This window comes from Martes martes, assembly GCF_963455335.1.
Source record: "Martes martes genome assembly, chromosome: 3".
Taxonomy (NCBI): Eukaryota; Metazoa; Chordata; class Mammalia; order Carnivora; family Mustelidae; genus Martes; species Martes martes.
In genome coordinates, this window is record NC_137890.1 from 99,066,894 (window position 1) to 99,138,982 (window position 72,089).

Genomic DNA, 72,089 nt, shown 5'->3' on the forward strand with positions numbered 1-72,089 from the left:
AGTTAGCCTTCTTAGAAACATACCCACCAGCCCCATTACAGCCTTCAGGTGATGACAGCCCAGCCACCATCTTCTGGACTGCAGCCTTACGAAGAAACCTTGAGCCAGAACCACTGAGCTAAGCCACTCCCAAACTGCTGACCCAGAGAAACTGTGAAGTAATTTTTAAATCTATTAAGTTTTGTTACGCAATAATATATAATTACTATGTTTATTGAAAGAGCTGGACTTTGCAGGATTCGAACAGAAAATAACATTATTCTTTCTTGCCTTTTCCCCTAATAAACATGCTTTCTTGCTTTGTTTTTTGCTGCCCACGATGAAATAATAGGCATGTTGCTTAGCTTTTCGGGATACTTTTAGATATTAAAAAGACAATTTTTGTCTAATAATCATATAATTTGAGCTAACATTCACTTTAAGCTTCACTCTGCTGCCAACTCAGGGATATATTTCAAGCCTGAAAGCCTGTCATTGGGAGGGAAATGTGGCTGGTTTCTTTATTTCCCATCTTGTTCTACTTCCTCTCCTCCACTCCCTACGCCGGCCCGTAGGATGCCTCTGCGAATAGGGGGTGGGGTAGAGGAAGGAAGCTCAGTAAGGAAGAGAAAAGGTCTTACTTGATTGGTTTGGCTGTAATATGACATCATGACATTTGTGACTTCTGGGAATGGTACAGTAGTACAGTAGAGTCTGCCTGTGCCAACTTGCAAGAGCTAATTGTTCAATGTTAAGCCTAGCCATCATTAAAAATTAAATTATATATTAACTTATAATTAAATAAATGTTTTAAAATAAGATAAATACTCATCTCTTAGTTAATTAACTACATTTTACTATCATCTATGTTCTTGTCTTGAGTTTACTTATGTCTACTGCATCTGTTTGGTAGAAGTACTTTATAATGATGTTCTACAGTGCGTCCTTCCCTAACATCACATAGATGTCACATGGGTAGCCTGTTCAGTGTGCTGGGAGTCTGGAGCCATGGAATCATACCATGGAAGTCAGAAATGCTACAAATCTCGACCCTTTTTCTGAAGATCTAGTTGTTAAACCTTTACCAGAACATCACTGCTGTGGTATATTCCAAATGCAGGTCTTCATTCTCATGGAATGCCTCTGGTGGGAAATGTATTTCCTATAGTTACTTTGGCATGGTCCTGTCTCATCCACCCGACCACTCGTGATCTTTCCTGAGCAGTTCTCTGTTAGGGATACCTTATCCCTATAAGTAACCCTAGTAAATAGTCATCGTTAAAAGTCCCAAATTGCTCCTTCCTATGGGGTTCCCTTCTGGCCCAGGAGAAACTCACCTTCTTTTGCCCCACCTCAAAATACAGGCTGTTCCCATGTTCCCATTATCTTGCAGTCAGAGCAGCAAGCCTTCTGCAGCCTCCAGTGCCTCCTGTCTCTCTGACACCAGGCCGTGTGTTTTGTGTTCCTTACACTTCAGTGAACATGTGCCAGGACCTTTGAATGATCCCTTGAAGTACCTGCCCTCCCCTCTTCCCTTGCTTTGCTAGAAGAGGAGAGAAGCATACCTCCCAATTTCCCGTGGAGATGCTGATGGGGATGTTCAGATCACGTGACAACTCTCTTCAAGCAATTATTTTCCCATCTTTTGAATCCTCTCATGGTTTCTTAGTCTACATATGCAGCCTGGCTACAAGTGGTGTGCTTCTGGTAAACTGGAATAGGACACCCTCTTTATCAGTCCCCCATAGACCGACAGTCTGAGACCTCACCTTCAAACTTGACTCTCTTTTGCTACCTATTGTTTATTCTGTGTTTGGGGGTCTCTACTCAAAGCAAGAGAAAACAAGAATAGTCACATCTGTTACATGTGTCTTAGCCTCAGTCTGTTTTTTCTTTCAAATATTCTCCATGGGGAGTTGAGGCAACCCAGGCTGTACATGAGCCACATGGGCAGAGGAAGGGTTCCAGGGACTATGAGGATCAGGTTGGGTGGTTTACCTAATGTCTAGCAGCAGATGGGAGCTCAGGTGTTGGTGCAAATGATAAGAGAAGAAGCCAAGGCTGTCCTGGATGAGTGGTATCAGATATTAAGTATCAGGAACAGAGTACAAGCCAAAGATGGGAGATAAAAGAACAAGTCAGAAGCTGAGGAGGTCAAGATCATGTTGGGAAGTGAGCTCTCATGAGCTCCTCATTACCATGTTCTAGCCTGTTGGCATGGGTCACTCAGCTGGCCAGGGCCTGGTCAGCTGGTTGAAGGTACAGGATAGGCATGGACAGTGCCATTTTAAGTTCCTCAGGATTAGTCTTGAGTTTCTTGTCTAATACCTTGTCAATTATGGGAAGATATTAAGGGAAGTAATATTCAAGTAAGGCCCTTTTCAATATGAGCATCAGTTTGGTGGCCACCACAGCACACATTCCTAATGGGATAATAAAGAAGTACATTTAGATTCAGTATCTTCTAGCTTAGCAAATACCTGCTCTAATTACATAATCAGTTTTGCCTATAACATGAATTCCTTGAAGGCAGGCTCCTCGCCTTATGCAGTGTCTCCATAGTATGACCAAACTAGTAAATGTCTAATGGACAGTAATTTCTGATTTACTAAAAGTGTTTCTCTCTTATTTGTAATTCTTAGGTTCCATCTTAAACAAAATAAAAGTCCAAAGTGTCTGGCCTGGTTTCCAGAGCATGGTACAACTCCAGAACTCAACTGATCTGTCTCCTTTCCCATTGCTTCTTTACATATATGCTCAATCAGTTTTATAACTTGCCTCTGGACATACCTTTTCCAGTTGCTCATGTAGGGGACCAGAATATGCCACCCCAAAATATCCTACTTTGGCATAGGGACTATTTTGAGCAAATAAGAGTTAAAAGATGCAGAAAGAAGCCTTCCTGAGGTTTCCTTTATCTGACTAAAAGCTGAAACTTGTGAAAAATGAGGACTGCCAGAAATCCCCCTGCCCAGGGAAGTTTCACGGCCATGAAGAATATGTTCAGGTCAGTGTGAAGGTGGACCTGAACAAACATTTATTCCATTAGTTCCCCTCACATGTTTACTTTCCAATGGCTTAGTGCTTTTGAAAGTTTAAAACTTTTTTCTGTTGTTTTGTTATTTCTCCTTAAAATTATTGTTTTGTTAAGATGCTGTATTAGCCTAAGTTCCAGCAACTCCTTTGAGTTACTCTTCATTGAGGTTTCTCCTGAGTGATGTGTGCTATACATGTTAATAAACTGCTTTTGTCGGGGCGCCTGGGTGGCTCAGTGGGTTAAAGCCTCTGCCTTCGGCTCAGGTCATGATCCCAGGGTCCTGGGATCGAGCCCCGCATCGGGCTCTCTGCTCAGCAGGGAGCCTGCTTCCTCCTCTCTCTCTGCCTGCCTCTCTGCCTGCTTGTGGTCTCTGTCTGTCAAATAAATAAATAAATAAAATAAACTGCTTTTGTCAATCTGTCTTTTGTCAGTCTAATTTTACAGGGTCCCAGCAGGAGAATCTAGGAGGGTAAAAGGAAAAATAATTTTTCCTCCCCTACACTCACATTCTTTTACTCTCTTAGAAATCATTCCTCTCCCTACTTCCTCATCAAAAGATGGAAGTTCAGAACAGGTGCATCATGCCGTCATGCCTCCAGAGCTCTAGTCCATGCCCTCAAGGACATGGCAATAAATGATTATCAATCAAGCACTGTCTTGGCATGCCTATTCTATGGATCTTTAATACTTTTACTCAAATTTCTGTTGATATCTTGCTCCTCTAACCTGCCTTGAAATGCTTTAAAATCTAAGACTTTGTTGTGTTCAATAAACCTTCAGACCTGAGCTATCTCAGAATCTCTCAAGTTTATGACTCCCTGTAGCATATGATTTACCCCATAAAATGCAGGAAGGGACACATTCAAAAGCAGTCTTTTGTATACAATTTTTTAAAATTGCAAACCTCAATCCATTAAACTATACCTTGGAAGCAAATAAAATCAAATATTTATTAAACTATGTGCCCAGCATTCCGGTAGGTACTGCAGAGAATAGGATACGTAACAGACTTTTGTGAGAGACTGAAAATGCAAAAGGACAATGACCAGAGCATATATAAAAATAGAACTCTGGCCCACAACCTCTGCAGCAGTCTGTCCAGAAAGGCAACCACAGTCTCTGTGGCAATTGGTCCAAATGGCCAGGACTTAGATCAGTAACTTCGAGCTCCTTACAGTATTTTTGCCCTTTCCAATCTAGGGCTAACTAGAGAAAGGCATTCACTCACTCCTAAACAATCACATAGAATGTCTTGCTTCTCATTAGCTTTTTTTTTTTTTTTGAAGATTTTGTTTATTTATTTGACAGACAGAGATCACAAGTAGGCAGAGAGGCAGGCAGAGGGGGCGGGAAGCAGGCTCCCTGCTGAGCAGAGAGCCCGATGCGGGACCTGATCCCAGGACCCTGAGATCATGACCTGAGCCAAAGCCAGAGGCTTAACCCACTGAGCCACCCAGGCGCCCTCATTAGCCTTTCTTGTGCCAAAAACCTATCAGCATGTACCCAAAGCATTTTCCTACTGTAAAGCTTTACCCTCCATGACTGCTTCTGGGTCTTGGCCCAATTCAAGTGATGGTGGCTGACCACTTGCTATGGCAAGTTCTGAATAAATATCCTTTGCTTGTTCTCATTTGGATATTCTTCATTATTTCCCTTTTTGGAATTTAGAGGTGGTTTCAATTCTTAACTAGAGGCCCCAGACATTCATGACATAATTATTTATAATTTTACTAGAGATTGAATTTTGAGGCTGGTATATAGGAGAGTTAGGTAGTGACGGTTTTGTACACAATTTTGCTTTCATATTCATATTGTGGCATATGTTCTTTACAGGAGAAATTATATTCTCTATATTTCAAAATATTTCTATATTTGTCTATATATTTGTTTTTTTGTTTTGTTTTGTTTTGTTTTTGTGTCAGACTCAATACCTGATGAGTCTTAAGGGTCTACTATTGAGAGATCTCAGTGAGGAGTAATCAGCTTTGAAGACTGAAAAGGAAAAATAAAAGATCAAACTTTTAAGCCTGTGATACCAGAATAAAGGTGGTACCAACTAACAGAAATGGAGACTTGGGAAAGGAATTAGGTATAAAGGTCAAGAGACAGCGGGACGTTCAAGTTCATTCAACAAATATTGACTGCCAGCTCCATGCTAGGTACTATTCTAGATGGTGAGGATATAGTGGAGAATGATATTGACAAAAATCCTTGCTTTTGTGGAACAAACAGCTGGCATCTGGTGCAAGACTTCAAAGTTACAGAGGACTTATCCTTAAGCAAGATATGTACTTGGGGTCCAAAGAAAGGAATGCCTGAGATGAGGATGGTGTCACAGCACAGAAACCACACCAGAGTCTGTTGACACACAGCAGTACAGTAGAATTTCCTTCTGAGGGTAGTGGGGAAAAATGTTAATGGAAAATTAACCTAGGGTTGGAGACTACTTGAAGAAAGCTGGTCTAAAATTACCTTATCTTCATTGTCACAAGAATATCACAGCATTTGTTCTTTAGCAGATGCTCTGGCAGTAGGTGGTAATAATGGTAACTTGCATTTACATACATTTATAAAGTACTATCATTTACATTATTTAATTAAGAAAAAGCTAACTGTATCTCTATAATTAGAGATGGAGAACTGAGGCAAAATTGAGAGGAGAATAATTCTCAAGATTACATTAACAAATTGTGGTCAGATTAAGAATTCGAACATAGTTTTCCTGACCCTTTGATCTTGAGAGGTATTTATACTGCTATTATTTTTTCAGTCTATAGATCATAAATGTAGCATATTATGAGCTTAACACTCTAAAGAATGTTAAAAAAAAAAAAAGAGTAAAAAGGGTGCTGGAAATGTATGCAACCAAATTTCCCCAGAGTAGTAATTTCAAGTACATGGTTAAGACTTTTCTAATTCTGAATGATAGGCTTCTGAATGATTCATTAGCGGTGCTTGATGCTGATCATTTATTAGAAACTGATTGAATCGATACAAAAAATGTGCATTGGTATTGTCTCATTACTTGAATATGTATTTAATTTTAGTCAAACAAGAGAAGATTTAAGAGAATTAAGAAATGCACTATATTGCCACTATGAAAGTAGTAAAATTTCTTTGTGCCATCTGAAGATGTTAAAAATGCTTTGGTGGTGGATAACTCCAGTTAAATTACAGAACCCTTTAGTCTTGTTTTTGTCTTCTGAATACCAGTGAGGACTTTGGCCAAGCATTTCTTCTTATGGGATATTCAAAAGATAGGAAAATATCTACACAGCTTACTATTTTCATTTGCTTTCTATGTGCCATGAATTGATCTAAGCCCTTCACATTTGTAAACTAATGTAATCCTGGCATATATTTATACAGATGTATATACATATGAGTGTATATTATAGACAGATGAGGCAGGTGCTATCAGTTCCGTCTATGAGGAACCCGAGGGCCGGGAGGTGCAGCAGCTTTCCCCAAGGGACACAGCTAACTCCGAGAGCTGGGATCTAGTTTACAAACAAAAGGTTCCCGAAAGTAAAAATCTCCCATGCCACTTCGGTTTTCAGTCCTCTCCTCCAGAAAGGGATATGGAGAGTTTCGTGGCCGAACTTTGTAGGAAATGGAGTTGTCAGCTTTCTTTCTAGGGCGGGGCCCTGGCCACCTCCCTCGTCCTTCATTCTTCCCCAGCCACCCACTCCCGCTTCCCTCTTCTTCCACCACGCCCTGCTTTACTTCTATCTCCGCTCCTCCCAGTGTCACTGCCTTGCCTTGGAGCTCCGCGCCCACTGCCTGACAGCACTCCGCTCCACGCCGCCGAGTCACCCTGGAGACGCGCACGCGCGCAGTCCGCCGTCGCGCCGCCGTGACGTAACCCCAGCGCGGCCGCCGTCGGGATAGGGGGCGGGGCCGCGGGGCTGGCTGGCTGGCCGGCTGGGGGCGGGGCCGGGGTCCAGCTCCGGGCCTCCGCGGCCATCGCTGCCTGCGCGGTCCCTTCCACTCGCCGGCTCCCCGCCCTCCCGGGTCGAGTGGGGCCGGGTGGCGTCCGCAGCCTCCCCCCGAGGGACACCGCGGCTTCAGGGGCTGGACCTCCCTCCAGCGCAATGTCAGGCACCGCGACAGATCTGTGAGTCCGAGGCCGCGGCCGTGGCGCTGGGCGGCGGCGGGTCCGGGCCGAGGCCGCTCATGGTGCCGCCACGACACCATCGCGGGGCAGGAAGGCCAGGTAGGCAGGCAGGGGAGGGCCCCGAAATTCCCCGGAACCCCAACTGGGACTGAGTGCCCATGAATGGCCCCACCCCCAGCTTTGGAGTCGGTGGAAGCTCCCTGGCCGAAGTGATACTGGTTTCCAAGGGGCGGCGTGAGGGGAAGGCTGACAGGGGCGTGTGAGCCTGGTCTGGACTCCCGACACTAGTGGGAGCTGCTCGAGCGCCGCCTCCGCGCTTTTTCTCACTCCCTGGGGGAGCGTCACCGGCTTAATTTATTCTCCCCCCCCCCCCATCAAAAGAAGAGAAGGATTCCTTTTAACAGCTGTTTTCTCACTGGTCTCCGGGGAGTTACTCTTTCGATCTAAAGAGACTAGATGCAGTGACAGGCAAGGGTGGGTGGGGAAGCATGGAATATTCCCTCACTCTACCACGTGAGGCGATTGGAAACGCGCCCCCAAGACTCACAACAAATCGCTTCCTTTCAAACAAACTCCCCTCCAAGAGATCGAAGACAGGAAAAACAGAAACAGGCGCGAGTCTAGACACTGTGTCTTGGGGTGGATTCCTGTGTAGGGAGAGGCGAATGGAGTTTCTTGAACTCACGAAACTCGAAACTCGGAGGAGCTTTTTTTTTTTAAACCAATAGCTGACTACTCTTAAATATTGCCGTTTATTAAAGATTGCTTTTTTTTCCTGTACCACGTACTTTTCGGAATATAATTTGAAATATACAAAGAATAAGGAAGCTAGAGAAGAGTGTCAATTATATTTAATGCATTTGGTATTTTTCTTTCATTTGTTCATTTTGAATTTTAAGAGAAAAAAGATGTGATAAACTTTATTTTGAGTGGTTGATGTTTTCATAAGCCTCATTTTATGGCTGTTTTTAGGTGCGCTGAGTTCTTCACCTCCTTATAGGCTCAGATCTGCCAAGTTTTCAGGCATTGCTCTTGAAGATCTTAGAAAGGCCTTTAAAGTAAGGTAAGCCCCACTTTTAATCTACTGTGTGACTTTTCAACAACATTGGCTAATAAATGTCAAATGTTTCTCTTATACTAATTTTCTCATTTTCTACGGTTATTTTTCAAAAATCTTCTCTAATGTGATTTGTATTTTCTAAAAAACAGACTGCAAATGGTGTGTGTATTTATCATGAACCGGGTGAATTCCCAGAGCAGTGGTTTCACTCAGCGCAGGCGAATGGCTCTTGGGATTGTTATTCTCCTACTTGTTGATGTGATATGGGTCGCATCCTCAGAACTTACTTCGGTAGGTAATTTTTGTCTAGGAATGATATTGCATTATAGTAATACTGCTGCTAATCTGTGGTATCTTGATAATCATTTCTATCTCTCATGCTGACTTAAAGCAGTATTTTGAATGTTGTTGAATTATTTTCTTTGATAAGTGAATTGATGTCAGTTCTAGTTGAAACAAAAGGTACTGTTTTTGTTTCAGTTTTCTTAAGTCTTTTAGGGAGGGTTATTTTAAAAATGAGGGTTATTTTAAAAATTCGATTATGTATCTTATTTTCTTTCTAAATTCAATTTCTTTTTCTATAAGTAATATTTTCTAGTGGAACAAGAATCTAGGATGCAAAGCCATTTGTCACCATTTAGTGGAAAGTAAGAATGCTTTTGAACAGATGGGTGAAAGTGATAGAGGTTTCATGTACAGGTCACCATAATGCATTTGCATGGGTGCATGCACATTTATACATCTGCTGATTCAAACATTGTGAAATACATGGTATATGGTGATTGCATTCAGTTAAATTTTACTTTACTTCTGTCAGTGTCCTCTTGATAGTAATGTGTTATTTTGAGTGCACAAAGTAGTTTTTCTTTCTAATTATATATGTAGATATATGTAGATATTTTATTCTGTTTGGCTAATGATCTCTATAAAAAGATGTGAAATTTTATTTTCAGAAGTTACTGCTTTTCAACTTACATGTTGTAAGTCTTAAGGCTAATATACAAAAGGAAATAGTATTTATAAAATGAATTTAAATGTCAAAAGAAGCAGTTTGCTACTGCTGGTCATCTCACATCATAGTTAAGTAAATAGTTGACTTAACTATGTCATTGTGGCCAATGAGTAAATACTTTTTTCGCCATTTTGGAAGTAGGCTCTGGAATACAACAGGCCATTTATTATTTTTCAATCTTCTGTAACCTTTTTTTTTTCTTTAGATGAACATTCTGTAGTTTAACCACAAAAAAAAATCTCTGTAATGTTGAAGGGGAAATAAGCTTATCCATAAAACTTTATTTTAATTTTAAATGAATAGTTTGTTTTTTATTTGTCAGGTAATAAAATTTAGGACAGAAGAGGATCTGGTCAAATTATAATTTAGCAATCCGTATCTCTTCGTAAGAGGATATTTTATAATTTTGTTACCCAAGAGTATATGTAATATGTCTAATTCTTCAGCCAAATATGCACATTAAACTTTTGAGATATATTGTGTATTTCAACAAGTAGATCAACCTTTTCATTATAGAAATTTTCTAACATATACAAAGTAGAAAGAATGGTATAATGGATCTTCATATACCTAACAACTATTAAATTTTGCTCATCTTCTCTTATTAACCCTTCTCCAGACATGTTTTCCTGAAGTATTTTAAAGTCTATTCTAGCCCTTGTCAGTTCACCTGTAAATTCTTTCATACTCATCTCAAACTGAAAAGGTCCTAACTTTTAAAAATAGAATCACCATGCCATTAACAAAATTATATGTCTAATAAAATTAATTATAATTTTTAAGATCATCTGGTACTTGGTCCATATTCAAATTTAAGTCGCTTTCATTCCTTAACTATATTCCCCCAACCCCACCTTTATTTTTTTAAATCATGCTAATGATTTGTTGGAAAACTGGATCATTTTTCCTATAGGATATATCACACTGTCTTAGTCCATTTGGGTTGCTGCAATAAGACTGCCATTAGCCTGGTTGGCTCAGACAACAAACATTTGTTTCTTACAGTTCTGGGGGCTGGAGAGTTCAAGATCAAGGCACTGGCATATTAGGTGTCTGCTGAACTTCCTGGTTCTTGGGTGGCAGTCTTTGTAACTATGTCCTCAAAAGGCCAGAAGGTCCGGAAAGCTCTCTGTGGTATCTTTATAAGGCACTAATTCCTTTCCTGAGGGCTCTGCACTAGACCTAATCACTTCCCAAAGGCCCTACCTCCTAATATCATCGCATTGGGAGTTAGAATTTTAACATATTAATTTTGGGAGGATACACATATTCACTGCATAGTACACATTTCAAATTTGACTGATTATTTCTTTGGGGTATCACTTAACTTGCTCCTCCTTTTCTCTTATTTCCTGTAAAATGGTAGTTAAGTGTAAAGTCCTGATTTGATTCAGGTTCAGTTTTTAGGAAAAAATGCCTTGGTCATTAAAAAAAAAATACCTTGATGGTACTGGATCCTGTAGAATATCATCATACATTCATGGATTTTTGTGTATTTCCTATGTTTCAGACAATTGTAGTTACACCTTTTGGTACTTAAAATGTATTATCTTTGACCAGTGGGAGCCTCTTCAGATTGTCCTTTCAGTATGACCCTATTAATCTTTAACATCCTTACTTGCTTTCTGGTGCAAGATGCCCCAGGTTCATCTGATAATTTTTTTTCCCCATATTTGGATTTGATCATTTCTTTAAGAATCCATGGTTTCTTTTATTCTGAGATGATACAGAACACCTTCTGGATTCTATAGGTGCTCATTCCTTCTGGGTTATTTTTTTAGGCCTTTCAGTGTACATAACTAGGAAATTTTTTTTTTAAAGAAACAAAAAAATCATGAATTCTAAGCTAAATGAAGATTATAGGTTTTATATAACTTCCTAGTAATGTTAGCCTTCATGCAGTTTTATTCATATGCCATTCTGCTTCATTGCCTTTCTTTATGCTGTTTCCTCTGGACTATTATTCTGTCCTACACATGCAGCTCAAAAGTAGATTCTCTTAGGACTCTTCCACAATCCTCAAAATGGTCCGTCTCCCTTTGGTAATTCCATGGTACCGTTACACCCCTGTTGTGGTAGTTAGCATATTGTGCTGTGTACTTCTCATATATGTATGAAAGGAAAGGCTATCTTATTTTTTCTTAGCTCCTAGCACAAGTACTCTTGCATAGTAGGTTTTTAATGAAGGTGGAACAAAATTTTTTTTGGAAGTTGATGCTGCTTTGTTTGGGAATATTATCCTTTGTATATAAGCAAATACAATATTTAGAAATGAGTATAAAGTATTTTTGTAATCTCTTCTGATCTTCCCTTCCACATGAACTTCTAGAGTCAAAAATCATGTAATATCCTTATTTTGTTGAAGATAAGTAGTAAGGTTTAAGGTCATCTCATAGTTTATGTACATTTTTCCTCTCCAGTATGTTTTTACTCAGTACAACAAGCCGTTCTTCAGCACCTTTGCAAAAACATCTATGTTTGTTTTATACCTTTTGGGCTTTATTATTTGGAAGCCATGGAGACAACAGTGTACAAGAGGATTTCGAGGAAAGCATGCTGCTTTTGTAAGTTTCAAATTTTAAGTATTTGTTGGAGAGGGGATTTAGTTTTTCAAAGTTTAAAGTTACTAGTTTCTTGAAGGACAGTCAGATTCTAAGTGGTTCAGTTAATTGAGGATAGCATGATATAAGAAAAACCTACTTTTGTCCAAAGTTTTAAGTTTATCAACTTGGTATCATAATATCTTGTGAGAAATCAAAGATACATAATCATTTTCTTTCCTTTATCCCAATATCCTCTGGATTGTTAAAAATATCGAACTAGCCCAAGTCATTAATGTGGCGATAAAGATAAAAGTGAAGAAGACGACGACTATCTGGAGTCTTTGGTCATTTGCATACTAGATGAGTAGCATCTAAATAGTTGTAAAGTTGCTTATTAGAAGTAAAGTAAAGCAAGGTTTTGTTTATTAGAATGAAAATAGGCTGTTTCAGGCCATCTTTCAGATGTTTGGCTAACCAAATTCTTTCCTTGATGTAACATAACATACTGATTGACACTGTTGACAGAAATGGCAGTTTATATAGTGATATATCTTCTAGAATTAGAAACTAAATTTTTGAGAGTGAAGACTATAGAACTGACTCTTAAATTATTTATTTTCTTTTTCCATTCTTTTTTCTTTTTTTAAAAAATTGTGATAGGATATACATAACATCAGATTTACCATTTTAGCCCTTTTTTCCTTGCCCCTCTTTTTTTGTTGTAGTAAAGTATATATGACATAAAATTTACAACTTTAACCATTTTTAAATGTATAGTGGCAGATAGAGAACATTTTAAATGTTGATTGGCATTAACTACATTCATTTTGCTATGCAGCCATCTACCACTGTCCATCTCCAGAACTTTTTCATGATCCCAAACAGAAACTCTGTGCCTGTTAAGTAATAACTACCATTCCCCACTCCTCCCAAATACTTTCTTTCTCTATTAATTATTTTCCTTTATGTGTACTTTTTTGTGCATTAAACTAGTAGTATTTCTTGTCTTTTCTAATGAACACTTATTTTTTTACTTTGCAAAAGTAATACATACACATTATAGAAATTCATGTACATTACTGAACATTTAGAAAATACAGAGGAACAAAAAGAATAGTAAATTCTACCATTCTCAAGGAATAACTCCAGAGTATTTTGACATATATCCTGTCATTCTTTTTCATGTGTGTATTTTTATTTTATTTTTTACAAAAGTAAAACTATACTATTATGTCCTGTTTTACAATTGGCTTTCTGTTCTTAGTGGTATATCATGAACAACTTTCTGTGTAATTTAGTATTCCTAGAACATTTTTTAATACTAAGTTTTCTTAAATTGTAGTAGTGATGCATGTTCATTGTTAAAGAGAAATTTATGGTAACATGAAGAATAAGAATAGTCTGTCCGTAATCTCACCATTCTGCAACCACTGTATATATATATATATGATACTTTCTGTAGCTATGTGTTTATGTGCATATATTTAAAATTATAGTAGAAGTCAATTTAGTCTATATCATTGTCTAACTTGATTTTACTTTCTACTTAACAGTGTATCATTAATACCTCTCCAGGCTAATAAATAAACATCTGTTACTATGTTTTCTATTTTATTTAACTGTTCCTTGATAGTTAGATTATTTCCACTTTTTCTTTTGATAAAAGTAAATAAGAATATCTTTATACACATCTAGTTATTTACTTAGGATAAATCTCCAAAGTGTAATTGCTGGATAAACAGTAATGCCATTTTTCGGGCTTTTGCTTCCCATTGCTAAATTATAGTCTATAATTCATATCTCTATTAGCAGTACATGAGATTGAATCCTTATCACAATCCCTATGTTTACCAGTTTGATAGGTGAATAATGATATTTTGTTTACTCTGCATGCTTTTGGTGTTTTTTAATATATTTATTGCACAGTAGAATTCTTTTTGGAGTTGTCTATATCTTGTTCATTTTTCTACATTGACTCCTTACTGTTTTTTAATATATTTGTTGCACAGTAGAATTCTTTTTGGAGTTGTCTATATCTTGTTCATTTTTCTACATTGACTCTTTATTGACTTACAGGAATTCTTTTAAGAGCATGGGCTCTGGTGTTTGAGTTTTGTTCTGTCCTTTGCTGATTGTATGACCTTGAGCAAGTTATTTAACCTTTTCAGACTTTAAACAAGGATAATAATAGGGTAGCTGTGGGTGAATAAAAACATGCTCGTACAGCACTAGCGTAGGGTTCTCCAAGTGCAATCCAGTCCATTAATCCATTTAGGGAGTTCTTGATATTAATACTATTATCATGATAAACTAAGAAGTTATTTCCCTTTTTCACAAACCCACCCATCCTTTACCTTCTTATCTGAAATGTTACAATAAATGGTATTGTGCAGAGGTCATAAATTTTGTATTTAGATTGACTTTGGTTTTAATCCTGGTTCTGTTACTTAGATGAGATCTCTCAGACTATTTCTTCATCAGTAAAATGAAGATGATAATACCTGCTTTGCGTAATTGAATACTTGGCCTTAGCTGCTATTATGATTAATATTATATCTTTATAGTACTCTGGATTTTTGATTCTGTTCCTTTGAGTGTGACTGACAACAGCCTTACTTTATACCATGAATTTAATTGAATTTTATGTCCTGTTATCTGTAGTTTGCAGATGCTGAGGGTTACTTTGCTGCTTGCACAACAGATACAACTATGAATAGTTCTTTGGTAAGTGATTTTTTTCTCATCAGGAGTGGAACGGGTGGAGTTGAGCCATGATAGGAAGGACTGAAATAGCTTTAGAACACCACTATCTTAGGATGTAGTTATATCCTAATATTGGGTGCCTGCCATAAGAATTGTAATATGGTACTTTATTTCTTGGGACCCAGAAGTAAGCAGTTCAGCCCTGTAGGAAAGAGGGGAAGAGGACATTGATTAAGGAGTGAAAATCCTAAGGGACAGTCCTTTGTCCTTTGTTTCTTACCAGGTTCATCACTTTGTGTTCATTATTATCATCCCTTAGGAGCAAATACATTTGTTTGACACTGAGAATATATAAGCCGGTTGTTCATTTGTTCCATAAATTTTTTCCACAAATTTTAAGAGCACTTTTTTTTTAAGATTTATTTATTTATTTTAGAGGAAGAGGGAGAGCACGAGGAGGAGGAGCTGAGGGAGAGGGAGAAAGAATCTCCAGCAGGGCTCTGGCTCATGACCCTGAGATCATGTCCTAAGCCTAAAATAAGAGTTGGATATTCAACCAACTGCACCATCCTGGCGTCCCTAAGTGTTACACACTTGTTCTAGGCTCTAGAAATATGCAGCCTATGTCCTAGTATATGACAGTGTGTGTGTGTTCAGGGAGGGCAGAAGAGACAGATAATAAGTAGTGAACAAGTAAAGTAATTAACATATTTACTTATTTTAAGCATTTATCATCCAGTTTGAGAGAAAGTATTGAGAAATCTTTTTTTTTTTTTTTAGACCATACTTAAGGCTTCTCTTTTAAGATGTATTGTTCCAAATGTGGCATTCTATCTGAGAAAAATTTTAAAGTTTAAAGTTTAACATCAGTTTATTAAACCATTAGCTTCGTGGCCTTATTGCCAGTGCAATTTTTTGCTCGTTTGTCTGGCTTTTAGAACTATAGTTGCATGCAAGGTAGGTTACCAGGTATTGTAAAGAGAGAAAATATCATTCCATTTCTCTGGGATCTTAAGAATCAGAAAAATTAATATCAGTTGTCTCTATCAGGGTAGAAGGCAGAGTTGAAGTGATAGACTATTCTTCTACCTACTCTAATACTAATTTTTGCTGTTATCAGTAATATGGGTATGTCACATCTTTCTGGGGCAAGTGCTATAATGAAAAGTTCAGTGTAAAAAAGAGACTGTCAATTTTCAGATCCTGTTGCCTCTTCACTTACTGCATAGTTTTTATTGGCAAAGTTCTATACCAAGAGCTAAAAGAGAATTAAATAGAAAACATTTTCCGTTAATTTAAGAAACAGCTTAGTTGGACAATCGTGCCTTAAAAATAGATCATTTAAAGAACATATGTAAAAACAGTAGAGGAATTCAGAACCACTTAAAAACATAGACCTTTAGAGCATGGTTAGATAAACCTGGCAATTCTGTTGTCCACCACTTGATTATTTTTTATCTCTGTTTCTAGGAAAGTTTTTTTAAAATGCCATTTTATGAGGTTGTTATGAGGACTAATGAGAAAGACATGTTTAACTGCTCTGGACTTTGTAACTGGTACATTGTAAGAACTGATAAGTCGTAGCTTTTTTTTTCTTGTCTGTTATTCCTGTAATGGTTTTCAGGAATCTTAATTTTTAGTTGAATCTTTAGTTGAATATGAGAAAACATTTGGCAAATACACATACATAATAGATCTTACTTATCTCTTTATTGTCTACCTTCCCCTTTAAACTGTATGATCATTGAGGACAGAGACTTTGTCTTTTTTCAGTCTTATATCCCCAGGATCTAGAACAGTTTCTGACATAGTAGAAGCTCACCATGTATTTGTTAAAAGAATAAATGAAAAGGAATTAGAGCTAATCTGTTAGCTTGAGAAGGAGATCTGTTTTTATGACATTTAAATGTTAAATATACCAATGCTGTTCCAAAACGTTTCAAGAATATTCTGCTGTGGTGAACAGCAGAATATGATGGTGAACAGCAGAATATGGTGGTGAACAGCTGTGTTTTGAGTGGTATTTATGTCTACATTCCATCACCTTAAATTTTAGCCAATATATTATCCATTTTACTTGCTGTTTATATTTATTTCTGTTTTTGTTACATTCTAGAGTGAACCTCTTTATGTTCCTGTGAAATTTCATGATATTCCAAGTGAAAAACCTGAGAACACAAACATTGATACTGAAGAAAGTAAGCAAAACTTAGAATTTTATACCTTAGAAATGGGAGGAGATTTTAGCTTCATTTAAGCCATCCCCAGACTTAGTGATTTTGTGGGTTGGACTTGGATCAATTGGCATTTCTTCTTTTCCATGTGGTATTGGCTTGGCCTCTAATCTTTCAGAAGTTTTACTGGAAGTTTTTATTTAAACCGGAAATAATTTCCAAATACTAGAAATCTCTATGGTTTCATCATACGTATATATACATATAAATGTAAAAAATATATATATTTAAATGAATAAGATCCTCTTCAGCCATGCCATTTGAGACTCCTAATAGCAAATTATATGAGTTTTGTTGGTTCTGTGAATTGAGTAAAGAGTATCAGCTCCAGCATAAGCGCAGTATGTATCCATAATACTCTTGCAAAGAATAGACCTCTAGAGGAATGTTCTGCATGCTTGACCAGGAACATAATTCTCATAAGTTGGCTTTCTATGAAGAAAAATCCAAATAAAGTTTACCATAAATGCTAAAATAATAACCATACTATAATCCTGATCTAGGCAGTTGTGTATGTACACAGTTGTAGAACCCTCGTTTGAATATTGGTCTCATTTTAAAACCTTTAAAACCTTTTTATAGATGAAAATGTTTTTCCCATCAACTCTTTGAGCAGAGCTGCCTCAGGTAGTAATGTAACTCTGGTTTTCTTTGCTGTGCAAGTCTGATCATACGTGGATTAAAGAATATGCATTTATCAGTAAATTAAAACTTGTGACTTTCATTGGATGTGAGGGGAGATGTTAATGATTTTGTATTATACTTTTCCTTTTAAGCTCCCAAAAAATCTCGTGTAAGGTTCAGTAATATCATGGAGATTCGGCAGCTTCCATCAAGCCATGCATTGGAAGCTAAGTTGTCTCGCATGTCACATCCTACTGTGAAAGAACAAGAATCCTTATTCAAAACTGTGGGAAAACTTACTGCAACTCAAGTAGCAAAAATTAGCTTTTTTTTTTGCTTTGTGGTAGGTCTTCTCTTTATTATATGTTTAGAACTTGAATTTTAAGACAATATATGTGCCAACAGTATGCTATTGAAATATAACACTGTTAGGTTGCTTAATTGTGATTTTAAAAAACACTCAGCTATCTGGCATCACTGTGGACTTTGTCTGTCAAAGTCAATAACTGCTTATCATACCTCAAAGAAGTCAACCAATACTCTTAACACAACAACTACTTATATATATTCAGAATTTGGCATTGCTTCATGGTTAGGATAACTAATAGTTGTTTTACACTATGATATATACAAAGGCTAGCAAATATCCAGGTGAGAGTTTACTGTATGCATTGATTTTGTCAAATAAGTGGTTTTATAATTGAATAAATCACAAGATTTATAATTAATTTAATTACTTTAATTGTAATTAATTAATTTGTAATTTGTGATCAATTTAATTAATAATTTAATTGTGATTAAATTTGTATAAAGGTGGTCAAATATTTTAGCGAGTACTCATAGTAAACATTTCTACAGAATTCCTTATATTGTTAATAGCTTTTCTATTATATTGATAAACTGAAAAATGTGCTGAAGATTTCACATAGAATAATCATACAGGAAATACTATTTTGGAATAAGCTGGGATTAGACTTGTCTGAGTTTGTGAAAACTGAAGTTTAGAATTTGATAATGGATTTCAGAGCTCTTTTCTATATATGTCATTGGGAGCAGTCTAATCCAAGGTTGTTTAGTATGAGCCTTTAAGATTTAAATTTGTACTGAGCTTATTTAAACACCAGATAATGCATTGCTAATGTCAATATCATTAGCCTGATTATAAGATTTTTTTACTCACAGTTTTGCTTCATTGCTGAGCCCATTTTTCTCCATCCTCTTCCTGAGTAACATCTAGTTGAGTGATACCTTGGTTAATATATTCACCAGTACAAATAAAAAATCATTGAGAGTTAGAATGATATATATACTAAAATTAACTTAAGGGCTCATAGATTTGGATTGTGCTGTTAATTATTTTTTCTGTTTGCTTGTTTTAAATGTAAGGCAAGACTAAGATTTATCATTTGTTATCTAATTTTCGAATGACACTTGAGGTGAAGAATAATAAAAGCACCAATATAGTAAAAGTTAAAGACAGAGGGAAAGATAAGAGATTAAATGGGTAGTATTTGTGTGTGGTGGAAAGAACCCGGGTGTGGAATGGGATGATTATATCAGGAACTCCCATTAAGAGGAAGAAAGCTACTTTGAATGAGCACACAATTCATCTCTAGGCAAATTGGTAAAAGGAAAGGCAAAAAGGAAAACCTCCTGAATTACACAGCTTATTGCCTATTTAAAAGGAAATACTTCCCTTCATTGGATAATGCAAATTTTTTCCAACTCACAACTCTGAGAGAACGTTACATAAATACATAGGTACTATTCCTTATAGCATGCTGATTTACAGATACATATGTGCATATAAAAAGCCCTTTTAAAAATTGTGGTAAAATATACATGATATAAAATTTGCCATTTTAACCTTTTTTTTAATATTAACCATTTTTAAGTGTATAGTTCAGTGGCATTAGGTAAGATCACAACCACCTATCAACAGAACATTTTTTCATCCTGCAAAACTGAAATTCTATATCCATTAAATAACTCACCTTTCTTACCTCTCCCAGCCTCTGACAACCACCATTCTACTTTCTTTCTCTAAGAATTTGATTACTCTTAAGTACCTCGTGCGCGTGGAATCATACATTGTTTTTTCTTTTCTTTTTTTTAATTTAGATTTTATTTATTTATTTGTCAGAGCAGGCAGAGGGAGAAGCAAGCTCTTTGCTTAACTGACTGGGCCACCCCCACACCCCACTATTTTTCATTTTATGACTGACTTATCTCAGCATAAAGTCTTCAAGGTTCATCCTTGTAGCATATGTCAGAACTTTCTTCTCTTTCAAAGGGTGAATACCATATCACTATAGGGATATTCCACATTTTGTTTATTCATTGTTGGTGTGCACTTGGATTCTTCCACCTTCAGTAGTCTTAAAAAAAAAAAACTTTAATAAGTTACAAGAGTAGAAAATGATGTTAGTCTTTAGTAAAGGCATTTCTGTAGAAAGTCAGAGTATTATGGTCCAGGTATATAGCTTTTTAGAAACCTAACTTAAGAGTGATAAGCTTTGATAATGTTTAGAACAGTGCTGTTCAACAGAAATATAAGCCTCAAATCCAGGGGTCATAGGTATTTTTTTAACTTTCCACAATTAGAAAAAAATTAATTACATTTTAAAAATTTTTAAAAGAGAAATCAAGAGAAACAAGTGATGTTAATTTTAATACTATGTTTTTATTTAACCCACTGTATATAAAATACTTTAATATGTTATCAATATAAAAATTATTGATGAGATCGTTTTTATTTTTTTAGTACTAAATATTCTAAGCATTTCATTTTCTACTTTAGTTTCCATTTCATTTCTATTTCAGTTCTTACTTCTTATTTTAGTCGCTGAACATTTCAATTCAGACTAGCCACATTTCAGTTCTTTAGTAACTACATGTAGCTAGTGGCTAGTGTATCGTACAGTGCAGGGCAGGAGTTAAGTCCTGTATTTGCCAGTCCTCCTTGAATATCCTTTGTCTCATGAGGGCTTATGATGTTTTAATTTTTCTCTGTAGAATATAATTTAGGTCATAGAATGTTTACCTAGAATATTTTTTATGATAATTTTAAAATAACTTACCACTCATGAAATAATGAAATATATAAATTATTTGTGATAGATAATTTATTAATAAGTGGTTGTCCTCAAGTGTGGAATAGTGAAGGGAAACATTGTAGGGTTAATTTTTATTGGAAGGTAATTGGGATGTGTCTAATTTTGTAATGAGAGTGCTTTGGGTTTGAGAACCAGAGAATGGGGAGAAGTGTAGGATAGGAAGGTCTTTCTAGGAAGAGTTTCTAAATAATGATGTTTTCTTATGATTTTTGAATGGCTGCTACCTGAATGATCTGTCTTTATTTCTTTATCGTGCATTAGCTGAGACCAATGAGATTGTTTTGAAAATGAGCACAGTATTTATGTGTTAAAGTGGTAAGGAAAGTGAGTCAAGAAAGCTAATTATCACCCTGTAACTATTGTCTGTTCTTGTAGATAGATCTCCAAAAGATGATTAGAAGCAGAATCTTCTGCCTTTTTTCTAGCACTTCATATATGTTTGATATTGCTCATCTTAGCAATTGTTACCTCATTTTCTTGTTTAGAAAGTCCAGTGAAGTTATCTGAGAAGTCGGAGGACTACCGGCGCCATCAAAATCACTTTGCCATAGTTTTACTCCGGCTTTTGCCTTGAGTACTGTGTAGACTAAATGGAGTCTATTAAACTCAGCTATCTGCTACCTTTTAGTAGTGCTCTAAGATCATATTTCTTTGTTGCTTCGTTGAAGTGTCTGTACATATTTTAATATTTGAGAATTTCTCCAAATTTAAATTTTGTTTAGATAGATAAACTTTAGTAGAATGCTAGAAATGTTTGGACAAAGCAAATTTTGAAGTTGAGTTGATTCAGTTTTACCCTTATTTTTTACAAAACTGAATGCTAATTTTAACCAACTGTTGTTAATTTCTTAAGGGACATTGAATAGCAAAGATCTTAAATCTAATTATAAATGCCCTCTTTTTAAGTCAGTGACTTTTCAATAGAAGGCAACTTCTAGAAGCTCTTATGATAAAATATTTAGGGGGGTAAAAGAGGGACCTATAAATTATGACAGATATAAGCATGTCATTCATTAGGTTTCACTTTGTTTTCTTTTTCTTTAGTGGTTTCTGGCAAATTTGTCATATCAAGAAGCACTTTCAGACACACAAGTTGCTATAGTTAATATTTTGTCTTCAACTTCTGGTAAGAAATTTGTCTTCAAAATCTACATTATAAATTGAAATATATACTGTTTTTTAATATATATATACACACACGCATATACACATTTTTATCTTATTATAAATTATTACATTCATTCTGATGTACATTAGTGTATTGTAACTATATAATATTGGTGGTTTTATGCTGCAGCTTTGTGCTATTTATATTCCTTTGGTTATTTTATGGTTTTTTTTAAATATAAAAACATATTAAGATTTTATAGGCTAGTTCTTTATATTATAGTCATTCCTTTCACATTCTTTCTGAAGATCTTTTTCTAGACCCTTTAACTAAATGTAATTGCTTATTTCAGAGCCATAATTTACCTTATAAAAGATGTTTTATTTTAAAAAATCGAATCACCTTCTAAATCTGGGAGAGGAAAAGTATTTTTGAAGCTATAAAAGTAACCTGAGCACATATGCCTGACTATGATGAGGTCATAATGTTACTCTGAGTGCTCAATTTCACTGTCTTACTAGTTTAAAGTAAACGGGGCTACACTTAATCTGTATTATTAAAATAAGCATGGTTTAGTTTAAAGGCTGTTTTTGACAGTATTTAAACTGATGTATCTTTTTTCTTTGTAGGACTTTTTACCTTAATTCTAGCTGCAATGTTTCCAAGTAACAGTGGAGATAGATTTACTCTTTCTAAACTATTAGCTGTAATTTTAAGGTAAGAATATACCATAATAGCTAGTTAATTCTGTTTAAAAACGTAATGTTTAAAAAATTTCTGATAGTGACAGGATAGTTGGTATTATAGTGTACTGTATAGGCAGAGAAAAGATAAGAATAAAAGAAGGTTTTATATGGACAGCATGCTACTCAGCCTGTGTCACATCCTTGACTAGTTTTCTAGATGTTCCTGGGGAGAGTAACTGGAGGGAGGGATCCCAAGGTGCTCCCATTCATGGGAGGACAGATGGTATAATACTACGTATTGTACTGATGCTTACGTTTAACTTAATGTGGCAGCTTGATCCTCATTACCTCCAAGTTCCTTTTTCCTTTTCCTAAAACAAGTTACCTTTTTGTTTTGTTTTGGGTTTTACTTCTACTTCTGGAAGTCAAATATGCAGTCTTTCCTGATTGGCTCAGCCTCAAGTGATCTTTCGGTTATTTTCTGTATAAATCATTTGGCAACTTTGCATTACTGTATATCATCAGTATCGTCAATAACTGTATTTAAGTCTTTTATTTTTATGTAACTTTGTGTTTGTCTTACTTTTCTGTGGATTATAAAGGATTTAAAGGCCACTGCCTTGTATTATACTTATTTTTGCCACCAACAGTCTAGCCTAGGGCTTTGCTTACCAGCAGTACTCAAAAAAGATGTGTCAGTTTGGTAAAGCTGTTGTTTTACTGAGAAAAAAACCCAGAAATCAGAGAAGGTGGTAGAATGATTTAATGGAGAAAGTAATGTTTCTTAGCTGTCAGAGTGGGGTTTGAATCAGAGCTTTGTTCTTTGTTTCTGTCAGTTCCCTTAAATTCTCCAGGAGGGTTTCTTAGGTGAGAAAATGATGATAGTATCTACTTTCCAGACTTGTTTTAAAGTTTGGAGGGAATCTATGTAAAAAATTATTATAATGGGGACTGAGGTACTCTTATTTTGATGTGTTTTTCCTTTATAGATATAACCATGGTAGTTTCCAAGGTTAGACTGGTTGACTAATTTACTATAACTAATTTATTATTTAGATTTTATGGCCAATATAAGTTTATTATATTGCATGATTGACTAATTGTTTTAGCCAAAAGTATTTGTGTATTGGGGAAATGTAATAGATTTATATTGGGGAAGTAAATGAGGTTTTATTCAACTTTATTCAAAATTCATGCTAATTTTTAACTTTTCTTTTTACTGTATTAATATAAAGTTTTGAAAAAGAAGGAAATAGTTTTAAAATGTTGAACTTGTAAATTTTTTTTTTTAATTTTTATTTATTTGACAGACAGAGATCACAAGTAGGCAGAGAGGCAGGCAGAGAGGGGGGTGAGGAAGCAGGCTCCCCGCCAAGCAGGGAGCCCGATGCGGGGCTCGATCCCAGGACCCTGGGATCATGACCTGAGCCGAAGGCAGAGGCTTTAACCCACTGAGCCACCCAGACGCCCCTGAACTTGTAAATTTTGACAGAGTTCATTAAAGTAGATCTAGAACTGGGGTCAGCAGAGTAAGGCTAGCTTGCTTCCTATTTTTTTAAAGTTTTATTGGAATAGCCGTTCTCATTTGTTAGCATATTATTTATGGCTACTTAAGCACCATAATGACAGTTCCATTGCAACAGAGACTATATGGTCTGCAAGCCTAAAATATTTACTATTTGTTCCTTTGAGGAAGTTTGCTTGACCTGTGGTCTAGAAAAATTATTACTTAGAATATTTAATATATTTATTACATGTTCTTAATACTATATCAAACATTGATTATACTTTGTTTTGAAGTAGTTTTGTGCAATGAGATTCTGTTTCTGAGGTTATAAAAAGAATTTGACATAGCAACAATTTTGAAGGAAATCTGGTAAGCTAAAAAGTCTCACATAATCAGTCAAGAGACAAAAAAGGGGGTATTCTTCATCTAAGCTCTCAGGAATTCAGTCCTGTCTTCATCATTACTAGTTTTGTGGTTTGGGGCTAGTTTCTTGCCTCACTGTGTCACAGTTTCCTCACCTGTCAGTTGGGAATACTAGTGAGTTATCTCAGAGGATTCTTAGGAGTGTTAAATGAGTTAAAACTTTAAAAGTGCTAGGAACAGTGTCTGATGTGTAGTAGGTGCTCAATATACTTAGTCCTTGTGATTATTATCTAAATGGAATTGAAACCTCTAGTTTCTAGGATGTTGTGGGTGCTCAATAAATAATAGTTGAATTTAAACAATGATTGTTTAACAGAAAATTAAAATATTTAATTGAGAGACATGAATACTTAATGTAAGCACTGGATTTGACTTAGGATGATATAATTCCATAAGGTAAAAAAAATGTTTTTAATACTTCCCTCCTCTGTCACTTAGTTTTTTTGGATCAGTAGGTAAAAGAATTAGAATGGCTTTTAAAAGAGTTAACACTATTTTTTTCTGCTTTAAAAATATGTACAATTACAAGAGCCATAGAAATAGAAAGATAATAGTTATAAGCTCCCTGAGAACAGGAACTACATCTGTTTTGTTTGCTGCTGTAACACAGTGATTAGCTCAGTAAATAATAACTTTAAATTTTTTTTCAATAAATAACAACTGAGTGAATGAATGATCTCTGATTTCTCTACATCTTTAATTCAGCCTTTTTTCATCCATTAATTAATTAATCATTTAAACATTTAAGGAGAGTTTTATTGCTAATTTAGGTTTTATCAGTAGGCAAGAGTGCTATTGCAAGATGTGTATGGATATACTATATGTATATCTTCAAAAAAAAAGTTTGGAAGAGGGTAGACGAGTTGGTTAACTGAAAAGAGCAGGTAGCATAGGAGGTAAAAGTACTTACCTAGAAGCAGACTGGCTGAGTTTCAGTCCCAGCTATGTGATTTTGGTCAAATTACTTTGTATATTTGTGCATTAGTTTTCCGAAGTGCAAAATGGTAATGGTAGTAGCAATAATACCTTTATTATAAAGTAATTTGTACATTTCATGAGAATTAAATAAATACAATATAGCACTTATTCTGTCCTGTTAATATTGTTCGATATTAATTAAATCACTAACTTCTTTGGCAGTTGTAGTTTTGCCCAGTTTTGAGAGTAGTCTAGATCACTTGTAAATAATTTTTATCTTTATTATTATCCCTTTTTAAGGAGTTGATTGTTTTGCTCATCAGTAACCCTATTATTCCCATAGCATTGGAGGTGTTGTGCTGGTAAACTTGTCAGGGTCTGAAAAATCTGCAGGAAGAGATACAATAGGTAAGTATGTGACTCTGCATTCTTTCTGTTAAGAATATACAAGAAAGTTTTGTGCATGTCATTATGTCTTTATGTGTATGTGTGTGCAGACACACACATAGAGAGGTCAGGCTCTAACGTGGTCTTTTTTTAACTTTTCCTTTGGAAATAATGTAAAATATTTCAAAAATAATTTACAGAATTTTCATATAGACTTCACTCACATTCTCTGCTAACTATGTACATAACTGCAATATAGTTATAAAAGTCAAGAATTAACATTATCATATTCATATATATATATATATATATATATATATATATATATTTTTTTTTTTTTTTTTTTTTTAAAGGTTGGAGAGAGACAGGAACCTGGGGAGGGACAGAGGGAGAGGAAGGGAGGGAATCTTAGTCAGGCTCCATGCCCAGTGCTGAGTCTGATGTGGGCTCAGTTTCACAACCGTAAGATCCTGACCTGAGCCCAAACTGAGTTGCCATTTAACCAACTGAGCTATCCAGGCACCCCAAAATTTATTATAATTAAATTATCTGGTCTGTATGTATATCCTTTTTAAAGCTCAGCATTTTTCCCAGTACTGTCTGATACAGTATCACTTGTTGCATTTAGTTTTCATGCCTCCTTAGTTTCCTTTAATCTGGAACTGCCCCTCAGTCTTTTTTGTTGGTGGTGGTGGTGGTCTTTTATAACCTTAACACTTTTGAAGGATACTGTCTAGTTGTTTTGTGGAATGTTCCTGACTTTTGGTTTGTGTCATACTTCTTTATGGTTAAATTTATGTTGTGTATTTTTGGTAAGAATGCCATGGAAGTAATATTAGAATTGTCCTGATCCACATACCATATCAGAAGGCACATGGTGTTGTCCCGTTACTAGTGACTAGTTAGTTTTAGGTAGTGTCTGCTAGGTTGCTCCAGTGTAAAGTTACACATTTTTTTCTTTGTAAGTAATAAGCATCTTGTGGGGAGATAAATTGAGACTATGCAAATACCCTGTTTTTGTTACACTTACACTCACTAATTTTGTGATTCTCTCATGTTTCTTGTCTGAAACATTTACTTCTATGGTGAACACTCAGTTTTGATCTATTGTTTAGGTTAAGCAAAAGCAAAGATAATCAGAACCCATCTTAATGGTTTCCCTCTGGATACTTTGTTTAGACATTTGAAGTTCATTGAATGGAACGGTGCTTTCTAAACCACCCCTGGTCACTGCCCAGTGAGCCATGCCTTGAACTGTATCACCTCTTTCTCGGCCAGAGCGACTTTGTATATGTAAAACAATACACGTATTTGTTGTGTATGCGTGAGATTTTTATTGATAGGCTTTCTTTTTGCTTTTTAAAAATGCTTTAGAATAATTTTTTAAAAATAGATTTAATAAAACATTGGGCTTTTGGATAATTAAAGTATTAAATGTGGTCACTTGCCAGACAGCACATTAATTTAGCTATTTTTAAGGGCTTACCAAAATGTTTTTGAGAATGAGTTAATACTTAAGAGAGCCAATATTTATTATGCCTATACTACAAACCTTCTATTATGTTAGATATTTTAGAACAATAAAAAGTATAAGTAATGTGTTTGCAGTTTTCAAGGAGTTCTTGATTTTAATCATTAGATTTATAAAATGAAACCACTAGAGAATAAATAATACTATATTTAACCATGTAAGTATTAAATGGTGTAAAATAGAAGACAAGGAGGATGGAAATTCAGTGGAGGAGAAGGGGATGCTTTGTGGCAGAAGGGAGAACTTTAACTGGGCCTTGAAGATGGTAGTGGAATATATAATAAAGGTGATAGGTCACAGTGGGGAGGACTGTATAAGCAGTGGCTTAGAGATGGAAAGAAACATTGTTATGCCAGACAGTGTCAGGTGAAATTGTTTATGTAGGGGAAAATATGAAGTTGCATTTCAGAATTTAAAAACAAAGTGTCACTTATATGAGTTTTAGTATTATAACATGCATGTTTGGCTAGATCATTGGATGTTTTTGCTTGTGTTTGTTAACTCCTTAAACTTCTTCCTCTACTCTTGAAGGGCATGATGGAGGTGGGATTACTTTTATTTTTTCATATTTGTGTACTTCTTGAAATCACATCTGACACATAGGTTTGAAATAAGTGTGTGTTGAATGAGTTAATGAACAATGCATTAATTCATTATGTTGATTTTTACAGGTTCCATCTGGTCTCTTGTTGGAGCTATGCTCTATGCTGTCTATATTGTTATGATTAAGAGAAAAGTAGACAGAGAAGATAAGTTGGATATTCCAATGTTCTTTGGTAAGAATATGTCTACCTGTGAGGCTACTTTCTTTGAATGATTAACTTAGGGTTTTGTTTTTGGAGGGAATGAAGAAACCTTTCTCTCCTTCTCCATATGATTCTTTAAAACCATCAGATTTTAAAAATTATGAAGTCCAGTCTCAGTGTTTTTCTCATACCTTGCCCTGCATGATTTTGCACCTGTGATGGGATGCTCATTTCCTCAGTGTGAGGTAAAGAAAGAAATTCCTCCTAATGCCTTTTTTGCTTTCATGTCTTTAGCCTTTGAATCAGATATTTTCTTCATTGCTATGATGGAATTACACATTTTTAGGCATGTGAAAGTATACCTGTTGTATTACACCTTTTGCTATTTTTAAATTGTTAGAAGCTTCAGATTGGAGAAACTGCTCCCAATGATATATATAATACCATTCTAGTCTATGTACCATTCATTAAAATTCAAGGTCCATTTAAAGGCTTTCCATTGCACTTTAAGATATAGATTCTTTTATGATATAGATTTTCAAATTACCCAATTGTTGTTTCTGGCATCAATTCTTAATTTTGGTAAATAAAATACCTAATGCGATTTATAAGCTCTTCCTTGCCTTGTATCAGCTCAGTAAAAAACTTGTGCTCTCTGTTGGATATCTGTAGATGTCTTCCAAAAGATACCTGAGTATCACTAGATAAAAAAGCCTGGTGATGAAAGTTCAAGTACAGCTAATAGGGAATCAGGAGACCAGGAATATGGCTGTTCTAATTTCATTTATTTCATCTGCAAAATGAGGAAATTGGACTGGATAAGTAGCTTTCAAACTGATTTGCAGAGGATTCTGCAAAGGGTGAGAGGAAGTAGAGTTGCATGTGTGGTTCTGGTTCTTAGAGGCCTTTGCTACTTCAGCTGAAACAGTTCTGTTTTCAGGGGCTTTTGCATTATAATTTAATTTGTAGAAAATATTTTTCTGCTAAAAAATGTTTGAATATCTTCACTTGATGATTAACAGAAACAAAACATTTGGAAAGCTACCAGACCAAGTGATCATTCAAGTTTAAATATGGAATTCAATGAATATACCTTAAATATGAAGGTAACTTTAGTGACGTCTTATTTTAGAGTCATAGAAAATTCCACTTGGAATGGAACAAAATGCTAATATTTTTTGAGTTTTTTTTTTTTAAGACTGGCAATTTTCAGGAAAAATTGTTCAATTTATTCTTAGTACAGTACACACAGTCATGTAACTTGATTGGTCGTCTTCATATATGATGTAACACAGTATTATTTTGACCTGGACCTTACAATAGCAGGACAGAAAAGACGTTAGGATTGGGTTGTGGAGGGTTATTTAGGCATGGGGATAGAGCAGAGCATAATAGGGAACAATGTGTAGATCTGTGTGATTGGGCTAGAGGCTCACTTTAGGGAAGAATAGGAGGATATGCAGGCCAGATTCTGGAGAATCCCGAGAATAGGTAGAAGCAATTGGGACCTTTGTCTTTAGGTCTATAGGTTGTTAATTTATGTGGGATTCCGTGGACTTAATTTGGTTTAGGGACCCCAAACTAGATTTGGTTTTTGGTAATGCCAAATTTTGGCGTTTTAATTACAGCTTTTTAATGTTGTGTAAGCTTTTCAGGTCATGAGTCCCTTTTCTATGTGTCATTTTATTTGTTTTTATTTTTATCACTAGATGTCTTAAATTGGGTATCCTAGAAGCAGGATATGAGACAGGGATTTCTCCCACCCCCCATTTACATTTATTTATTTATTATGTTAGTCACAGGAATTTCTTGTGGGTGATTTATTGAGGGGCACTCTGCAGGGAAAACTGACAAGGAAGTAAGAAAAGCAGGATAGAGAAAGAGAAAGAGCCACGTGGGCTCATGTATAATTGAGGTTTGGCCCAGGTCATGGCATGTCCGGGGCAGGAGGAAGAGGGGAGGGTGAAGGAGCAGGTAATGTCTAGGTACTCCTCAGAGACCTTCTGGGCTTGAGCCATTAGGATTTCAGCCATGACCGTGGCCTTGTGCATCCTTCATGAGTTAGTTGTGGTCTGTAGAGGGGGTGGGCTGATCAGGGTGGGAACTTCATGGGAAAGGCAAGGCTTGTTTGCTCTCCAAGACAGTTCTTCAGAGACGGTGGGTGGCTGTAAGTCCTTAGCAGCAGATAGAGAATGGATGCTCCAGTCCTGTTAAGATTTAACTAGGCATCCTAAATTCTAGTTTGTTATTTAGGAACAAATATAAAATACATATTTACTGTGATTTAACTTTCTTTTAAGTAAGCTCTATAGTTACCTAATGGATCTATGATGTTCAACTGTAGAGGAAGTACAATAAAAATTACTATAGAATTGTAAATTTTTCCTTTGTAGTCTTTGTATTCACATGTAGTAACATTAAACTTACATTTCTTTAATAATAATAGCAGTTTACCTTTACTAACTTTTTATGCCAGGTACTGTGTTATATTGTATAAGTTTTTCATCTAATTTTCCCAGTAACCTAATTAAATGTGATTTTATGGTTATGGGTTGGAAAACTGAGGCTTAAGAGAGGTTTTGCATCTTGTATAAGGTTTAAGGTTTACTGGTGAATGGTGGAGCTGGGATTGGAACTCAGGGCAGTCAGACTGCAGAGCACACACTTTTGACCCCTAAATGTTACAGCCTTCCTTTACAGATAGTCTGCATGTAGTTCATAAGTTGAGGAGCTGTTTGTGTATATATGTTATCTCACCAGTTAGCTTATGGAAGGCAAGGACCAAGAATATATCTGGTTTGGAAACTTCTCCATTATTCCCAGCAATACCACAGGCGCTTTAAACATAAATATGTGTTAAATCAGAGAGCAGACTGTCTACTTCCCCATAATTAATTTGGGCTGCATATCCATACACATAGATATACCAGTTATTTCATTAAGTTTGAAGTCACTAACTTATTAGTAGCTAAGGTTAACAACCTTTCTTTTTGAATTAAGTGGTTTATTCTATAGTAGTTGCTCTTTACAGCGCGAATAGGGGAATCTTGAAGATCAGGGACCACCAGTTGCTAGTACAGTTTTTCCCAATGTTGAGCTACCCATATGTCTGACTGAAAGAAAGAGAAGTTCCAGTTAAGGAAATCTGTTGGAGCCCTTTGTGCAAAATCTAATGTTTTCTAATTATAGAGTTATAAGTTTGAAAAACTTAAATGAATCTCAGTTACTAACTGTTGTCTCTTTTATACATATTTAGGTTTTGTAGGTCTGTTTAATCTGCTGCTCTTATGGCCAGGTTTCTTTTTACTTCATTATACTGGATTTGAGGACTTTGAGTTCCCCAATAAAGTAGTATTAATGTGCATTATCATTAACGGCCTTATTGGAACAGTTCTCTCAGAGTTCCTGTGGTTGTGGTATGTACTATTTATTACCCTATGATTTATTAGATACCAGCTCATGGACTTTTGGATAGTTTAAGCATTTGTATTTCTTCTGTCTTCTGATGGCTCCTTCTGTGCACCTTCTCCCCCTACACACTTCACACTTTAATAAAGTAACTCCACTAGAGCAGGAACTTTGTTTTTTAACTTCTGTGCACTGACTGTATAAAGTAATACCTTATACATAGAAGGAGCTCAATAAATATTTGTTGAATACATATTTGAATGAATGGATGCATATAAATGATCTAAATTTGTAGAAGTGTTTTAAAAGTAGAATGTTATATAACTGAAAGGTGTCATTATCTAATGGAGGTTTATATTCTAAATATGAATAACACGAGTTCTGAGTGAGAATCTAGGGAACTTAAGAGACTTTGGAGTGGTTGTTCATAGACTTTTTTTGTTTTATTCTTAGCACTTTTCATATAAGTGAGCTAGATATGTAACCCTGATTAATTTGAGATGCTAACATGTTTTGAAATGTTGTATCAAATATATTGATATGTGATAATGACCCTAAAATAGTTTGAAGACAATATTATGTATGGAATTTAAGAAATCTTTCAAATACAGAGCTTAAAAGTTAGTCATGTTACTATCTAATAGGAACTGAAAAAAACCTGCAAATTGTACTTAAGCTCCTAAATGGATTTTATGATATGCCAATTAAGACCACTGACTAGTTTTCCCTTGCAAAAGACTGAGACAGAATAGCCTTTTCCATGAAGACTTCCTTAATGCTCTGCCTGTACTTTTCCCTCTCCTCAATTAGGGAAATTTCGGTTTTCTTGATATTCTTCCACACTTACTCCCTTTCATGTAGCACTTAAAGGTAGACTTTATTTTATAGTTAATTTATGTCCTTAAGTTTCTTTACTGATCTAAAACACTTTGATATCAGAATCCATTTACTCATTCAATCTTCCATTTTTCATTATGTGTATTTTATGTGCTAAGTTTTTTTAAGCCAAGAGATTTACATATTTTCTGTATTAATATATATTGTATACTCTCTCTCATCCTATTGCTTCTTTACTATTAATTCTGGTATTTTGTTCTCTGCTTTCTCTTGCCTCTCTCTACTCTTGATTCTGAACAGATAGAACTACTTACTGGTAGTTTTTTTATTGAACTCTGTTGAATCATGAGGGATTGTTGATATGCAACCATTTTTTACTACAGTTTAATTATGTACTCACTGTATTTTAATACAGGTTCATGTTTTCTAGGAATTTTAGTTTAAATTAGATAATTTCAAGGCAAAGTAATATATTTGAAAGCAATTATTAAATTTTTATTTGGATGTTAGACTAGAGAAGGGTTTAGTATGATGCTTATTACATTATTACATTAAGACTCATAATAAACACAGACTATGTCACTACAAATATTAAAATGCTCATTCTTTATTGAGAGCTACAGTTTTAATTAAACATACAGTAGAGAGTTTTATTATGTTTAGCAGAATTTAATATAGGCTTTAGGGGATGATCAAGTAGGAGTTGTGACATGTAATCTCTCTATGTGAGCTTTTTTATTTGCTCTCTTAGAAAACTTTACATTTAAATAAATAACATGTTTTAGAATTTTTTTAACTTTTTTAGAATGAAAAAAATAATATATACAAAAGTTTACAAAAGGATATACAATGAAAAGGAAATGTTTTCTCTCTTTCACTTTAAATCTCCATTCCTTTTTCCCAGAGGCAACCATTATTAACTTCTAAACCTTCTACAAAATTTTCTATACATGTAGAAGTGTGTATTAGTCTCCTGATCCACCCCCAATCTGTCTTATTTTTAACACGCAAATGGGGACATGCTGTGGATATTGTTTTGTACTTGCTTTTTTTCCCTGATTGTTTTGTAAATCTTTACATATCAGCAGTTAGGTTCAATTCATTATTTATTTGTTTATTTATTTTTTAAAAGATTTTATTTATTTGTTTGACAGACAGAGATCACAAGTAGGCAGAGAGGCAGGCAGAGAGAGGAGGAAGCAGGCTCCCTGCCGAGCAGTGAACCCATGCGGGGCTTGATCCCAGGACCCTGGGATCATGACCCAAGCTGAAGGCAGAGGCTTTAACCCACTGAGCCACCCAGGCGAAGCCTATGTAGTGTTCTAGTATATTATGTTCCAATCCATTATGTGACATACCAGGTAGAATATAATGTGTTTTAGCTGTTCCTTATTGGTAGACATTTTAAGTTCCCAATGCTTTACTTTGTAAATAAAGTAGCATTGAATATCCTCCTATTTATCTTTGCATGTATACTTAAGTAATCTGTATGTTAAATGCCTGTAAGTGGAAAAGACTGAGTCAGTCATATGGATTTTAGATTTTGATAGAGAATTGCAGTATCAGTCCCCATGGAGGGAATGCTATTTATATTCCCAACTGTGTATATGAGTATGTATTGTTGAATAGATAAATTGGACACTCATAGTCTTATATTATGATAAAAGCTATGTTTATCCTTACCTAGAATGGATTTTTCAGGATCTCAGGAAGGTTTATTTTTCAGATATACTTTGACACTCAAGTGATTAAGAGTACTAATGGTAACGGTTCAATGCAGCAAACCGATCAGTAGTGAAACAGACACATCCCTTAAATTCTGGGTGTTCTTGGCAACAAAAAAAGTGTAAGAAGCACATCTCTGTATATTTTACATCTTTTTAAATCATAAGAAAATACACATTTAAATCAGAGGTCATAATCTGCATGTAGGATGATTCCCTTCTTTTTTGGGGGGGATCAGGGCTATTGTATGTTTAACTATAAAAAAAGCAGTAAACTTCAGCTTACATAAACCAAGTGCTGAGTAGTAAACTACAGATTTCAAAGTGTGGTTTTGAGCTTTTTTTTTGTAAATTAAAGATACATACTTGTCACTGATTTTTTTTATTAAAAAAAAAAAAAACAACTGAGGTACATTGTTAAGCCCATATCCTGTACCATTTGTATAGATGTTGAATGATAGTACCTAGTTCTTTGTCTCAGCATTTCCTAAAGTGAGTCCCTGAAATGATAATAGATGACAAAAGGATTTAACCATCAGCTAAATTGGGAAAAGCTGGTGTAAGTCAAACAGTTTTCTTGTTAATACTTTGTTTCAGATTCTTTGTTATTTTACTTTGTGTTATAAATCTCTAAAAACATATGCCACGTTAAAAAATTTTTTGAACTCTGGGGCGCCTGGGTGGCTCAGTGGGTTAAAGCCTCTGCCTTCGGCTCAGGTCATGATCCCAGGGTCCTGGGATCGAGCCCCGCATCAGGATCTCTGCTCGGCAGGGATCCTGCTTCCTCCCCCCTCTCTCTGCCTGCTTCTCTGCCTACTTGTGATCTCTGTCTGTCAAATAAATAAATAAAATCTAAAAAAAAAAAAAAAAAAATTGAACGCTTGAACTATCTTTTCACAGAGCAGCTCATGTGTGGTAGGAACTACTAGTGCTTGAGTTCTCTTTACCGCAGTGATAAGAACTGATGGTACATCCTCTGTTGAAATGTTGAGTGACACTTTATCAAGAGATAGCCTCTTTTTTTGCAGGACAGTATTAATTCTGTCATATACTGAGCTAGAATTTAGTAATTTAGAATTTCCATAAGTCTCTTAATTATATACATTATGGTTTTATCTTGGCTTATAATTAATTAATCTTTCTTTCTTTCTTTTTTTCTTTCTTTCATTAAGTAACCTCTGCCTGCAGTGTGGGGCTCAAACTCATGATCCTGAGAGTAGGAGTGTCTTGCTTTACCTACTGAGCCAGCCAAGCACCCCTATTTTTTTTTAATATACCCACATTATTAGTCTGTATAAATGGCTTACCTATTTGGTATAATGCTTCCTTTCATTTTTTCCCTTCAACTAATTAAAACTATTTCCAGAATGGTAATTCAAAATTTGATACCAACACTGAAAGTTCAAGGTGAAAAGAAAATGAAGAACTTAGATTTTGGTTAGAACAATTGCCACAAAAAAGGAAAACAAGAAGGAAGTGTCCTTAAAAAATTGTCAGCTCTTTTCATTGCTAACCCAAACCAAAAGAGCAACACAGATCTGAAGACTATTTTAGTTTTCATGAGGGTGAGATACTTTTGCTTTGCTGACAGACTTGTAAGTTGACTTATCACTTTCTTAAAAGTCTGTGTTGTGAAGTATTGTCTTGAAGTTTAATTAAGCTATTTTCTTTGTTAGCTAGGTATCACAAAACTATAAGAGCTCTTTTGACAGTTTTATAAAAAATTTTAGTGAAATAGAAGCTGTACATCCAATGTTGAATAATATCTGTAAGCAAATTTTGAAAATAGTATGAAATACTTGAAAATTTCATTCTTATATATTTGTATATTTTAATATTTGAAGGTAAACTTTAAAAAATCATCCTAGTTGCTTTATTGCTTCTCAATCTGCCCTAAGCTTTTGTCTTTACTCCTGATATTTCATGCCTATATTTTCTTTGGTGGTTTTACTTTTTTCATGTGGAAATGTTTATTTTCTTCCTTTTTAGGGGCTGCTTTCTTACCTCATCATTGATAGGCACACTTGCATTAAGCCTTACAATACCTCTGTCCATAATAGCTGACATGTGTATGCAAAAGGTAAGGCAAACTGTTCATTAAATGTTTTAGATAAATTTTTTTTGAGAGAACGTGCACAAGAGAGCATGAGTGGGGGGAAGAGGCAGAGGAGAGAGAATCTCAAGCAGACTCCCTGCTGAGAGTAGAGCCCCATATGGGACTCGATCTCATGACACTGACATCATGACCTGAGCTGAAATAAAAAATCTGACACTTAACCAACTGAGTCACCCAGGTGCCCCTATTTTAGATGGATTTTTAAAACGGAGTAGTGAAAGTTAGGGCATATGATTAAATTATAAGCCGTACAACCATGATTAATAGTTGATGCGTGCTCTGCCTCTCTAAGGTGCTTTACTATATAGAGATATAAAAAGTACCAAAGAAATGGATAATCTCATACATTTTTAACTTTTTTTTTCTTAATTTCTAAGTTAAGGACAGTATCTTAAATGTAGTTCTCCAGTTTGGGAGCTGGTTATTTCACATTTCACTGGTAAGTCACTGGTATAGAATAGGGGATGGGATATATTTTATTATATAAGTCGTGGTGTTTTGATTTCTAAGATAAATTCCAAAGATTCCTTAATACTGCAGTAATATTATAGATATGAGCAACATAGGAATTATGTTTCTCAGCAAATGCTCATTTCTGTCAGGACTCGGGAGGGCAGGTGCTCTGTCCCTCTTCTGTGATGTCCTGGTCTGGATGCAGGGATTTTTGTGGCAAACATTGGCAATGATAACATCACAGAAAAGAGAATCTCTCCCCACTGCATGAAGCAAGGAGTTTCTTTACTGCTTCTAGGAGTAACAAGGAGAAAAGAGGCATACTATATATACAGTACTAAAAGATGTAGTGTAGTCATTTATCACTCAGTTCAAAGTTTACAAACTTTTTTTTGAAGGTTTTTTTTGTTTTGTTGTTGTTTTTTAAAGATTGTATTTATTTATTTGACAGACAGAGATCACAAGTTAGGCAGAGAAGCAGGCAGAGAGGGGGAAGCAGGCTCCCCGATGAGCAGAGAGCCCAATGCGGGGCTCAGTCCCAGGACTCTGAGATCATGACCTGAGCCCAAAGCAGAGGCTTTAACCCACTGAGCCACCCAGGTGCCCCTGTTGTTTTTTTGTTTTTTTAGGATTTTATTTATTTGTTTGACAGACAGAGATCACAAATAGGCAGAGAGGCAGGCAGAGAGAGAGGGGGAAACAGGCTCCCCGCCGAGCAGGGAGCCTGAGCAGGGCTCCATCCCAGGACCCTGGGATCATGACCTGAGCTGAAGGCAGAGGCTTTAACCCACTGAGCCACACAGACGCCCCTTGTTTTGTTTTTTTAAGAGAGAAAGAGTATGAGCAGGGAGAGGCAGAGAGAGAGAATCTTAAGTAGGCTCCATGCCCAACTGGAGCCTAACACAGGGCTTGATCTCAACACAGGGCTCAGTGACACACCCCTGAGATCATGATCTGAGCCAAAATCAAGAGTCAGATGCTTAACTGACTGACCCACCCTGGCTCCCCTGAACTCCCAAGTATTAAGTAACAAAATGGTGTGTGTGTGTGTGTGTGTGTGTGTGTGTGTGTGTGTGTGTGCACGCGCGCACACACGCTTTGGTTTAATAAAATTTGAAGAGGAAATACTTAAAAGCCCAAAGGCTTATAATATATAGAAGTTAGAATCAGATTTTTAAAGTGATTTTTCTTTAGATCTTTGTGCAGTTCTTAGAATAAAGGCAAGATACTCCAAGTGATATATATTCTAAACAATTCTGTGCTGATATTTATTTTGTTTCATGGCTCAGTGAATTCTTATTTATTTGTCATGGTTAAAAACAGAGAGCTTTTCCTTAATTGAGAATTATCTTATGTACCATGCATTTTCAAAGAATGTGAATATTATAAAATGTACATAACACTAAAGTTACACATCATTAGATTCTTTACAGATTTGAATCATAGCCAGGTCCTTCCACATCTCAGGATCTTGACTATCAACCAGACTTGCTCTAGTGAAACTGGGGAAGTGTTGTTAGTAGAGGATTTTAGTAGACTACTGTGTAAATGAATTTTTCTGTACTATATTTTGAAAACATCAGCTTTTGCAGATTTGAAAAATAAAAATTGAAGGTTAGTTTTAGGATTAAAAAAAAAAGAACTGTCACAGGGGACCTAATTTTATTAAATGATTATGTAATTTGTTTAATCAAGTACTTTAAGATAGGACAAAACAGAAGAAAAGGGAAAATGAAAATAAATAAAGCAAATAATTGATTGAATAATTAGAAAAACATAACCAGTCCTTTCTTGAATTAGCCAGTTAAATGAGCAGAGGGTGGGCCTTTTGGTAGGTGGGAATTGAGGGTAAGAAGATACCTTCTAGAAAAAGTGGCAGGGTGTGCCCCAGAGCTGTAGAAACAGGAGGGGCACCTGGATGGCTCAGTCAGTTTAGATTTTAGCTGCCTTAGGTTCAGGTCATGATCCAGGTCCTGAGATCCAGCCTGGTCTCAGGGACCCTGCTTAGCTACCTCTCCCTCTGCTCCTCCCCGTGCTCATGCTCTCTGTCTCTCTCTTATGTAAATCAGGAGGAAAAACAAACAGGAAAATCTACTTTCATGGGGTTTTTTGATTCTAATAGCCAACTGTATTTATATATAGTTTCTGAAATTAGCAGTTATCAATATCTTTTATCATGCCTAAAGTAAATATTTATATTTATAATTATATATATAAATATACATATTTATATATATAATTATATTAAATATTATATTTAATATAATTGATATTTTGTGTAATAGGAAGCATCTCTGATTGTATTCAAATTTGTATTCACATATATTCAGGTTTTTAGATATTTTTTGTAATGTAGACAATATTTTGTTATAATAAATGTCTTCATTTGAAAAATTGTCTTCATAGCTTGTTGGAAACCAAATTAGAAGTTTTTTATTATGTGGTGACATAAATAACTTGCGTTGTTACAAGGAAACTTTGTCTTTAAAAGTCAACTAGGGTTTTACCTACCTTACAAAGTTTGCTTTCACTCAGTTATAAAATAGGTTGAATATTCATGAAGCCACTCTTATCAATTCTGTCTACATTTTTAACTCATTAGTCTTCAGTTTTCATACTTTTTCTGTTCTTGGGTCATATAAGTATATCATGGTTTTTCTTGATTATATATATTCTGGCAAATATTCCTGGAATATGTTATAACGGTAATTTGATAACAGTGTGAAGGCTTTTTAGTTTCTCTTACTGAATGCTTGTTCCTGGGTCTTAGACTGACAGCCTGTGTGTGTATCATACAAGCAGGACATGCATGTTAAAAGTTGTCATTGATTATTCTTGTGTTATGCATCGTGAGTCCCTCATAAAAAATATTCTCATAAAACCCCATTACTCTGACTAATGGTGCTTTGAAATAGAGCAGTACCCATCAGAGGGAGTCTTGCCTGTGATCCTAAACCTTGCTTTTTTTTTTTTTTTTTTTTTTAACACTTAAAGAGGGCAAACACAGTTTTTTTGATCTACTTTAAAGATAGAAGTTACTATTTTCATCATTATTTGAAGGAGATCACACCAGTGGGTTGCAGTAAGTCTCAATCAGTGCAGCCTTCTTTGACAATTGTTTTTGATCTTTGTTGTATCTAGATGGCGTTTCTTCACTTTATGGCACCTCATTATTTTTAATTTTCTTGAGAACCCTGATAAAATGATGTAGTGGGGGCTCAGCTTTGATGATATCCGAGGGGCTTTTCATCACTGGGGCTCTGCTTGCTGCTTGTCTTTTCTGGCTCACATTTCTTAGTAAAAGTATTCCTATTTGTCATCTTTATTTTACTTAGCTGTGATTTCCTTTTGAAATTTTTCATTTGTTACTACAGAAACAAACTCGTTTTAAGAATCAGGATTAGAATTTTTTGCAAATTGTTAATAAAAGGTTTACAAAAGTTACACTTAAGTGTTTATCTGTTTTTGGTGCCGTCTTTAAGAAACTGTAACATAGCACAACATATCACAGCATACTGTAACATATTTTTTAAAAATGTGAGTTTTTGAAAGTGACTTTAGACACTGAAGGGGAGGACCTACTTGAGAGTCAGCAGTAATCAGTTAAAAAAAAAGAAAAAGGGCATCATGATGTAGAAAACAAAGCTTAATGTTTTGTAATTCCACTCCCGGATGTATTACACCTAATAAATGAAAAGTGTGCCTTCTGGCTTTCCTTTAGACCCTTTCCCAAGCAAGACATAATTTTGTTGGTAACTTAAGCAAGTGGAATCATACGCTGATTTCTGAATCCTCATATTTGATAATAACATACTTAATAATACAGTCAGTGCTTATTATTCTCAGTGTTTTAACTTATTCCTGCAAATTTTTATAAATGGAAAACTTATGTTAAAGGAGAAAATTGTCTTAATGATAATTGTAGGGTTTTTTTGTTTTTATTTTTAGGTGCAGTTTTCTTGGTTATTTTTTGCAGGCGCTATCCCTGTATTTTTTTCATTTTTTATTGTGACTCTCTTATGCCATTATAATAATTGGGATCCTGTGATGGTGGGAATCAGAAGAATTTTTGCCTTTATATGTAGAAAACATCGAATTCAGAGGTAGGTTTGGTTCCAGTATAAGTTTTAAAAAATATATTCCTTGGGGCGCCTGGGTGGCTCAGTGGGTTAAAGCCTCTGCTTTCAGCTCAGGTCATGGTCCCGGGGTCCTGGAATCGAGCCCAGCATCGGGCTCTGCTCGGCAGAGAGCCTGCTTCCTCCTCTCTCTCTGCCTGTCTCTGCCTTCTTATGATCTCTGCCTGTCAAATAAATAAATAAAATAAATAAAATAAAATAAAAAATATATTCCTTGCTAAATAAACTGGAAATCATATGCTGGCCTAGTTTGAAGAATTATTGAATGATTATGGTTTATATATGTATTATGCCAGGTAAAATAAGTTGTTGAGATCCTTTGGGTGGTAAGATCGTTTCTTCACAACTACTTTTAAAAAATGTTTTGATTTACAGGTAAAACCAAAGTGCTTACTGTTTTGGTGTAATGAATTTAAACGTAGATAAAACGTTTACTGGTGTGAACAAGATTTATAATAAAACATGATAACACTGCCTCAAATTTTTTCAGTTTTTTTTTTTTAAGATTTTTATTTTTACATTGTACTATAATAAGAACTTGGGACAAGTTGTTGAGAAATCTTGCCCTAATTTTAGTTCTGACCTCACAGCATCAGACAATGGAATATATCATTTTTAAGAGCTCTTTTCAGTTTTAAAGCTTTCCTTAACTACTATCATAATTTTTTTTTAAGGGTTCCAGAAGACAGTGAACAGTGCGAGAGTCTCATTCCTATGCACGGTGTTTCTCAGGAGGATGGAGCTAGTTAGCTGTTGTCTGTAGTCCAGGTTTGTATAAGCTTCTTTATTCCTGTAATGCTCAAATACAGACTTGGTTTTCCATAATTAGCTTTTTCAGGGCAGCATAGTCTAGAGGTTAAAAGACGAGCTCTAGAGTCACACTGCCTGGGTTCCAATTCTAGCTTCTCCATGTACTTAGCTATGTGATCTTATGCAAGGTTATTAACCTGTCTGTGCCTCAGTTTTCTTACTTGTCAAATGGGGTTACAGTAGTAACTTGATACAGATTATTGCAAGTATTAAGTACTTGAAACTGTGTGCAAATGAAGTGATCCCACGTTTAACTATTACTTTTATTCATACTAAGAATCATCATTTTATGTAATAGTACACTTTAGAAAAGTATTTTTCCCGTAGTATAAAAGTAAAAAAAAATGTATTATTTTGGTGTATATCCAGTCTTTTCTCTATACATGTGTGTGTGTTTTCCCTAACTAGCATAGTGTATATCCTGATTGACTATGATTTTTCACTTACTGTTTCAAGAACATTTCCCCATTCCTAAAAAATTGTAAGAAATACTATCTTATATTTATGACATGACAAATGAGTACATGATATTTTATCTTTCACTGAATGAATGCCTGAAATACATCTAACATATATTTTTGGGATGTATAAAAGTGGTTATATTTAGAGTGAGAGATCACAGTAAATTACTGAAATTTGAGAGCTTCGGGTCCCTTTTATATTGAAATGTTTCCTGATAGCACTGAGCTTCCCTGGCTCACCTAGAAGACTGAACAGCTACTGTCAATTCCCTGCACTCAAATTGGACTTTGAAGCTTAATTGTTATTGTCTTCATGGTAAATTCACCTCTAACCTAGGGCTAATTGTCTTGGTTCTGGGTTTCTTTGGTCAACCAATTTTTTATTCTAGCTTTTATTGTTATGAGGGTTATACATGCACATAGTTCACAGAGTTAGAATTCTACAAGATTTCTTGTACAAAGCAGCCGCCACCCACCCTGCACTGTTCTGCTTTCGCTTGTCCTACTCTGAGGAATCACTTTAAACTCGTAGTCACTTGTTTTGATCCCTGCTTCCTGCTCCCCCACCCATGCCACACACAGTCTCTCTAAGTACCCTGCTTATACTTTTATTTCTTGTTTTCTCCATTTTAGGCATCATCAGTCTATTTTCCCACTTTGGTAGATGAGGATAAATTACTTTGAAGTTTCCCCCTCCTTTGCCTCCACCCAATTTACCTGCCTTCTCACCTCCTGATCTCAGTGTAGTTATTGTACAATTCTGGATAGATCTATAAGCAGTGTTTACAATGTTATGATTATATAAGTGTTACTCAGGTAACTGAGTCATGTTGGATTGTGCCTGGCATTTCCCCAGTCCAGAGACCCTCTATTTACCCCTTATAGAGAATACACCTCACATCTTCTCCTGGGATGGAGAAGAGGCACTTGACAAGCTGTGAAAAGTAAGGCAGGTTATCTGAATGTGTAACTGCTTTTTCTAAAAACCATGCTAATTTTCTTATTTTTTGGTGTTTCTTCACCCCTCTTTTTAGAGAGATCTGGCTGGCTGTTGTTTTCTTGTCTCTGCTCTTCTCTTTGTTCATGTAATTTATTCCTTTATAAAAAAATCCCTTTATTGTTCTTCTCCTGAGCTTTTGGGGACAGAGTGGAACTAAGTATGTTTACTTGCCATCTTCAAGCTAAAAAAAAAAATCCATATAGTTATTCTTTGAAGCTTTTTAGTACTATAATTTATGCACACTCTCCCTAGTATGCTGTTCATTATTCCCATGTTCACACTCATACCCACCCCCACCCAGGCAAGGATTCAGTATTTTTGGAAGTGAGAGCTGGATAAAGAGGAGATTGTGACGATGGACTATAGTAGTGTGTAAAGGACAGGTGTGGCAGGAGTCTTTGTCTCCATAGGGTAATGATGGGGTATGCCATGAATAAAACTGTTACTATGCTGTCTTTAAGCAGTGTTGGCTGTCAGCCTTTGACAGTAGAATGGAACTTCCTTCTGTGAGTTCTTAGTACTCACCTCTGGTTCCAGTATCCAGTTATTAAGTACATAAACTGTGTTTGATATATATTTCAGTGTTAAGATAATTTGCTTTTTGCAATATGAACTGTAGAAAATTAAAGCTATGACGGTTATAAACTAATGATTTTGTGTTTTTTTTTTATCTTTAGCTTGATAATGGAACATTATGCAGCGAAGAGACAATCTCTGGCAAGTTTTTGTAGAAAATGTTTCAGTGCCTAGTCTGAAAAATAACAGTTTCAGTTGTTTGGAACTCTTAAATATATTTTCCTCATATCTGTTTTCTTCATTTCATAATGAAGTACTTTGCTGTGTAGCTGTGTACATATCACTACAGTTATAGGAAGTTCCAATCCACAGTCCCTCTAAAGGACCAACCTGCCTTATACATCTCAAGGAATTCAGCTGATGAAATAATTTGAACTAATCAAGGAATAGAATTCTAATGTTCTGGACACTTTATTTTCACATATTATTTGTTAAATGCTGGCCTATATTATGAAAATGTTTTCAAGAAATCATTTAAGTATATAGATCAGTATTTCTTAACAGATAAAGTGATGAAGTAAGCTGCCTATAATAGGTATGGATTATATTTTTGAGTTTAGTAGAATATTACAAATTAACAACACAGAAAAAATGCTTAATTTTATGCAAGTGTGTCTATGTAAATTTAGTGGGACTTTAAAGATCACACTACATAAACTGTATTATCCTTTCCTAGCATTAGGTGCCTTGTATTTTAAATCTATGACAAACTATGACAAATTTTTAAAGGGGAAATATTATTGTAAAATGAAGAATTATGTATTTCTAAAGGCTCTATTGCTGTAAATTTAATGGTTAAAGCTCTGCTTAATTTAGAGTTTTGAAGAAATATTCTGTCTTCAATTAAGACATTTTCATAATGGAATGATTTAAATTGAACTGATAAAGAGTATTATTAAAATAAAATGTTTATATGTATGTATTTGTGTATGACAGATCTATTAATTGGTTTCTGATTTTTTTTCATATATAAATGTGCCCAATTACTCCAGAACTGGATGCCTCTACTTTTCCTAAATAAATGTTTAATGACTAAAATACCAAAGAAGGCAAAAAGAGATTCTACTTAAAAAATTTCATTGAATTTTTCCTCTACCAAGCTTAAATATAAAGTACTCTTAATTACAACTCTTAACTTACGTTTTATGGTGTACTTCTTGTGCAACTGCCCCTGTTCACTGTAGAACATCAGTGGATGAACATGTCTCAGGATTCATCTAGACTTTTGATGAATCACCCATTTACTTTTCAAGTCGTGTGAGAATAGTTCTTTTCAGAATTTCTTAACAGTTCTGACTTTTTAAATTCCCTCTACAGTATTTAGCTTCAGTTCATCTTATTCACAATCTTAAAGTTGCTTTGGTGATACCATGAGTTGAAAATGGAATTTAGCCATCTTTTTGCTTGTCCTGAGAACTTTTGTGTTAATTTAAAAGATTGTTTATAATACTCTGTTTAAAAAACAAACAGCTCTTCTCCTGTTTGGTGCCAGCAGTAATTCTTGTTAAGCTGAAAGTAATACTGATTTTGTTACCTTGACTCGGAAAAGGCATGTAAAAAGTGGACCTCTAATGAATTTTTTTCTTAAAAAGAACTTAAGTAGCATTTCAGTTGCTCAAAAATTAATTTCAGTTGCGGTGTATTATCTAGATACCTTTACTTTCTGTTTGTGCTATTGACAGCTCACCAATACCTTCAGCAAGTTACAAGCTAAGATAGTTGAAACAGTAAAGGTAGAATTCAACTTTTAAATTATTCTGTAAAAATGGTAGGAGATGAGGTTGAACTTAGAGACATTCGGTTGGTCATGTGCTCTGTGTTCACGTGTCATACAGATCAGGTGTTGTCACTCAGGACTCATTCGGCTTAGTTAACATGCTGGATAGATCATGCAGAGGACTTCCTCCACTAGGCTGCTGGGACTTTATGTTGGTGTGTTTTTGTGTTTGTGTGTATGTGTGTGTTTAAGAACAACCTCTGTAGAAGAAAGCATCATTAAATCAGTTAACTGCAAGTATGAATTATTGCTGCTTTGCTTGCCTACCTATTATCTTCTCTCCCAGGTTTTATTTGTCTGAATGATTTTTTTTTTTTAATTTGAATACTGCAGCTGTAAGAGTAAGCAATTGAGGACTTCCTTTTTGCACCTTTGTAATTAAGGGTTCATCTTCTCAAGAAATGAAGTTGTGGATTACTTCCATTCCGTGATTTCCCAGGAATGTAGGTGTCAGGGCCCTCAGATCACAGCAACCACATTGCCGACCTTTGGAAATGTTGGGAGGGAGGGTTACATTCCGGTGACTGCTCATGTCCTTCCTCTGTTCAAGCAAGTGTTGGCCTACAGTCATATTTTCTGAATCTAAAGACCAAATAGTGATTTCTGATACCTTCTTGCAGTCTTCTACTTTTCTTTCTATATATGTAATTTAAATCCCACTGTTGAATAATACTTTAAATTATGACCTTAATTGAAGGGAGTTTGCTGTTTTGTCAGACTTGATGTTTGATGAACATCAGACTCTACTGAAACAAAACTGAGAAATGAAGCAGCCTTACAGGTGCTTAGATGAATGCTTTTGGAGTTCAGAAAAACCCTTAGGTGTATGCAGTGCACCTATACTTACTCCTTTAAATAAATTCTAAGTTTTTAAGAAATTAATATATGGGCTTCTATCTGCCTGGTGTAATTAATTCCTTACATTAAACTGATTTTTCCCTAGCAGCGGATAAATAAAGTTTACTGTTTCTGTAGAAGTAAGCTCACAAGGTTAAATGTGAATGTTCTCAAAGGTATTCAGCCTTGTTTCGGGAAGAATGCTAATATCCCCATCACAGTCAATCATACAGAGCCAGTTTGGGGTTGCAAGGTATGATGACTTCTCTGAAAGCCAAAGGTTTTTATAAGTCAGGATACTAAGGTATGTAGCACTAATCCTCAGTGTGCTGGTTGAAGAAACAAAAGGATAGAAGGATAAAGTAGGAATTAATTAGAAGATTTTTTTTCCAGAATAATATTAGCAAATAAATGAAACATAATTTTTTTTTCTTAAAGATTTTATTTATTTGACAGAGATTACAAGTAGGCAGAGAGGCAGGCAGAGAGAGAGAAGAAGGGAAGCAGGCTCCCCGCTAAGCAGAGAGCCCGACGCGGGGCTCGGTAATTCTAGTTGTTATAATCCTCCTTCATGTCTCCCTCCTTTCCTTTTGAAATATTCTTTATTACTAAATAATATTTTAGGAAGAATTCACAGAAATACATAAATAGTATTTGAGATATCTGCAGATTTAATTTATGTAGCTAAGTTTGTGTGATTTTTTTTTTTTAAATGGTGACATGGCTAACAGAAGATTTTCAGTATACAGAATTTGAAGTTAGGTTTCTGTTCTAGTATGTACGTTGTGTACCAAAATTTCATTTAGATAAATTGAGGTACATCTTTTCATAGACTTGCATTTCCTTTTATAAATAGTACCAGCCTCATCTGTCTCAACAAAAGTTTTGTTTTGCAGTTCAAGTCTGTATGTACACAGGAAATTTTCCTTTAAATCTTAAGAGCCTTTAATAAGCAGGATAGACGAGGAGTTCATTACAAATTAGAAGCAAATAATGACTTGGGAATTTACTGTTACATTTACATGAAGCTTTTCTGTTTTGCCTCCAGGCATAAAGATTGCATGATGATTGAAATGTTTATTAACTTTAACTCTTAGTAGATCACCTTATTTTCATCCTGATTTTTGGTTATCTAGAAAAATTGTGATTTATATATTTTAAAAACTAAGCATCATATTAGTGTCATTGTATTTTATTTATGTATTTTTAAAGATCTATTCATTTGAGAGAGAGCCCAAGGAGGGGAAGGTCGGGGAGGGGTGGGCAGTGGGAGGAGAGTCTCAAGCAGACTCTGTTGAGCACAGAACCTGAGGTGGGGCTTAATCTGAAGATCTGAGATCACAACGCACCCTCAGTCTCTCAACCAGTTGTGCCACCCAGGTGCTCCATGTCATTGCATTTAAAACAATGCTTTCCTAGGGGTGCCTGGGTGGCTCAGTGGGTTAAAGCCTCTGCCTTCGGCTCAGGTCATGATCCCAGGGTCCTGGGATCGAGCCCCACATCGGGCTCTCTGCTCGGCAGATAGCCTGCTTCCCTCTCTCTCTCTGTCTGCTTCTCTGCCTACTTGTGATCTCTGTCTGTCAAATAAAATAAATAAAATCTATAAAGAAACAAAAAAAAAACAAGCTTTCCTATAAAATTTTTCATGTGCAATATACATTAACTACTAGAGTGTCAAACAACGAAATCATTGATGTAGAGTTAAGGAAAAATTACTTACAGAAAGTAATTAGTACTCTCTGGTTAGGGGTATATGTTGAAATGCTAAAAATATCTAATTGAGAACATTTTGAGTTTTTGGTAAGATGAATGGGAATTTGTTTTTGAGTTGGGAATTTGCAGTGGAGAAGTACTCAGATAAAGATAACATTTCCTTCATGATACTTCAAAGTTGGAAAAGAAAAATTTCCAACTTGGAAGTTTTAAACTGAAACTTTTTAAAATTGAAATTTTAACAAGGCACTTCATGAAATTTTTAGTTTTTAATTTTATATATGATTTCATTCTTCAAAGCTTCTTTTATTAACTATAACTTAGATCCTTATATACTAAGCCTTTAGTTTTTCTCTACTTGGTTTTTCTATACCTGGTTTTAATTATAGCAAGTAATAAAGTCAGTCAGGCAGGCAGGAGTATTTATTAATTTCAGTGGGTCCTTGAAAGGCAGACTGATTTCTGTTTCAAGAATCTTTTGATACAAGGTGAAAACAGTTCTTTAGAATCTTATTACCAGTATTTAATCTTTATTACCAGTATTTGCTTTTCTTAGGAAAAAATTCAATGTCAGTTAAACCATGTAACATCAAAACAAAATTCTATTGAAGGCTATCCTTGTCTTAATTATTCTGGTAAAGTATAATAATCCATTTGTAGTAGCTTAGTATAAGATTATACTTTAATATATATTCTCTAAGATATATATATTCTCTAAGATATATATATATCTTAGCCACTGCTGAAGAGCAGTGTCAGCTGAAGATGCATGTGTCAGCATTACCTGCAGGGCTTGCTGTCTTCCCCCCAACCCCCAGTTAGTAGGTCTGGCAGGGCTTGCTGTTCCCCTCCCCGCCCCCCCCCCCCCCAGTTAGTAGGTCTAGAGGGAGGCCTGGGAATTTGCATTTCTAACAAGTTTCTTAGGAATGCCCCTGGTGGTGGTCCCATGGTCACACTTTGTGAATACTTATCCTGAGGAGAGAGCACTAACTTTGACGCTGGATTCCCCCTTTTACCCTTTAACAAAACTGATTGAGGGGAATTATTTAATCTGAAATAAAATAGTGAAATCAGAAGTGCCCAGCCCCTTGTGCCTGGGTGCTTTATGAATGCTGACTTCCTTGATGAGTGCCCCATCACTATTCTCAAGCAGAAAGTGAAGAGTTCTATCAGTGCCTTCTAATTTTCTCCCAGCTCTCAAATCCTGTGATTCTGCAAGTTTTCTAGTTCAAGAGAGAATGCCAAACACCATGTATATATGTGGTGCTTAATAGAATAATAATAACAGTGATTCTACGTAGACCGTAGTTCCATTTTGCTTTTGTTAGGGCTTAGCATCTGGACTCCAAAAAGCTTTCGGTCTGATTTATAAAGCAGCATTGCAGAAGTTAAATTCCAGCACAGCCTGCATCCGTGACCGTTTTATGGAGCCCGAGTATATCAGATAAATGCGCTAACTTTTCTAAGTGACTGGCCTTATTAGAGTCTCACTACATTGCCTCCTATAATGCATGTTCAAAATACTTATAGTTTTCATTACCTGCTTGATTTTTAGACAGCATTAAATAAGCTGCGAAACAAATCCAAGCTGAAATTGTGAGCATATGATTTTTATAGCACATAATTATTCAGTATTTTATTTAAAAGTAGTCACTAGTGTATTCACTATTGTGAATCTATAATCTGAAAAACTGGGACGCTTAATAGTACCTGGCTAAAATACTATTAGATTTTCTCATCTTTTATTTCCATCTTGTCAAAGAAAATAATCACAACTAGGATCCTTTTGCCTTTCCTCCACCATCTTAATCTGCTATACCATAAATATGGAGAAGAGCCCATGTAACAAAAAGCTTGTGTAATTGGTTGGGGTTTGGAGACAGGTGGAACTTGAATACAGCATTTGCATCCATCCAGGATGGTCTTAAACGGTGGACTGCTGGGTGTCTGCAGGATGAGCCCCAGGGGCAAGGGTTGGGAAGGCTTTCCCAACACAATGAATATTGCAACTGCATTTGAAATTCCTGTTCTTGAAAATGGAGCTAAAGAGGCTAGGAAGAATGCAGTAAGGGCATTGAAGATGCTGGGCGCCTGGTTGGCTCAGTCTGGATAAGCCTCTGTCTTCAGCTCAGGTCATGATCTCAGGGTCCTGGGAGTCCCCCGTCTGGCTCCCTGCTCAGCAGAGAGTCTGCTTCTCCCTCTACCACCTGCCCCCAGCTTGTGCTCTCTCTTTCAAATAAATAAAAATCTTTTAAACAAGAAAATATGCTAATTCCTTTTCTTAGCATAACATGAAGTATGTGATAATGGCAAAAGTCCATCAAGATAGTGCAGAGTAAAGGGGCGCCTGGGTGGCTCAGTGGTTTAAAGCCTCTGCCTTTGGCTCAGGTCGTGATCTCGGGGTCCTGGGATCAAGCCCCGCATCGGGCTCCCTGCTTGGCGGGGAGCCTGCTTCCTCCTCTCTCCCTCTCTGCCTGCCTCTCTGCCTACTTGTGATCTCTGTCTGTCAAATAAATAAATAAAATCTTTAAAAAAAAAAAAAAGTGCAGAGTAAAGTTCAACTGGTATATACTAAAGTGAGTCTTAATATTCAGATTAGTATTAATATTCAGATACTTGTGTGGGGCCAGGTATGTATATTTATTTAGTTTTCATTTCTTTATAGTCATTCTGGTAAGTTCTTAAGCAGGTTTGTTTTACATCTATGATATTTCCTGTACTAAAATTTTATAGTATCTTCTTAATCCCCTTAGGCTAGTAAATTAAAGTTGAAGTTACTGAGTGTCAGCATACTGTGATTTGTATTTTTATGTAAGGCAAGAGTGCATCATTCTGATCAAGTTGCAGCATTTTAGTTTTATATGATAGGTCTGTATTGAACAATCAGGAGCTATGTGTGGACACTCCCGGGGGAAAATAGTAGTTGGTATAGCAGTAATTTTCTATAAAAGTCAGCTTCACTTACCAGACCCAGAAGGCCAGATATAATGAAAGAGAACTTTAGAAAGATGAAATGTTTATAATAAACTAAGGAAACAACTTTCTTAGATGTATTTTTCTTGATGTGGATAATTTAATGCAGAATTTTTACCTGAAATTTGTTATTATAAACTTGATAATTTTATCCCTCTATTTAATAAAATGAATATTTTAAGATCCTGGACTATTTGAAATTTAAACATAATTATAAAATCAATTCAAATTACTCCTTACATTACTAATTCTGATATAATTGGGGACCCAAATTATCCTGCCTTAGAAGGCCATTTGCAACATTGCTTTTATTTTTATACTGTATTATTTGGGAGAGTTTACAAACTCCGAATAGCCTAATGGAAACTATGTGTGATTTCTTTCAATGCATTTTTTGTGTAAAATCATTTGCGTACTCCACTTACAGTATGCATTTTCTATTTCAATAAAAATACATAAAGCGTTGGGATCTAGCTTTATACAAACAAATACTTGATTTCTAAAGCTTCCTTTTATTAAAACGTTTCTACTCATTCATACCTAAATCTCTACATGTATCTCAGGTGTTTGATAAAGTAGATCTTACTGTGGAAAAACATGGTTCAGCTCTACACATTAAGTAGAGTAAGTTGCATCTTATGCATGGTCAGGTCCAAATCCAACATCAAAGGTGAAATTTTCGAATAATGACATTACCCTGGGGAAGGTTCCATGTAGGAGATCTACATTCCATCTCACCATAAAGCCCTTCCAGAGTGAGTTCTTCCTCCACAGTTGGAACAGCTTACTATTTTATTGACTGTAATAGCCGTCAGGGTTCCACCAATAAAACAAAAACTACCCTTGAGTATTTTAAACAACATAAAACAATTGATAGCTCAGGTATTAAAAGAGCTGCGAGGATGAGCAGAAGACTGAGGCAACTCAGAAATCAGCAAGAGCAGGATGCCAGTGCTGTCCCTAGGCTGACGGGGCAAAGGGAGGAAGTGTAGGGCAAATCCCAAGGCCAGGATCACCCAGAGGAAGCTGAATCACAGCAAAGAACAGGAACCTTGTAGGTGATGCAGCTGGAGGCAAAGAAGGAAAAACAAAACAAAAAAATTCTCTGGTTTTTCTTTGCTTTCTGCCATTCACTGCCATTGGCGGGACCTGACGGGAAGCCAGCAACCAAAAAAGCTGGAAAACAGAGCCTTCGGGTGTCAACCCCTCAGAGGTGGGAGAGGATTGGTATAAGCACTGAGTGGCTAGCTTGCATTTGGAGGCCAGATTTTATGTAAAACGCCTGTCTTCAAGCAATAGCATCATAGTATGTGTAAAGACGGCATAGTGCAGGAAATAACCCAGGAGCTACTGTTGGTTTTGTGCATCTCAAGCCCACTCCGCAAAGAGAAACTGAGGGAAGATGCCTGCCCTGGATTTGCATTTCTCATTCCCATCCCTCTTCCTCCACTTTCCACCTCCCACCCTTTCCTTTTCCTCCTCCCCTCAGACTGGGCTAAAGGGAGAGGTTTTTTTAGGTTTTTAGGTTTTTAGGGGTTTTTTTAGGATTGTTTTTTAAAAATCAAATACAGGGGTGCCTGGGTGGCTCAATGGTTAAGCCTCTGCCTTCGGCTCAGGTCATGATCTCAGAGTCCTGGGATTGAGCCCCAGTCGGGCTCTCTGCTTGGCAGGGAGCCTGCTTCCCCCTCTCTCTCTGCCTGCCTCTCTGCCTACTTGTAATCTCTCTGTCAAGTAAATAAATAAATAAAAATCTTTAAAAACCAAATACAAAAATAGAATACAATTTTTTTTTTTTTTTTTTTTTGGTGCTTGAGAAAAGCTAAAGCACTCAAAATAGTGTATTCATGAAAGTGTTGGGAAAGAAGAACAATGATTTATCAGAAGATTCATGAAAGACTGAAAAATAGAATCTTAGGGAGATGGTGTTCTAACCCTTGTTCTTAGTTTTTAAAACTTCTGTCTTAACCTAATTTTGAAATGTCACTTAATTATCTGCCAACCTTAACCTTTTGAGATAAAAATTTAAAACTAGTTTGCTAACATGGGATCATTGTTTTACAACTGGAAGGGTCTCTAGAGAATATCTAGGGGCAGAATTTGGATGACCATGTGTCCCAATTTGCTAAGGACAGTCCCAGTTTACAGCTGCTGTCCTGGTATAGTTATTAACAGTGTCTCCTATCACTCAAGTGTCACAGTTTAGATAATTATGTGACCACTCTAATACACCTTACGTTTCCTGACAACCAGGCTGCTGACAAATTTCACATTTTCTGACTCCTGATCTGGTGTTCTTTATATTAGATTCGTGTGCTTGTGTAATGGAATCAGTATTGGCCAACAATCTTGGGTCTTTTGCTCAGGATGTTGAGTCCTACCTTGAATCCATTTTCCTCCTGGAGTGGGTTTCAAGGGTACTTCATGGATGTAAGTGAAGAACCAGATTATCCAGCTTGCTGTATTGGCCTGAGTTTTCCTTCCTAAAGGCCATACACCAGTTGTTATTTTCAGGAAACAAAGTTAACAAGCAAATTATTTTTTATTTTTCCAGTATAATTGACAAAATAAATGTTAATATATTTTAAGTGTAGAACATGATGACTTGATATACGTGTATGTGGTAAAAGGATTTCCACCATCAAGTGAATTAATACATCCAACACTTCACATACTTTTTGTGTGTGTGTGAGAATGCTTAAGATTTATTCTCTCACCAAATTTTCAATAATACAATGAAATATTAACTACAGTCACTATGCTATACATTAGATCATTAAGGCTTATTCATCTTATAACTGAAAGCTTATACCCTTTTACCCTTCCCCATTTTCCTGGTCCCTCAGCCCTTGGAAATTACCACTCTACGCTCTGTTTCTGTAAGTTTGACTTTTTTTTTTTTCTTTTTTAAAGATTCCACATATAAGTGATACCATGTGGTATTTGTCTTCTGTCTGGCTTATTTCACTTAGCATAATGTCCTGAAGCTTCATCCGTGTTGTTGCAAATGATAGAATTTCCTTTTGTAAAAAGTCTTAATAATATTCCATCATATGTGTGTGTAAATATATATACACACATATATCACAACTTCTTTATCGACTCATATATGGACATTTATGATGTTTCCACACCTTATCTATTATAAATAAAGCTCCAGTGGACATGGGAGTACAGATACCTCTTTGAGGCAGATTTCTTTTCATTACCATATATACCCAGAAGCAGGATTACTGGGTCATATAGTAGTTCTATTTCTAATTTCTTGAGGAACCTCCTTACTGTTTTCCATAGTGTCTGTGTGAGTTTACATTCCAACCAACAGTGTTACAAGGGTTCTCTTCTGCATGTACCAGCTATTGTTTAGTCTTTTTGAGAATAACCTTTCTAACAGGTCTGATTGTAAGCAGCATACCAGGGGTTTATGGCAAGAGTGTGTATCAGCCTTTCCTGCTCATTTTTTTTTTTTAAGATCTTATTTGTTTGACAGACAGAAATCACAAATAGGCAGAGCAGCAGGCAGAGAGAGAGGGGGAAGCAGGCTCCCTGCTGAGCAGAGAGCCTGATTCGGGCTCGATCCCAGGACCTTGAGATCATGACCTGAGCCGAAGGCAGAAGCTTAACCCACTGAGCCACCCAGGTGTCCCCCTACTCATTTCAATGTAGGGATTTTCTCAGTCACCAAGTGTGCGGGGGCCACTCAATTAGTTTATGGATCTCTTTCAGAGGGAATTGATCTTTGTGTAGCTGTATATTTGGTGCATGATGGGAGGAGGGAAAATGAGGAGTCTCCTTTCTAGCCGCCTTGGTGATGTCTTCTAAAGCGGGAAATATCTCCTCTTTTGGGCAGTGCAGTCTGCCCATGTGAATCTTATGGACACCACAAATACTTGGTGTTAAATTTATATTGAGGAGAAACAACTAGAATCAAATCTAGCCACATAGACACAAATCACCCCAAGAGCTAAGAGAATCCAGATTACACAATGGATACTGCTTTCATAAAGGGCAAGGAAAAAGTCCTAACAGGTACCTTAACACTGTACCTTCAAACAGAAAATAGCAGGTAACTACAAGATTTCATCAAATGACCCACTACAGCACCATCTCAAAAGTGTCTTGCATTATTCCAGAATGACCTGAGATGTAATCAAAGTGACAAGTCCTTAAAGTGACTTTGGTAGATGCATTTGAAAATCGTTTTAATGCAGGAGCAGTAATCACTTCCTGGTCCAGAAAACATGTCTGGTGTGTACCCCCAAATAATGAAAATAGGTAGGCCTATGTAGGGAGTGATAAATTAGACATAGGTAAAGAGCCTGACAGGGAACGTATTCAGTGAACAGTGTGGAGAATGGGATCAGGTACTTTAATAAACAATTATGAAATTCTATAAATCTGAGGGAGAGCAAAAGAAGAGGCTGGCCTCCACACTGAACTCAGTCGGAAGCAGTCCCTGAAGTTCAAGGGAGAGTGCATGGAAGCCCTTCAGCCACCAAAACAAGGTGAGAACTCTGCCACCTTTTCTTGTAGGTGCACTTAATTCAGAATCGTTAAGCCTACTTTTGTTGAGAAGCCACTCATCTTGAATGTACTTGTGTGATTCTGAATTTTCAACTCTGACCATTTTTTTCTTGGCATTTATTTTAGATGGACTCTTTGAGCATACCTGCATGAAACTATTTCTCACTTCAAGTCCTGCTGAATATTAGCACCCCACAAGATTTAACTTAAGAGATGTCCCCCCCACCAAATTTTTAAAGGCTGATTCTGTGTTTGAACAAATCAGGGAAATGTGTACACATTCCCGCTTCACTGCAGGACCATGTGAACTATTTAATATCCTGTATGAGGAGACGAGGTCCAACTTCCAGCTTTTTTTCAAACTTAGCTGATCCCTGATTCCCACCACCCTCCCATAAACTCTTGCTTTTTAAATTAAATCTCTATCCATATATGTGGAGAACCTTCCATGCCACAGAATATGGTTTGGAAAATGCTAATATTGAAGACAGCAAATGGCTGACAAAAGGTCAGGGATCCTTATGTTTTTTTGCTGACTTTGAGTTTTTGGTGAAAGAAATGTTTCCCCTCCTGAGATAATGAGGACGCTGAATGGATGACATGTTTTCCCAACATAGACAGCCGATTTGAGGTGCTCTGGCAAGCAACTTTGTGTCCCTAATAAATACAAAGTATTTTTGCCTTCAGCTTATATTAAAACACCACAAAGAATGAGATTGATAAGCAGTTAAAAAATAATGTCTCCTATCCTTTTAAAATTAGGTTCAAGGGCGCCTGTGTGGCTCAGTGGGTTAAAGCCTCTGCCTTTGGCTCAGGTCATGATCTCAGGGTCCTGGGATCGAGCCCAGAGTCGGGCTCCCTCCTCAGCGGGGAGCCTGCTGCCCCCATCCTGCCTGCCTCTCTGCCTACTTGTGATCTCTCTCTCTCTATGTCAAATAAATAATCTTTTAAAAAATAAATAAACAAATAAAATTAGATTCAGAAGAACCTAAAGAAGCTTTGCAATGACTGCTAAAATGTTTCAGAGGGTGTTAGGTTAGCAGGAGCTAGAGAGGGGCGGGAAGGGAGGCAGGTGCTCGTTATCAAGCATAAGGACCCTGTTTACTCTGAGGATTTGCAGCGGCAGCACTTTGTTACTGGGATTTGGTGAGTGCATTTGTTCTGAAATTGGAATTCTATTTTGTTGAATTTTAATCATAGGCAAGTACATTTTCCTTAATATAAGAATATACATTAGCTAACTTGGGCCACAATTGTAAAAATCGTCCTTAGTATATGGAATGCAACAGGAGAAATTTAATTTTGTGATCCGTTGTTTTTCTTTGGAATTATTGCTTCGAGACCTGTTGGGCTTAGCAAGGGATAGAAAGGGATGAAGGTCAAGACCTGGTTATTTTTCCAGATGATTACATGATACATACACACACAGAGGTCCACTAAATTGAACTGTATTTCATCCAGCAGGAACCTTTGCTAATAGAAATAATTCAACTTGCATGTTCATTTTGCTTCCTCAATGAGTATGGTGTGTGCTTTTTTTTAAGTCTACCTTTAAAGACATCACAAATATATTAAACAGCCATTTTCTAATTGAGAATGCTAATCTAATTCAACAAGTACTTGTGTGGATAGCTACTGTTTACAAACCTTCAGTGAATACATTGATGAATAAAATAGTCTCTCATCTCAAGGAGTTTTTGATCTTTTAGGGGGAGATAAGAAAAGTAGAAAGAAAAAAAAAAAACAATGAAAATCAACAGGTTACAATGGTTACCATTATGGAGAGTTGAAAGGAAGGGTTATTTCTAGCCCATGGAGGAATGAGGAAAGGCTTTACACCAGAAGTGGCATTTGAGATGGACTTTGAAGGTTAAGGGGTATGCCAAGTTTCTGGATCAGAGCAAAACAATCAGGGAGGTTTTTATAGTTTGTGTGTGTGTGTGTGTGCATGTACACATAAGAATTCCAGTTCTCCAGTTTTAGAGTAAATTCCAGATTCTCTTGTTTTAAAGTAGATTCCAGGATTCCAGGAAGTCTGATTTGGAGGGTGGGCAGGAATCCACATTTTAGGCAAGCAGCCTGGTGAATAAGGCGAAAACGGTCCACAGACCTCATTTTAACAAATTATTTTATTTTATTTTATTTTATTTATATGACAGAGATCACAAGAAGGCAGAGAGGCAGGCAGAGAGAGAGAGAGGAGGAAGCAGGCTCCCCGCAGAGCAGAGAGCCCGATGTGGGGCTTGATTACCAGGACCCTGAGATCATGACCTGAGCCAAAGGCAGAGGCTCTAACCCACTGAGCCACCCAGGAGCCCCACAGACCTCATTTTAAAGAAACCTCAGATGAAGGAATGAGTGGGGAGAAAGCCAGTACAGTCAGTGAGGAAATGGCAGGTTGTTTGTGGGGCCGGGCTCAGGTGCAATGTGGGCACACAGGTGGCCAGTGAAGAAGCCAACAGATAGGCTGAAAGAGGAAAACAGGCAGAACTAGAATTGCTGAAGAAAGAAAGGAAGGGACAAGTAGCCAGGAAAGAGCAGTGAAAGCAGCCAATCTCTTTGAGCAGAGAAGAGGTAATAATCAGGTAACTCTATATTTAATGTTTTGAAGACCTGCCCAACTGGCAGGAAATGCAGGGCATTTAGAACAGCTTTTGAAAAAACAAAAAGAAAAAAAAGTTGACTAAAACCTACCACAGAAATTTGTTTTTGCATTAGGTCAGCAGGGGGCGCTATGGTAGCACACATGCTGATAATCGGCGCTGCCCGCTCTCCCTGAACGGGATTATTAACCCGATCCACAGTGCAGTATTGGGGAAGCTTCATTTATTACATTTATAGCTGTGAACCTTCATAGAAGGAACTTCTAAGGTTTCTCTTCAATTATTAAGTCATCTAGGTTTTTTTCTGAACTGCCAATTCCTATAGTCAGAAAGAAATTAATTCCAAAGTTTAAGGGAATTATTACCCATTTATTGACTTCAATTGCGTAATGGAGCCTAAGAGATTAGGAAAGCAAAAAAGACTGAGGAACAAATGGAATGGAGCAGAGTCCTAGAAGGGGAACCGCCGGGTCACAGGATACGGGCCGTGTACACTGTGTTAGATGCCGTCCAATTGTCTCCCAGAGACAATGTGCCAGTTTCCTTCTGCACCAAGGATACACCAGGTCCTAATTTCTTAACACCTCTGAAAGCCCACCACATAAGTAAAATTTTTAGTGTTTGCCACTCCGACAGAAATATGGAATTTGGGGATACTTATTTTAGTTTACATTTTTCTCTTGGGAGAGGACAGGCCCTTTTTCACATTTAAATCTTATTCTTATATATATATATTTTTTTCCTGGGAACTGTATCGTCATGTTCTTTTCCCAATGGGTGACTGGTCTTTTACTTATTGATTTTTGTAGGTGCTCTTTTTATGAGGTCAATCAAAAGAGTTAGCAATAGAATAAATAAGTGTGCTTTTCCACAGATGAGTGATAAGTGGCCTCCCAAGCATTCCCTTGCCCACCTGCTCCCTTGAACACTAATTCCATGACTTGTTGGCTCACGTCTAAAAGTACCGTTTCAAATCATCTTTGGGCAGACTGCTCAGTGGAATAGTTTGCCTCAAGAATGCCAGATTTCTTTCATGTTATAGTTCACTTCGATATGCAGAAAAGCCAAGGGTTACATGTTGACGAATCGGGTGAATGTGGTGGTTGGCACATTTTCAGTGGTTTGAAATGCTCTCAGATCCCCAGTTGCTTTAAGTGGGAGCATTTTTTTTTTAAGATTTTATTTATTTATTTGACAAAGAGAAAGAGAGAGATTACAAGTAGGCAGAGAGACAGGCAGAGAGGGGGACGGGGAAGCAGGCTCCCTGCTGAGCAGAGAGCCCGATGCGGGACTCGATCCCAGGACCCTGGGATCATGACCTGAGCTGAAGGCAGAGGCTTAACCCACTGAGCCTCCCAGGCGTCCCAAGTGGGAGCATTTTTAGAGAATGTCCTGGACATGCTGGACTGGGCTAAATGTCAAGAGTCAGCTGGTTCTCAAGTGAGGGTAATCATGAGCTTGACCACTGATATCCCCATCTCTATTGGGTGTTCATTCCTTAGTCGTTAGATTACCTTTGCTTTGTGACAGCTTGAGATAGAATTCATATACCACACAACACACCTTTGAGGGTACCCACTTCACCAGTTTGCATTCCCAGAGTTGAGCAACAGTCCCCTCAGCCAGTCTGAGGACTCCCTCATTGCTCCTATTCTTCATTCATCCCTTTGCTGTTGCCTCCATGCTCCCAACCTACACAGCCCGAGGCAACCACTAATCTACTTCCTGTCTCTATATTTGCCTATTCAAGATACTTCACAGAAATGGAACCATATTGTATGTGATAGGTTATGACTGGCTTCTTTCACTTAATATGATGTTTCCAAGGTTCATCCACGTTATAGTGTGTGTCTGTACTTCTTTCCTTTCTTTGTCAAATAATATTTCATGGTATAGATATGCTACATTTTGTTTATCCATCAACCAGTTGATGGACATTTGTGTTGTTTTCTTCTATTGTCCCTTATAAACGATGGTGCTGTGAATATCTGTGTATATGTTTTGGTGTGGACATATATTTTCATTTAAGAGAAGTTTTGAGTCAAATGGTAGCTCTATGTTTAATATTTTGAGCCCTGCATAACTGTTTCCTACAGTGGCTACACCATTTTACATTTTGACCATAAATGTGCAAGTGTTCTAGTTTTTCACCAACACTTGCTTTGTTCTGTTTTTAATTTTTTCTTTTTCTGTTATAGCCACCCTAGCAGGTTGAAATTGTATCTCATTGTGGCTTTCTGTTTTTGTTTTTGTTCTTGGGGTCTATGCTTTAGTATTTTTTATTGTAGTAAAATATGCACTACATAAAATTTATCATTGTAACCATTCTAAGTGGATAGTTCACTGTCATTAAGTACATTCACATTAATGTGCATTACTGTGGCTTTGATTTGCATTTCCCTGGTGACTTAATGATGTTAAGCATCTTTTCTTTTGCTTGTTGGCTGTTTGTATCTCTTTTCAGGAGAAATGTCCTTACAAGCTCTTTACTCAAGTTTTTTGTTTTGTTTTGTTTTTTTGTTTGTTTGTTTTAAAGAGTTTATTTATGTATTTGACAAACAGAGATCACAAGTAGGCAGAGAGGCAGGCAGAGAGAGAGGGGGAAGCAGGCTCATCGCCAAGTAGAGAGCCCAATGTGGGGCTCAATCTCAGGCCCCTGGGATCATGACCTGAGCCGAAGGCAGAGGCTTTAACCCACTGAGCCACCCAGGCGCCCCTCTTTACTCAAGTTTTAATTGTTTTTTTTGTCTTTTTGTTGCTGAATTGTAACAGTTCTGTATTTATTCTGGAAATTACTTGCTTGTGTTTGGTATCATATCTAAAAATTTACTGCCAAATTTGAAATCATGAGGATTTATCCATATGTTCTAAGGTTTTCATAGTTTCAATCTTACATTTAAATCTTTGTTCCACTCCCAGTTAATCTTTTTAAAAGAAATTTGGGGTTTATTTGGTTCCTCAAATTGATTGATTGATTATGGATATATATCCATGTGCATGTAATCTCTAAACCCAACATGAGGCTTGAACTCATGACCCCAAGATCAAGAGTTGCATGCTGTCTGGACTAAGCCAGCCACCTGCCCCTCAAATTAATTTTTTATGTGTTATGACGTTAATGTACATTGTTTTTAAAATTGCATGTTATTGATTTTATATCCTGACACTTTACTAAATTCCTGTACAAGTTCTAGCAGTTTTGGAGTGGAGTCTTTTGGGTTTTCCACATATAGTATCGTAGGGTATTTACCCTAAAGATACAAACATAGTGATCCAAAGGGGCACATGCACCCGAATGTTTATAGCAGCAATGTCTACAATAGCCAAACTATGGAAAGAACCTAGATGTCCATCAACAGATGAATGGATCAAGAAGATGTGGTATATATACACAATGGAATACTATGCCGCCATCAAAAGAAATGAAATCTTGCCATTTGCAATGACGTGGACGGAACTAGAGGGTATCATGTTTAGTGAAATAAGTCAATCTGAGAAAGACAACTATTATATGATCTCCCTGATATGAGGAAGTGGATGCAACATGGGGGGTCAGGGGGGTAGGAGAAGAATAAATGAAACAAGATGGGATCGGGAGGGAGACAAACCATAAGTGACTCTTAATCTCACAAAACAAACTGAGGGTTGCTGGGGGGAGGGGGGTCGGAAGAGGGGGGTAGGGTTATGGACATTGGGAAGGGTATGTGCTATGGTGAGTGCTGTGAAGTGTGTAAACCTGGTGATTCACAGACCTGTACCCCTAGGGATAAAAATACATTATATGTTTGTAAAAAATAATAATAAATTAAAAAAATTTTTTTAAATTGCATGTTATATGTTTGGGCACCTGGGTGGCTGGCTATGAGGCCATGAAAAAGAATGAAACTATGTATTTTAGAAGTCTCTCCTCAAATCATTGTTCAATGAAAAAAAAAGATTAGAAACTAGAATTTTTCATGTGTAAAAAAATGAGACAATAAGTATCTATATGCATATTTCTTACATACATGTAAAGAAGTTTTGCAAAGATTCCAGAATATTCTTAAGAAATCAAGAATTGTAGATTCCTGCAGGGAGGGTTGACCTTGGGCATATAAGGTAAGTGAGGTGGAGTTACTCCTGTCTACATTTGACTCACTGTTCTTAAAAGAGGGAAATGCATTTTTCTTTTTAGAGAGGGAGAGGGCATATGTACACATGTACATGCAAATGGGGGTGGCGGGGCAGGAAAGGGAGGGAGAGGGAGAGAGAGGATCCCAAGCTGGCTCCAATAGCTTGCTCCCACAACCCAAGATCATGACCCAAGCCAAAATCAAGAGTCTGATGTTCAACCTGCTGAGACACTCAGGCTCTCCCAAAGATGAAAGTGTATTAACAAATAATTGCTAAAATAGCCTTAAAATTTTAAAAGAACTTCTGAAGAAAAAAAGTGAGGTCTGGGGTAAGTGTCACGTTCTCCTTGGTATTGCACACGTTTTCCCCAGTTGAAACACAAATATTTCCTTAAACATGGTTTTTCTTGTGACTCCTCACATCCTAAATACGGTCACACTATTGCTGACTGAGGTTAGAGCTGTGGTCTGTGGACGTGGAACAGAGCAGAGAATGGGTCCCCAGGATGCTGAACTAATGGCCCTGACCTCATTTACAGGGTAACGAGCCAATGTCACATGGGAAGGTTGATACATTAAGAAGTCTAAATGAAAGCCTGTTCTAGAGCCTTTCTCACTGAAAGAATAGAAACCTGTTCAAATATATGGTTTCATTCTTTTACCAGGAAGGATCTTCACACTAAATTATGGGCTGCAGGTGTCCTTGAAGAGAATAACCCTCCCTAGCACACTCCTGTCTATCCTTTAGCCTGGAGCCACAGGGGAAGACCTGGCCACTGATGTTCCACCCAGGCTAGCTGTAATGGCAATTTTGTAGAGCTTGCTCTTGCCTTGAAATGTTGCAAAAGCATCCCTTGGAATTTTCTCTCACCCCTTTGAAAAATAGTTGTGGTTGTAGTTTGTTTTTGCTGAAAGAATGTTCTCTTCTTCCACATAACATTCTCCAATGAAAATATATTTCCTCTCTCTAAGTCCCGTGGTTAGCCAGGCAACAAGAGCAAAATTGGTCTCAGATATGTGAACTTGAGGCAGGAAATCTACAAACACACAGTGGTCACCATGTGCCTTGAACCCTTTCGGAGCACGCCATGCCAGCAGACCTGTGCTCGCACGCAGCTCTGATGAAAACTTACAAACTGGCATTCTGGGAACAAAAGTCATATGTTCAAAAGATGGAGGCTCACAGTGTGAGGAAGGAGGTGAGTCAAATACGTTCTGTCAAATACCCAAAATACAGACTCCATAAGAGGGAAACCACGAAGTAGCTCAAGCCTCAGAAAAGTATGGAAGTAGGTGGGATGGGGAGAGAAATGATCAGTATAAGTATAAAAAAATCAAACTTGAGAAAGAAAGAGAACTATACTATAGTAGCAAGAAAAAAAAAGCTGACTTTAGAGATACAATAAAAATAAATATATTATAAATATTGAATGCCAAAGAGTCCTTTTTTTAAACTCTGGACAAAGATACATCTTCAGACCAAACCTAAGCAAAACTTCCGAGCGAAACGGAGTCACCAGAAAAACTCTCAACAAAATAATGAATTCTTTAAAAGATCCAGGATGCATCTGTCCAGTTGTAACCAGAAGGGGAAAGGAGAGCCATCTGGCTAAGCCCCAGGAGCTGAAGCCCCAGGAGCATTGCAGAAACACGCAGGCCCTCCACTACCACCCCCCCACCCCGCCCCATCGAGGCAGTGAGGGCCGAGAAACTAGTAGGGGATGTTGAAGCCTTGCCCTGCTGCGACTCCCTTTTCTCCTCAAATAGTAAGGAGCTGTGAAGGAAAAGAGCCACTATGAGCCAGACGACAGTGAGAGGCGTCATTTTGAAAACTGGGAGCGAGCGTTGGATGAAGTGAGGCAAGCAGCCCTCCTGTGATGCTCCTGTCTTGTGGTCGGAGCAAGACACCACACGCATTGTTCCTACTGGAAGTAGAATCAGATTTTCCACTTTATTGCTCTTAAAAAGCCCAACCATTAAACTTACACACTAGAGACTGTTTTACCGGCTGCATTCCATCCTCTGAGTTTGAAAACTTGGAGGAAACTTAGAAACATTTTTTCGCCCACGTATCTCCAAAAGCCACTAAAGTGGAGCTAGTTCTCTCTTGGCAGAGTTAAGCTTTCCTTCTCAATTTTGCAGAAGGCTTAAAAGCGGATTAAAGGGGCTCTAGTTTAACCTTCTACTCATTGCCGACTTCCTCTTATCTTCAATAAGAAACCGTCAGCCTCTTTTTTTCAAAAGTCTCCAGGGGTGTGTGCTCACCTCTGCCAAAGAGAAGTCCAGTTCTTTGTTGGCTAGCTCTCTGGTTTAATGGGCTTCCTTGCATTCTGCTGATATTTGCTTCCTTAATAGCTTGGTGTTGCCCCACTGAGCAAGGCTGATTCCTCTTTCTCATGACGGCCTTGTGATAAAGATGTCATCTTATGTCCACCCTGTGAGCTATTTGCAGCCTGGACATGTCATGCCTTTCCCTAGGATTGTGGCCCCATTTGTCTCACTGGTCTTCAAGTTGCCAATCTCACCTGCAATCAATCTTGTCCCTCGCTGCTAGGTTTATCCAAAAGCAGCATCACCTTTGCCAATCACTTGTCCAAAAATCACCACAGGGTCCCTGTTTAATTAGAACCAATTTCAAGCCAAGGCTTTGTTTTTTTGTTTTTGTTTTTGTTTTTTACCACCAACCCTAACTGGTCTATGAAATCTTATACCTCTATTTCCCAGTAAAGCCATTCTGCTCTGGTTAGGCCAACCTCTGCAATAGTTCCCCCACTTACTTTGCCCATCTATACTTTTAACCTTAGACTTTCCTGATGGCTCCTTACCTGGAAAACTGTAAGTTGGCTTCTCCAAAATCATGAGTTCTTGTGTGGATTTAGAGATTCACCTTCTCCATAAAACCTACCCTGGACAGCATTGGCTTACAATGATGCAGCATGTATTTTGAGTTCTTTCTTGTAACCAAAGTTCTCAGGTCAGGTCCCTGGGGAAACAAATTTTGAAATGGAGCTGTGCCTTCCAGAAGCTTATGGGAGATTATTCTCAGATCTTATTCTATAATACTTGGGAGGCGATTAGGGAAGCCAGACTGAACAGAGGAAGAATTTGAACTGTGATGCAGTCTCAACAAAGGCTTCAGCCAAATCCTGAGACACCCTGAAACTGGGATGAGCTTCAGCGTGGTCTCCCAGTGATGCGGGAGCCAGCCTTAGGATCTCTCTGTGGACTGGTCCTTGGATGTAGGCTGCCCCAGGAAGGAACCTAACCTTGAGAAGGCAGCTTCATTCTACAGACAACAATTCCCGAGGCCACACTCTCTTGAGTCCTTACCAGGCAATACTTCCTGCAGCTAGGAAAAGGAATGTTTCCACTCTGTGGCAGAATGTAGGCAGTGATCCACAGCATCTCTATGACATGCAACCAAAACCAGCCTAGCTTGTTGCTGAGATGTATGTGGGTTTCAGGTGATTCTGATATAATCCCTGGTAAGAACCACTGTTCTAGTCCTTTGGGAGTCACCGTAGCAGCCAAGGATTGGGATAGTCTTTGTTACTCAACATAACAATGCATACTGAGAGGGGACAGATGGATATGGGTCAGAATAGCTGAAGAGGGTTAAAAATGGAAATGCCAGTAATGTAGTATGCAGTTTGAATGTCATTTTGCCATAAACGTCAGGAAATTGCTACAGTTTGTGAGGGCGAAAAAATGTCTGAATATAACCCAATTGATTCTAGGCTTTGGAGAGTTGATCAGTTTAATTTTGTTAGTATCATTATTGCATGTAGTATTTTTACATACTGCCATACAAATACAGAAAAATACACATATCCTAAGGGCACGGCTTGATAAATTTTCAGTCAGTGAATACACGCATATATCCACCACCCAAATAAAGAAAGAGAACTTTGCCATACCCCAGAATCCCCAGGTACTGCTGGCAGTCCTATCCCCTGAGAAGGGTGATATCAAATTAGCCAGCCTGCTCTGGAGGGCTCTTGTCTATGAAGGGGTTGGACCATGTCTGCTCTGCAGTGCCTGGCTTCTTTTTCTCAACATCATCTTTGGGAGTGCGTGTCCTCCATGTTGTTGTATGTTGTGTGGTCCGTTGGTTCCCATCAGTATACAGTAGTCCACCCAGGGGCCCACTGATCATTCTTTTAATATTTACTGGGCATTGTCCTCAAAAGGCTCCTGAGGTTGTTGGCCTAATTTTCTATTGGGTTATCTGAGCAAAAGTCGCTCTGTAGTAAGATGTCATGAATTTATATTTATTAACATATAAAGATGACTTTGTTCGAGTAAGAGGAAAATAAAGATCATAATGGTTGTAATGTGGCTTCTTTAGTATAATCATATTTTTACTTATGATTATATAAACCTAAAGGCTAGTAAACTAAGACATGAACCCTAGCTTTCTCTGGTTGGGAAAGTTATAGATAATTTTAACTTTCAACTTTATAACTGTCCTTATTTGTTTTTGTTGAAATTTATTTTAATAACAAGCACAGATTCCTTTTATAATCTGGAAAAACAATGACGCTATTTTCATCTAAAAACAAATAAACCTCAGATGAAACAAAAACTTGTCAGCATGTACTAGTTGCGCTCAGCCATCAGCCTTTTCCCATCTGGGCCCCTGAGAGTCACTGAGGAAAAGTGTCCTCTCTGGGCATGCTCTGGAAGTTTGAGTTGGAAAATGGGAGCATAAAAATGAAGGATAGCTTTTATTGCATAACAGCCTCTGCTCCCTCGCACCCTGCTGAGGCTGGGAGATGATCCTGCCATAAAGACTGGCTAATTACTTAAATTGCTTTTCTTTATGGGAGCCAACCTTCCCAGCGCCATTGACTAGGCGTATTTGGTCTGATTACCGGAGTCCTGCTGTTAGCTGGGATGAGGAAAGCACATTATTACCCTGTGTGAGTGTAATGCCTTTGTTTACATTTTGCAAGGCAAACAGGGTTACTTCTAGTCTTACGTAACCCCTCGTTCTGCAAGAACCAGGACTAGGGAATGTGTACCTCCCTCCCTTTCCTGTTCCATTCTGTTGGGTTTACTAACCCACAATCCAAAAACATGATATCAAACCAACCTACCCAATCATCATAGGCTCTCTTAACGATTTTGAAAGAACTTCAAATTAGAGAAAAGTTGCAAGTATTGTAAAGAACTTCTGCTCCCCCCCCCCAAACCATTTGAGAGTAAGTTGCCCACAGGATTCTCCATCATGCCAAATTTTTCAGTAGTTCCTGCAGAGGAGGGGATTCTCCTATATAGCCACCATACTACCATTGAAACTGGGACATGCACACCGACACACTGCCACTATCCAAATTCAGGTGTCTTCAATTGTCCTGATAATGCTCTTTATAGCACGTAGATCCAGTTAGAAGTATACATTATGTTTAGTAGCTGAGTTTCTGGTGACTATGTTGAAAACTTGTACCTCTTTAAAACCTGAGCAGCTTTTACCCGGGCCTCTTTGTTGCCATCCCCACAGGGAGGGAGGCCACAGGCAGAGATGGGGCTGCCCACTCTTGAGGGCACAGATATAGGAAGAGGTCAATGTCACTGTCCCAGCAAACAAGGTCAGGCTCTGCACGGGAAGGCAGAGTGGACACAGGGCTGTGGGCCAGGGAATCCTCTTGGGATGGGGACCCGGGGAATGGCAACTAAATCTCACATAGAATCTCCTCCTTTTTGTCTTCTCCATGTCCTTCTTCTATCTCTGTGTCCCCTTCCCGGTCCCCTGGACTTCTTCCTTCACCTCTTTTTGTTTTCATTCCCTTTTTCATAATTTTACTCAACTCCCATGTTTCCTTCAAAATTTCTTCCTTAAAAAAAAGCAAGGGGGCGGGGCGCCTGGGTGGCTCAGTGGGTTAAGCCACTGCCTTCGGCTCAGGTCATGATCTCAGAGTCCTGGGATCTGCAGGGAGCCTGCTTCCCCCTCTCTCTCTGCCTGCCTCTCTGCCTACTTGTGATCTCTCTCTCTGTCAAATAAATGAATAAAATTTAAAAAAAAAAGGCAGGGAAATGTTACAAGTTGTTAACTATTGGGAAGTAGAGAGGTGGTGCTCCATCTGGCTTTTTTATATTGTCTTCATTTTAAAAAATCATATTAATTAATGTATTACCTACTTAGATAATACATAATAACAATAAAACCAAACCAAACAAAAATATTTCTTCTAAATAAATCAATTTTAAGAGGTTAGGCAAAAGAGCAAAAGCTATCACATTTTTGATCTTTATTATCTAGAAAATACTACAGCTTTGGCATGTGTGTTTCCTGGTGCCTCATCTCTGTGTAAGTCGGCCATGACTGAGTGAGTCTCATGAAGGCACAGGTTTTTTTCCTTTTTAAATTCCATAGCTATCTCTAGTCGATCTTCTTCCTCAGGCTCTTTAGGGGTGGGCGTTCTGCAAGGTTCTGTCTTGTCCTGCTTGCTCTCAACATTCTCGCTTCCGACCTCATTCACGCCCCTGATTTCAACTCCATGGATGATTTCCAAATTTGCACCCTTCAAATGGACATCTCTCGGAGCTCCAGGATTGCATTTTTGATTGCCTATCAAACTCAACCAATCTTAATAGTAACATTTTATACCTTAGCTTAGGTGACCAACCCTGATGTAAAAACTTGTGCTACTTTTAATTCCTTCCTTTCCTTCACCCTCCCCTTCCAAGCTTTACCAAATTGTCAATTATTCCTTTAAAATATATTTTCTTGGGGCGCCCGGGTGGTTTAGTCTGTTAAGCATCTGCTCAGTTCATGATCTCAGGGTCCTGGGATCAAGCCCCGAGTTGGGCTCTGTGCTCAGTGGGGAGCCTGCTTCTCCCTCTGCTTGCCGCTCTGCCTACTTGTGATCTCTCTGTCAAATAAATAAATAAAATCTCAAAGAAAATATTTTTTCTGTGTTTATCCCCACATCACTTGCTTCTGCAAGACTTAATAAACATATATTAATTTTTCTATTCTTATTCTAGTACTTTTTCCCTTTTTAATTAATTAAAAGTTTGTTTAGATATAATTTACAAGCAAAAAATTTACCCAGGGTAAGTGGACTGTTCAATTATTTTTGCAAATGTGCAGAGTTGTGCAACTATCCAGTTTTAAGACATTCTATCAACTCAAGAAGTTCCCTTGTATCCATTCGTTGTTATTTTTTGCTCTCACCCTCAGACTCAGGCAACTGCTGGTCTGCTTTTTATTTTTATACGTTTGTGTTTTCTAGCAAGTTCATATAAATGGAACCAGGTGATATGTCATCTTTTCTGCCTGGCTTCTTTTGTTTCACATAATGATTTTGAGGTTTGTTCATGTTGTACCAATAGACTGTTTCTTTTTAGTGCAAAACATAATTTCATTATATGTATATACAGATAAACAGATACATCACATTTAGTTCTCTACTCATCAGTGGAGGGACATTTGGATTACTTCCAGTTCCATAATAAATGAATAATGTTACATAAAAGGTTTGCAAGGAAGTCTTTGTGTAGACATATGCCTTCATTTCTTTTCAGTTGATACTTAGAAGGAGAATTGCTACATCATTTGTTAAGTATATGTTCAACCTTTTTTTTTTTTTTAAGGATTTATTTATTTATTCAAGAGAGACCAAGCTTAAACGCAGAATGGCTAAAATTAACAAGTCAGGAAACAACAAATGCTGGCAAGGATGCAGAGAAAGGGGAATCCTCTTACACTGTTGGTGGGAAGGCAACCTGGTGCAGCCACTCTGGAAAACAGTATGGAGGCTCCCCAAAAAGCTGAAAACAGGACTATCTTACAACCTAATGATTGCACTTGTAGGTATTTACACCAAAGATACAAATGTAGTGATCGGAAGAGGCACCTGCACCCCAGTGTTTAAAGCAGCAATGTCCACAATAGCCAAACTTTAGAAAGAGCCCAGATACCCATTGACAGATGAATGGATGAAAAAGATGTGGTGTGTATATACACACAATGGAATATTACTCAGCCATCAAAAAGGATGAAATCTTACCACTTACATTGACATGGATGGAACTGGAGGGTATTATGCTGAGCAAAATAAGTCAGTCAGACAAAGACAATTATCATATAGTTTCACTGATATGTAGAATTTAAGAAACAAAACAGGATTATAGGGGAAGGGAGGGAAAAGTAAAATAAGATGAAATCAGAGAGGGAGACAAACGATGAGAGATTCTTAACTATAGGAAACAAACTGAGGTTTGCTGGAAGGGAGAGGGTAGAGGGACGGGGTAACTGGGTGATGGGCATTAAAGAGGGCATGTGATGTAGTGAACACTGGGTGTTATGGGCAATGGATGAATGACTGAACTCTACATCTGAAACTAATGATACACTATATGTTAACTGATAGAATTTAGTAAAATAAGTTAAAAAAAAAGATTTTGTCCAATGTTTTTCTTATATCTGTTGAAATGATCTTGTGATTTTTAAAAAAAAAAAGATTTTATTTATTTATTTGAGAGAGTGAGCAAGCATGAGTAGCGGGGGTGAGAGACAGAGGGAGAGGGAGAAGCACACTCCCCGCTCAGCAGGGAGCCCAATGCAGGGCTTGGTCCCAGGACTCTGGGATCATGACCTGAGCTGAAGGCAGATGCCTAGCCAACTGAACCACCCAGACATCCCAATGATAATGTGATTTTTGCCCCTTATTCTATTTAGTATATAAAATTAATTTATTTTAAGATGCTAAACCAATCAGACTTTACTGAGGTAATTTGCATTTGATTATGGTATATAATTAAAAATATACATGTATTTATGTATTCAGTTTGCTAATACTATTTTTTGAAGAATTTTTCCATCAATTTTCAAAAGGGATATGGTCTATAGTTTTCTCTATTCAGAAACCTTTGTCCTGCTTTGGTATCTGGGTGATAATTTGGGCCTCATAGGATGAGTTGGGAAGTGCTTGCTCCTCACCTACTATCATGGATTGAATTCTGCCCCTCCCCCAAACTCATGTGACCTTATTTCAAGATAGGGTCTTTACACAGGTAATCAAATTAAAATGGTATCACTAGTGTGGGTCCTAATCTAATGTAATTGGTGTCCTTATAAGAACGGGAAAATTGGACACTGACCCAGAGGGGAAGACTACGTGAAGGCATAGGGAGAAAACGGCCCTCTACAAGCCAAGGAGAGAATCCTGGCACAGTCCCTTCCCTCCTAGGCCTCAGAAGGAACTGAACCTGCCATCTTGATATCAAACTTTTAGCCTCCAGAGCTATGAGACAATACATTTCTATTGTTTAAGTCATTCAGTTTGGAGTACAACATGAGGGCAAACTAAAACACCTATTTTTGGAAAGAGTTTGTATCAGATTGGTTACATTTCTTTCTTAAATATGTGATAAAACTCATCAGTAAAGTCATCTGGGGCTGCACTTTCCTTTGCGGGAAGATTCTTAATTACTAATTCAGTTTCTCACTTGTTATTTTTTTTCAGATTTTTAATTTCTTATTTAGTCAGCTTTGGTAATTTTTATCTTTCTAGAAATTTATCCATTTCATCTAATTTGTGTAATTTGCTGCCATTAAGTTGTTCATAATATTCTCTTATAATCTTTCCAATTTCTGTAGGATCATGAGTTATATCCCTTTTTATTTCCTGATTTTAGTAATTTATACTTTATCTCTCCTTTGGCAGTCTAGTAAAAGTTTTGTCAATTTTATTCAGTTTTTCAAAGAATTAACTTTTGATTTTGCTGTTTTTTTTTTCTTTATTTCCTTTATTTTATTGATTTCTATTCTAATCTTTATTGTTTCTTTCTTGGTCCTTACTTTTGGGTATGATTTATTCTTCTTTTTCTACCTTCTTGAGGTGCAAGTTTAGATTATTGATTACAGATCTTCCTTCTAATTTAAGCACCTAATACTCTAAGTTTTCTTCTGAACATTACATTAGTTGCACTCATACATTTTGGTGTGTTTGGTTTTGTTTTCACTCAGTTTGAAATGTTACCTAATTAACATTGTGATTTCTTCTTTGACCCATGGCTTATTTAGAAGTATGTTTTTCAAAAATTTTGAAGGTTTCCCAGATTTCTTTCTGTTTTTGATATTAAATTTAGTAATATCATGGTTGTAGAATGTATTTCATATGAAGTTTTAGTCCTTTTAAGTTTATTGAGATTTGTGTTATGATTTAACATATCCTGGAAAATGTTCCATGTGGGCTTGAAGCTGTTGTATAATCTGCAATAGTTAGAAGGAGTGTTCTATATACGTTAGTTACAGTTGGTTTATGGTTGTTTGAGTCTTCTATATCCTTATT

At 36.8% G+C, this 72,089-nt stretch overlaps 1 protein-coding gene across 1 annotated transcript; it reads left to right on the forward strand.

The window, feature by feature from the left end:
• The first annotated feature begins 6,948 nt into the window (after positions 1-6,948).
• SLC35F5 (solute carrier family 35 member F5) lies at positions 6,949-44,174 on the forward strand. Its single transcript, XM_080799333.1, has 16 exons — positions 6,949-7,232; positions 8,106-8,196; positions 8,343-8,484; positions 11,626-11,769; positions 14,410-14,472; positions 16,568-16,649; positions 17,462-17,652; positions 21,470-21,551; positions 22,163-22,250; positions 25,411-25,475; positions 27,657-27,761; positions 30,988-31,147; positions 35,690-35,780; positions 40,218-40,372; positions 41,080-41,173; positions 43,354-44,174. The coding sequence occupies exons 1-15, from the start codon at positions 7,193-7,195 to the stop codon at positions 41,153-41,155; spliced, it is 1,575 nt and encodes a 524-aa protein (XP_080655459.1). The 5' UTR covers positions 6,949-7,192; the 3' UTR covers positions 41,156-41,173; positions 43,354-44,174.
• Positions 44,175-72,089: the final 27,915 nt, after the last annotated feature.

Excerpts from the sequence above, each read along its gene's own strand:
- SLC35F5 (XM_080799333.1), top strand. The coding sequence starts at position 7,193 with ATGGTGCCGCCACGACACCATCGCGGGGCAGGAAGGCCAG. Across the intron at positions 25,476-27,656 it reads TGCAGGAAGAGATACAATAG|GTTCCATCTGGTCTCTTGTT; the intron begins GTAAGTATGTGA and ends TGATTTTTACAG. Across the intron at positions 27,762-30,987 it reads GGATATTCCAATGTTCTTTG|GTTTTGTAGGTCTGTTTAAT; the intron begins GTAAGAATATGT and ends ATACATATTTAG.